The sequence below is a fragment of the Papilio machaon genome, chromosome 18 (genome assembly GCF_912999745.1).
Source record: "Papilio machaon chromosome 18, ilPapMach1.1, whole genome shotgun sequence".
NCBI classification, from domain to species: Eukaryota; Metazoa; Arthropoda; class Insecta; order Lepidoptera; family Papilionidae; genus Papilio; species Papilio machaon.
In genome coordinates, this window is record NC_060003.1 from 6,315,641 (window position 1) to 6,387,729 (window position 72,089).

The 72,089-nt window shown below is 33.7% G+C and overlaps 1 protein-coding gene across 1 annotated transcript; it reads right to left on the bottom strand.

Moving 5' to 3' along the window:
• Nucleotides 1–9,388: 9,388 nt before the first annotated feature.
• LOC106707663 (nephrin) lies at nt 9,389–44,684 on the bottom strand. The gene is made up of 16 exons (XM_045682332.1): nt 44,521–44,684; nt 26,560–26,768; nt 26,132–26,242; nt 19,109–19,315; nt 17,078–17,223; nt 16,610–16,757; nt 16,132–16,262; nt 15,006–15,165; nt 14,611–14,772; nt 14,295–14,429; nt 13,152–13,325; nt 12,704–12,853; nt 12,347–12,452; nt 11,957–12,099; nt 10,085–10,221; nt 9,389–9,618 (listed from the first exon to the last, which is right to left on the bottom strand). The coding sequence occupies exons 1-16, from the start codon at nt 44,682–44,684 to the stop codon at nt 9,604–9,606; spliced, it is 2,298 nt and encodes a 765-aa protein (XP_045538288.1). The 3' UTR covers nt 9,389–9,603.
• Between the last annotated feature and the right edge of the window lie 27,405 nt (nt 44,685–72,089).

Below are 72,089 nucleotides of genomic sequence, written 5' to 3' on the forward strand. Positions count from 1 at the left end.
CCGTCCGCGCGGAATAAAAAAAAAATAGAAAACGGGGGAAAAATTATCCCATGTCCGTTTCCTGGTTCTAAGCTGCCTGCCCACCAATTTTCAGTCAAATCGATTCAGCCGTTCTTGAGTTATAAATAGTGTAACTAACACGACTTTCTTTTATATATATAGATGCGAATGCTTAGATGGATGGATGTTTGTTTGAAGGAATCGGAACGACGAATCAGGAACGACTCAACGGATATTGATGAAAAATGGCACGGCATATATGTAGAACATAGTCTGAAAGAACACATAGGCTATTTATTACGCTTTTTTTAATTCCGCGTAGACGGAGTCGCGGGCGACAGATAGTTTATCTATAAAGTTGTATTCAGAAAAAGCTTGGTAGAGAATCATCAAGAGATTTGCGAGCCAGGACATTGCGGTTTCCAATCATATATAGACATCCCTTGAGGTTTTCAATTCCGAACACATAACAATAAGTACAGAATAATGAAATATAAAAAGTTTTCAATTAACTATTTAAAAAAATCAAATATTTATTAATTTAAGGGTTTCTATTGCTGAAATAACGAAGTACATTAGCGTTTTCTCTTATAAGTAAGAGGTAAGAAAAGAAAAGAAAAGTGGCTTTACTCCCCTTTATTACCAACTATATCTTCCTCCGTATTCGTAGAAAAAATTACACTTGTATTTATAAATGTTACCTCTGCTATAAATTAAACTGTGCAAGCTAACTGATGGAATTTTAAAGGTCTATCAATACTTTTTTATCGTGTTTTTAATAAAAGACATGTCAGACAACTTGATAGGTTATCTCTTCGGCAAATAACCTTTAGACACATGTCTGGTGTGAGAGCATTTTAGTACAAATATTTCAATAAATACGTTAACATATAGAGGAAAGATTTGATTGTGTGTTTATTTGCATTTAATAGATTTCGAAACTACTAAACTGATTTGATAAATTCTTCCATTGTTGGGAAGCTAAACTATCCCTGGGTGACATATGTTTTATAACTAGATTTTTTTTGCGCGAGCAAAGTTGCAGTTAACTAGTGATTAGCAAAATTGATTTAAAATGCTATTACTTAAGTGCTTCACTTTGCTAGGCTATCTAGGTCTAGTAAAGTCATAAGAGATCCTAGGTTCATCCTAAGTCCAAGTGTTGAAGCACTTCACCAAGCTATTATAATAGCTTGGCTTATAAGTCAAACGACCTTTTTTGTCACTGACATTACAAAGTCGAAATAGATATCAAATATATCTTTAAAATTAATTTTAAATGTATCTACTTTTACCAAAAAGGAAACGGAAACAAATTGCGTATGTCATTGGTATAGATATTGGTAAGTTATATTAGGCCAGTATCCAATCATACGAACTTGTCCCTTGAGGCAATATTTCTATATCGTCACTACGTGTAATTCGTAACTGAATTGATAGTACCCTGTAAAACTACAACATCTTTGATGAAAGATTATTATTTAAAAAGGAAAAAATAATAAAAAGAAAAAGTCTTTATGTGTTTCGTTTGTCGTTACCAGAAGCTTAACTTGATTCTCTATTATTTTTGAATTCGCGTCTCTTTTCTTTCTTCGACTACCATTTATTTAGAATTACATAATTCCATCAGCCATTTATTACGTTCTTAGACAATACAAAAAAAAACTTGAGAGGTGTTAAGGGACAACCGGATGGAACGAAGTTCCTTTCAATTAATTAGTGAAGGAACCAATGTTTATTCTATGCATAAAAAACTTAAGTCTTCACCAGAAGTACATTTTATTTCTATGAATTTTCGTTATATATTGTCACGTCGTTGCCATGGTGATATAGCAAAAAGTGTCGCGACAACTTTTCGTAAGAATTTTTTCCGTCTAGCCCCCTTTCACAACGCGCGATAAGGAACTTCGTTCCAATACTTTTAAATACAGCGGATTGCGTTACTCGAGTAAGAAACTAATTGATACCTTATATAACTTAACTGTTGCTTTTTCGAAATTTCGACTTAAAATATACTATTAGTTTTCTGTAAATGTTACTACTGTGCCCTTAATTAGTAACGTTACCGGTCTATTAGACCATTCAATCGATTTCCTTCACCAGCCGACATAATTAGAGTTAAGTAATACCTCAAAAGGTATTAGAGTGCCATTTGTTCCATGACATTAATTTCCCCTTTTGTGTTCCGTTAGAAAATGTAATGGTACAGAATAACAGGAACAAGGTAATTAGCAACCGAAATATTCTATTGAATTTAATCGTTTTCCCATTTAACAAAACCAAATGATGTTTATTTTGAACCTTAATTGTATTGATTAAGTTTATTGAATTGTTTTTGTTACCTGTAATTTATATATAAGGTTTTAAAATTTATATGAAAATAAATGTATTTAAGCGAGAAATATTTATAGACTAGCTTTTACCCGCGACTCCGTCCGCGAGGAATTAAAAATAGAAAACGGAGTAAAAATTATCCTATGTACCTTTCCTGGTTCTAAGCTACCTGCCCACCAATTTTCAGTCAAATCGATTCAGCCGTTCTTGAGTTATAAATGGTGTAACTAACACGACTTTCTTTTATATATATAGATACTAGCTTTTACCCGCGACTCCGTCCGCGCGGAATAAAAAATAGAAAACGGGGTAAAAAAGTTCCTATGTCCGTCTCCTAGTTCTAAGCTACCTCCCCATAAATTTTCAGCTAAATCGGTTCGACCGATCTTGAGTTATAAATAGTGTAACGAGATAGTACGATGAGAGTACTTTTTACTTTCCAGACGGATCTATTAGCGCGAAAAATATCTTCCCCTTGGACTCTCGCTTCTCCAGGTTCGACTGTATTATTTAATACATATATTTTACTAATATTTTAAATTCGAATGTTTAGATAGATGGATGTTGGAAGGTATCTCCAGAACGGCGGACGGATCTTGATGAAATTTGGCGCAGATGTAGAACATAGTATGGAAGAACACATAGGCTATTTATAAAGTATTTTATTAATTCCGCGCGGACGGGTCGCTTGCAAAAGCTAGCTGTTATATAATTTGTCTTTGGTACTAATCAATTGACAGATTTATTTTTTGGGATTTTCTATTGGTTCACCGTCAAAAATATTTCGATTCAAATATATAAAGCAAATAAAAATCTTAACTCTAGTTCAATTTTAATAAGAGCTATTCAAATATTGAAAATATCAATGATAAGTGCTATCCGCTATTCAGTTTCGACGAAGTCAGGAATGTTTTCAAAAATTGAATTTTATTTTGTACTAGCTATCGCTCGCGACTCTCTCCGCGTGGAATTAAAAAAAACTTAATAAATAGCCTATGTCTTCTTCCATAATATCGACGCTGGAAAGCATAAACGCTGTAACCCTTGAAATCAATCAAATATGTTTTTCACACGTTAATAATTTCAACCATTATCAATGATAATGATTTTATTATAGGTTAGCACAAACTACACAACATTGCTAAATACCGCATGCTTGTAGGCGTCATCAGCTCACGAGTTATCATTTTTTGGCTCTCCTGTAAAGTTCATACTTTCGGGGTTACAGCGTTTACGCTTTCCAGCGTCGATATGTTCTACATCTGTGCCTAATTTTAATCAAGATCCGTTGAGCCGTTACGGAGATAGGTTCAAACAAACATCTATCCATCTCTAAACATTCGTATTTATAATGTTAGTAAGATTTGAAATATTTGTAATAAAGAGCTAATGTGGTTGTGCATTAAAATATATAAAAGTAATGGAGGAAGCAAATAAAGTATTATAATAAAGAGAAGTAGGAAAACAGAAGACGGAAAGATGAGACAGAACATGCAAAAATATGATATTTCTTCACACGTAAACAATTTGGTAACATTTAAAAACGAAGGATAAGCAACACTACTGCAACTAGCAACGTAAATCTTCGAAAACATGCGATTTTAGTCGTCAAGCGACTTACGACATAAGATGTAATAGAGATTCGTACACAACGCGCGTCGCTGACATTTATATCTGTCATGATCAAAGACAATTTTCAAAATGGCGGACCAAATCTATACGGTTAACATGTAGTATCTTTGCATGTACTGACCGAATAGACGATTCGCGTCGACGATTCAAAGTTGTACAAAGCGTGCGCAATTGAATTCACCATGCAATATTAGTTTTGACGATTTAAGTTGCCTTGTGTGCAAAGAGCCTAACGGACATTTCAAAATACCCCTGTGAAAATATTAATAGCAAATATTTTTTAACAATGAAATTAATTTTACCATAATATCAGGCGTATCATATGTTTTGTCATTAATCTTACAGCCAATAAATCAAGCATTTTCAAATTTATTCCCCATTTTGTGGTCGCGTGTTGAATACAACCGAAAATCAGCATTTACGAATATTGGAAAATTAATTATTACAAAATATTTTATGTCGTGTTTATGAAAATTATTAATTGCAATTGAGAACTAAGTAGAGACGAAACGCATAGTAATTTGGCTTTGGATATTCTTACAAAGTATTTGACAATATTTTAGTATGTTTTGTTTTTTTTCCAGAGCACATACCTTTCCTGGCATCATGAACCATATGTATGATCGCGACGGTGTACGATTATACCAGACCGTTTGTAAAACCAAAAGGATACTGTGGAATTGCCGTGTTCCATAAGGACAACTATCGCAAAAAAAAGATAATAAAATCTGCAGACGCGTCCTACCAAAGTTCCATCAAAAAGGGAAATTAACCTTTTGTTGTTATCTACAATGTATTAAATTATTATTAAGTGTGACAAATTAAAATTCAGAAAGCGTCAGTAACGAAGAGCACGAATAATACGAAATGAACATTATTATTTAACAGGAAGTGCAATCAGAACGGCCATTGATGACCAATCACAAACCAATCTATTTACTTTTGAAATTGTCAATATTGGATTATTCGATGATGTATTTTGATTTGCGTACCATATTATCTACTAGCTTTTGCTGTGACTCTATCGGCGCGGTATTAAAAAAAACTTAATATGTGTTCTTCCAGACTATGTTCTACATTTGTGCCAAATTTCATCGAGATCCGTTGAACTGTTCCGGAGATACCTTCAAACAAACTTTCTTCCATCTTACTTCCATCCATCCAACTAAACTTTCGCATTTATAATATTAGTAAGATTTAAGTGTGATAAGTTTTCAACACGACTGGTGATAACTCAGTTAGTAATTACTACTAACACGTCTCATGCTACTGTATGCATCGTGTGAAAGTGTTAACCAGGTTCAGTGGCATTGAATGTGTTAACTTGTGCTTAATCATGTCCCATATATGGCAGGTTTTATGCAATAGCGTTGAAGGCGATGTTATTAGATATTGAAATAAACAAGCATTTTAATAACAAATATAATTTTATTTAATTGCGTTCGGCTTGAATTTGTACTATTATGAAATTATTTAGAAGTAAAGTTCGTTATTTCGCTGTTAATTCTAAAAAAAAAGTTATTGATAAAATATGTAAAACTATGTGCAAGTGAATAAAATAATGTCTCTCTTTCTTCCAAAAATTTCAGTAATTAAATTACCGTCAGCATCAAACAATTTAAATATTCATAAATCGTAATAAAATGAACGCTGTTGTAAAACAAAATTAATTTTGCTTACGTCTTTCACATGTCATGAAACAATTTAATTTGTGTTTTTATGAAATTTAATTACTTGTATAAAATAATAAGTTAAAATTCAGACAGCATAGCTAGTTAGCGCACATCAACTGCACGATATGAACATCATGAGTACAGGAAACGCAATCAGAACGTCTATTGTTTCGTTTAATATATTTTATACGTACAAAATAGGACAATAAGTGGAACACCTGATGTTAATGACTACCAAACTAGTTAGAAACGTAGAGAATCATTCATTCTTATAGCTCATTCGTTCACTCTCTAAGCATACATACAATCATACAAATATCATAAATACGAAATTTTGGATTGGTTGGATGGACGTTTGTTCCTACGTATCTCCGAAATGGCTTAACGGAGCTCGATGAAATTTGGCACAGATGAAATTTTGGCGGACGAAGTCAAAACTAGTGTTTTATAAAAGTAGATACAATTGGAATTTAATATTTTATTTTAAAAAAAAAAACAGGTAGGTAAAATAATCTATTAAATTGTAGTTAAAGAATTCCACACATGTTTTACATGTTTGAAACACATGTACAAAGTGTTATCTCTGTTTTTTTAAAGAGAGTGAGAGAAATGGAGATATGTTTTTGTTTCTGTTTTGTCAGTGGAAACACTCCGTTATATAAAATAGTATCATCGAAATTGACTGACATCGTACTTCCTATAACATTCAACTAGGTGATACATAACATTTGACAGCTTGATTTATTACGTGCCATATAAATTTGTAATTTATTAAATAAACATTAGCAACAACAAATTGTGTAGAGGTATACGAAAGGAAAATCAAAGTTGAATTCGGATTTGGAGCTGCGCAAGCAGATATTCAATTTCCGAAAGTAATATCCACGCCTTATGATTTACGATTCCTTACCAAGTTTGTCGTCCTTGCGTAATTTGATTTTGTACCTCGCAGTTTCAATACGACGCCTTCAGATCGCTTCGATCGACTTTATTCGGGAACAGCAAGTCGCTTGAAAACGTAAATAAGTGAACATCGTTTGAATTGTTAGAAATAGTTACTTAGTTTTTATAAGATTATCTTTATGGCCGTAGCAAATCGACAGAGCAACTACTACATAAGCTATTTAATTGTTTCAAAAAAAAGTTATCAATAAATATTACTTTTATCTTTGTTATTTTATTCTGTGGGCCTAGTATGAATATTTGTGACAATCGCTTACGTATCGTCAATTTGATCAATACTAGCTGTCGTCCGCGACTCCGTCCGCGCGGAATTAAAAAACCTAATTAGTAGACTATGTGTTCTTCCAGACTATATTCTACATCTATATCAAATTTCAGCGAGATCCATGGAGCCGTTCTGGAGATAACTTCACAAAAACATCCATCCATCTAAACATTCGCATTTATAATATTAGTAACATTGGTATAAGATTGTTGGTGTACTTTACTCCTAATAGGGGCCCACAAATGTTAATACAAATTTTGTCGATGAAGATACGATTGCGATTCTCACAAATATTCGTACTAGTCCCAAAAATTAATAAAAAATACATGACATTAATATGAGTACATACGATGTTTTACAAAAATTAATTTGTTTCAAACAAAATATTCGCAGCAGAATATTTCAGCATGTTTCTCTTTACTTTAATTTAAAACCGAATATATATTTTAATATTGTCGACGCAGCGTTGCACGTATTTAATTTAAAACATATCAAGCCTTTTTAAAAAGTGTGACGACATAAAATAAAAATTATAAATGAATAACACGCAATCACAGATTTAAATGGTGAATGAAAGAATTTGTTGAGTTAAATTCACCATGTGTTGAACTCACACGTTTTTATTATAAATTTATTTAAATGTCATCGTACATTTCATTTCAGTTCGTACATGATCCCACTGAAAAGTTAGGTTACTTTAGGTTAGGATGTTAAGGCCTTTGTCTATCCTGCTGGCATAGTACGAATAAGTTGGCTTTACACATATCTTTGAATTTCTTCGCTAATATGTGCATGAATCACGACGTTTTCCTTGACATTTAAGTACATTGGATATTTTTTTTAATTAGTAGTACAGTAAGCAGCAACCTGAATTCGCCGATTTCGCAATTGCAGACGGAGAAGAGCACAGAAAGTGAATTTTTCCCCTAAATTATATCTCCGGCATGTATGTACTCTCAACAAACTGTACGCGGAACTACTTCTACTTGACTTCTGTCTTCTGTGTGGTCGAGGTATTTCACGGGTTGAGGCGGCTCATTCGTGAAAAACATATTATTACTGACGTCTGCTCATGATTTTTATGCAATTACATATGAAATTAGAATATCGGAAAACGCTTTATGCGTCGCATATCGTTTATCAGTCATCCTGTGAAATTTCTGACACGTTGTGCATTTCGTTGCCTAAACTCAAAATTTTCTCGATCAGTTAAACAAATCTTTAAGAAGGGTTCTTAAGCAGTTGCTTTTGTGTAATTTTTATAAATAAAATTTAAAGAGGATTAGTTAAAGGAATTACTTCTTCTTGATAACGTAATCCTCTTGAACGTTACTAATTGGATTCAACTTAAAAGTCTATGCGATAAAAAACAACAAGATGTTTAACAAGTTCTACGTATTTTTATAATGTTATATAGTTATTTATTTTATATGTTTAGCTTTTTTGTTAAAAGGTATCCCTGGAACGGCTGGCTCGATTTGATGAAATTTGGCACAGATTATTATTATTTTTTTTTAATTTCGCGCGGAGGGACTCGCTTGCGACAGCTAGTATTAGTATAAATGTAGAGATTAATTAGTTTATTATTTGCAGTTTTTGGCTCATTACGCCACTAATGTAACAAATAACAGCTAGAGTTTTAATATTAACAAAAAATTCTGTTTTTTTTTGTAATTCATCTAAAGTTGTCTTAAGATCGTAATTTCAACTCTTCATCATCATCTGAGGCGCTACAGCCACGCGTGGATCTGCGCCTGGTCAAATAAATTTCTCCACGCTGGTCTACTTTGTGCTTTTTACATCCAGCTCTTAACGGCGATATTTTTGAGATCGCGCTCGACGTCATCTAGCCATCTCAACTTCGGCCTCGTTATTACTACTGATAAAAAAAAAGAAAAAAAAAAAAACAGTTTTCCTTAATTTTTAAAGTAAAACAACGATTGTAAAAAAACATTTTTTTATTTATTTAAGAATCAACATTCATAATTATATATAATTAAATTATATAATTATAATTATTATACATTAGAATTTATCTTAAATGTACATATATTTTTCTATATAATGCAAATCTTATCAAAGCGAGATAAATTTAAAGTAGGTTTCTATTCGATAATAAGAAAAAATTAAAACATTATAACGTGAATTTTCACTGTCACAAAAGCATATTTTACCCGACTACCAAGAGGGTAATATATTTAGCGTATATGTTAGTTTGATTTTATGTACGTTGTTGACGGCCTGGAATCTTGTTTGATAGGCCTAAAATCAAGACAAAATTATTTCTTTAATATTACCATGGCTCCTATGAATAAAGGCCTATGTGTAAACTGACAAGTTTTCAAGAGCGGCTCAAGTTTCAACCATATAGAAAAATAAGCCACAAACGCCCTTTTACGTCAGCAGAAAAAAAAATTACACCTGTAAATGTGCATTTTTTTTAGTTCATGTTGTTAATTAAATTGAGAGGTAGCTTTTAACATATTAAAGTAAAATTATCAATTTGTTTCTTTGACCCTTATTCATAGGACTAATCGATTAGGAGACAAAAATCTTTATTTGAGTACAAATTAATAGAAACCTTCTTTAAATTCTCACTATAAAATAGGACATTTTTAAAAATGATATGGAAGAATTGATCTATTAATAACTAAATACAATTCATTGGCATTTGGAATTTACAATGGTAGTCTTTGGATGATGTATTTACAGGCCGCTAGAGTTCCATTCTTCTTGCTATCTCTGTGGCATCTGGTGGTAAAAGTTATTGTTACTATATTAATATAATAGTAGGTAAATAAATGAATAACTGCTTATATAATCGAACATAAATAAACGAGTCATTGTCCGGTCCTGACTGTCGACCTCCATAAGCCTGATTCGGGTAAGATAGAAACGTTTATAAGCGAGGAAAATATCACGGTCGCTAGGACTCTCGTTTATCCAGGTTCGACTGTATATTGAAGTTGGCTATTAATATATCAAAAAAATGTAAGAACTTGTAATTTACGATTTTGCTAAATTGGTAACAATTCATCATGATTCTACTTTTTATACCATTTTAAAGGATTTGATGTCACATAGTTAGACTCTAATTCCACTAAGCGATGAGACGCGCGACAACCGCTTCTATGTGAAATCTCCATTTCCACTAGAGCGGCTGCGACTCGAATTTATAAGTGGATATATATTGAATATGCTTAATATTGTAACTTACGATGTCATCGTGGGGTGTGGGAGTAGCGTACGTCGCTTGGAGCGCGGGGGCGGAAGGCTGGCCGTCCTTGTGTATGTCTCGTATAGTGTAGCTCTTGCTGTCACTGGACTCCAGCACCACGCGAGGAGGCTCGCTATCTGTTGGGCATTAGGCAGATTATTTCAAGTCTTACAAATGAAAAAAATGTTTCATTACTTTAACTTAAAACGAAAGCTTTTTATAAAGCTTTATAAATTCAAAATAGACGAAGTAAGAGTTGTTTATTTAAAATTATTATTTGAAATTTTTTCTAAGAACTAGTGATCGAGGTCAAAGTTATATCACGTTATAAATACTACTTATATCCTACAATTACACTGACCACTAAATGTCAAAGTTAAACAGCTGATCGGTTTAAATATGGTAGCTGAAATATATACGATGCCGACACAGAGCACGCGAGAAGTGAATTAGTACGGGTTGACCTTGCCCAGTAGGGCAGGGTGTTAATAAATTTCCTAACTCGCCGAATTACTGTTATGAATCACGGCCGTAAACAGTGTGACTAATTAAGGTAAGTTAAGGTGGTTACCCACTGCACACTGAACATTGAAGCTTTGCAGATGCTTTATGATATAGCATACGAAAGGCGATATAATCGCTAAGATATCGAAAGGTCAAAGTAATTTAACAACGTGACTAGCAACCGTCTAAGTATGGTGTCGATGTAGTTGATACAAATAGGATGCAAAATGCATACAGTCTATCCTTCTTGCGGAAGAAATTTTGATTCGAACACAGTCATGTTTTTTAAATATCAGCAATGGTCAAAAGTAGCAACACATTTGCTTACAAAATAGTGTGTTTCCGCCCTGAACTGAATCCCAAGCGCCCGTGTGGAATATTATTAATTTTTGCTGTATTAATTTCTGGATTTTTCGATGACGAGTTTTCGTAATACTTGAGTAAGTTTGGTGACCTAAATATTTTAACCGAAATATACAAATGAATTCTTTTTTACTCAAAAATTCAGAAATCTGCATAGTCGTTATCTACTGTGAGATATTAATTTAGTTTCAAAGGCACTTTTAGGTACTTCTTTTGTAAAAAACTAAAAGATTCGATTTAAGTTCACAACTGACGTGTATTTTGAAGTTAAAATGAATTCGTATAATTGAATTAAATTATTCATTATAAGTTTTCAAAGTAAAAGTTCTTCAGTGATGCATAATGTATTAACGTCTGACCTAATTTTACAATTTATTAAATATATTTGATTTAGAATTTGACTTTATTTAAATCATATTGTCTTTAGCTAAGAAAATTTCTATAGGAGAACCGTCGTAGGGCGATGTGGCGAGACTTTTTGTGTTAAAAAAGTCATGTCTCGCCACAAAAACTTCACACAGGTCGCAGATATTTTTGGTGTTTTCTAGTTGTTCTTTTTGTCTTTCGCTGTGGTAGCTGTTATGTAGAAATTGTTCGTTGCGTTGGTCGAATCGTCCAAGTTTTCGAACAAAGTTATATCGGAAACAAATGTAGTTAATTATTCAAATAAATTTTAAAATTGGTGACAACTTTTAGCCGAAATACTAAATTCCGGTAAACGACAAACTTCTTATCAAACTCGTTTCAAAATTATATTCATCAATAATTTCAAATATAGGCAAAAGCGTCAAACAAAGCTATATATTATCAAATAAATTTACAGCATTAAACGTCGGTTTTTGAGACCAAAATCTCTGTATAAAACACATCGTTACCCCTGTCATTATCTTTGACAAAGCAAAGTTAACAACAACATGTTTTAAACGGGGATTTTGGTCTACGATAGATCATTTATCTACGATAAATCATAGATGACTATGACTAAAGAACTTGTAGGAATGTTACCAGATTTTGGATTAAGTATGTCAGGTTTGGTCTCCATCTTGTCAGCAGGCGCGGGGTATGCGATGAGGTATCGTCTGCCGTTTGCGTCGACTTGCACCACGCTTTGCGATGGCCTCTTGCTCGTTGACGCATTATCACTGCGCCTGAGTACAACAGAAAATTAACTTGAAATAAGGACGAAAATTAAACATACTATAGAGATGATGATGATGAACTTTAGTAAAAGTTTTAAAATACATACATAGAACTGTAAGATACCCAGGTTAAAAAAAACATCACAAGACCACCAGACGGATTAAAAAAGCTATGAGTTTGGTTACTAAATGAAAATGTAATGGTATGAAATCTGTTAGCAAATATTATAGGAATAATAAATAAAGAATAAATTACTTTTTCAATACCAGGACAACGATGGCAGCAATCGCAGTTAAACAAGCGGCCAAACCTGCGAATGCCGCAGCGGCCGGGAATTTTGAGTCTGATCGTGATGCGTTCTCTAAACAAGGTTAAAAATACAAAAATCAATGTTAACCAATCATTTTATACATTCAACTATACAACTAAGATCCGTTGAGCCGTTACGGAGAGACCTTCAAACAAACATACATCCATCCATCCATCTAAACATTCGCATTTATAATATTAGTAAGTAGGATAAAACAAGTTGTGTGTATTTGTTTAATTGAGGTCTAGAAAGCAGATTCATCTCAAATTTGCAAAAAATATCCTAGTAAGAAGGAAACATACCTGTTTGTTTCGCAGCATCTCTGTAAACCATATCTCTGAGAATCACAGGATCTGATGCACCTTTGTTATTTCGAGCAAAAATTGCCAGCGTCTCGTCTTCACTTAAACTATCAAGCTCAAGTAAACTAATGTTCAGCCATACCACCATATCTAGAAAATTAAACAGGACCTAATAACATGTGTTATTTAATTATTTATTTAATGAATTAAATTCATAAATTCTGTTCAAAATGTTGAGTACTATTTGTTTCAACCGACCCAAAAAATCTCAAATTAGACAAAAGATAATTTCTACGATAAAGGTTGCCGCTACATCTATTTAGAGACGTTCAGAAGACTATTCTAATCAACTTCCTAAGATACTGTTTTGATTAACCATAGTTATAATATTTACACTTGTGCTGATAAATTATTTAATAGCGTTGTTTTAATTGTAAGAAATACTCACCATTTCTTTCAGCCGTTGCATTAACGAGGACTTTTCCAGCATCTCCTAGAGCTTCTAAAGTGAAATGCTGTGACAAGCCGCCGTCGTACCCGGCTGTGCATTGTATCGTCAGGTAGACTTCACCATTTTTCATTATCCTCTTTGCCGTGCAATTCTTTGGTGGTGATGGACGGGCTAAGGAATAAATGTATTTTGTTAATTACAACCAGATTTGTTTGGCTGATGACGTCGGCAGTTTGTTATGATTAAGGTGTTAGGCCGTAAGTTTATAGCTTAAATATTATGTTCGTTCCTTTCCTTAAATTTTAAATGATGTTAAAAAAGTATTAACAATAAAATAATATTCAAAAACTATAATAAAATTTAGCACATTTTAAATATTCCTTGAATGGGACTTCAGCGCATGTTGGGAAACCAAATGGATAAGTAGAAAGTTGAACGTACTAAGTTTTCTCGTTACCCATTCCATATTGGACGCGTTCGTGATTGCTCCGAGTTGCAAACTTCGCTCGTATTTTAAACCGTATTCGACGAAATTCAGCCGTGGACCGCGAAATTTGATATACCAGCACATTTTAATGAAGCTACCGGAATTAATCATTTTGTTTATCAGTTCTAACGGATTGCTTACTACGATATTTATGTTGCTTTATGGGCGTCCCGCAAGGCATTATTTTAAGCCTTACTATATCTGAATTTTATAACTTTGGTAATTTTTATATTTCATTAAATAGTTAAATTTGAGAATCTAGTACAAAAAAAAAAGTAAATTATCAAGACTTAGTTAACATTTTTCAGAATCAATTTCCAAACGTTAAAGTGGGCTACAAAATTTTTTACCTGTACCAGAAATTTCGAATTTTTCCTATAAAGCTCTTAAAAAATTAACAAGGAAAGTTTCATCAGAAATGTTAGGGTAGTGGAAACTGGTTTCAAAATTTCGCTTTATTTCACACGAGCCTTCAGAATTTTTGTCTGATTTTAATAAATGAAAATAAATGTATATCTCACGTAAAATGTTGTTCTACTCGGATTTTATTCACAAATTTAGAAATCTTATAATTTCAATCATTGCAAATGATGAAATATCCAATATATTAAAAACATTAAGTGTTAGTTTAGCTTTGGTTAATTACAAGGTACCTGCTGGTACAATCTGAAAGACGCAGGGTTTCTTCTGTCGGCCGACGGCATTGGTGGCGCGGCAAAGCAACGAGCCGTAGTCGCGTTCGCTCGCCGCGCGGTACCGCAACTCGCTAGCTGTGCCTCCCGTCGATACTTGTTCGAGAAATATATTCTTTAATTTGTTTAAGGATGTACAGTAAATTGGCCAAGAGTTGTATATAGATTGTTTTTTTTGGATTGGTCCCTAATATTTAGAAGAAATAGTAGTTTTCTTCAAAAACTTTAATGAATAAAACTAGTCTATTAGAACGTAATATTATTATATATATGTTACCGTATCTAGCGGGTGAGACTTGGAAGCTCTCGCCACTGTTGTTGAACTGCCAGTAGAAGCTGACGTCGGCGGGGTCAGCACTCACTGTGCACCGCACGCGCAGAGACTCGTCAAATCTCGCGCCGATTAATAGCGGTGAAGGCTGCTCGCAGACTGGTGCATCTACAGTATATAAGTATTTTCCTTTAAATTAATCAAAATAAGTGGAACTTCAGATTCGATTTTAAGCCATTTTGGATAAAGGGAGAATGTGGGATTAGTGGGATTTAGGTTTACTATATTTCTAGAAAGTAAAGTCCTATATCTATATGTTTTTTATGGCACTTTACAGCATATTTAAGGTTCCCATTAAACCTGTTTAACAATATGCGAACATAAGAAAAAATAATACATACATTGTACTCTAAGATATACCGCCTGACTGCTGGCCTCGCCGATCTGGTTGGCGGCACGGCACGTGTAGAGACCGGCGTCGCGTCGCATCACTCGCTGCAGTACTAGCGACTTGGTGCTAATGAAGACTCCAGAAGACATGTTTTGTGTTACTTGCTGGTCCTATAAACAGTGCTGATATTGTGATGTGATTTCTACGGTTAAAGTTTTTAATTTGTAAAAAATATTGTACTTTTATTTTTTATAGTATGAGGTGGCAAACAAGAGAGCGGCAACTTGCTTTTGCTACAATCACGAAGTGACCGATGCCCATAATCATCTCCAACAAGTTAACCGGTCAATGCGCAGCCTACCTTAAGTTGACAGAGGAAAGACCTATAAAAATGATATTTTCGCTTTCCATGCGTCCCCTCTCCCACCGAATCGCCGAAGTTTTGCTCGATCTCCGATTGTGTTTTGTTTTATTTTGTACCTTATTTGATCCGAATGTTTAACGTCCAAAAGTTTCAATAGTGTATTGATTTTCAGCTCAGGTGTACACAAAGGTCTACTTCTCGAATGCTTGAGAAATATTGGCCAATTTGCGCACCGGCGGCAACGGACGCAGTATTTTGTACATGATTATATTTTATGTTCCTTGTTTTAAACCGCAACGCTATTCGGTGGATCGGAGGTTTAGCGGGGAATTTCACGGCGGAAATAAGCCGTTTATTTCTGTTAAATTTGAAATTTCACCTTCTCATTTGAATTTTATGGGATACAAAACATTATTTGGATATATTTTTAAAGAATGAGATAAATCTCTTTCAATTTCTTTGTTCAATTATATGTTATGTGAATTATTGTTCAAAAATCAAAAGAATACAACAAAGTTCTAGCGAAATAAAATAAGTAATGATTGTGGGAAGGACTCAGAAATCGAAAAATAGTAAAAACTAACATGAAAGGAAATAAAATTAAAACGTTAACATTTTTACCTTCCATAGATTTCGTTGCCATGTTGCAAATCATGATTTAATATTTGAATAGAAACAAGTAACTTGAAGTAACCTCTTTCTAACATTGTCAATAGTCAGGTGAAGATCGTGTTAATATTAATTACAAATTAATTCGTGTTAACTCACTCACGTTATGGTACCAGGAGATGCGGTGCTCTTTAGGGTTGGCTCTGATGTTACACTCGAAGTACACGTCATCGCCTTCCTTTATGTCATTGGGGTTGAGTGTACTGCCCAGTGACATAGTGAGTACTGGTCTGTCTGTTATATAAACTTTTCATGTTATTTACGCTATAAAATGTCATTAATGTAGTGGAAGTACTGCGCCAAATGTATAAGTCTGTACATATTAAGGCCACTAGACGTACAAGAGACCAAAAACCAATTTAAATACATACGATTGAAAATATAAATTTTTGTCTTCAACTATTTCATAGAATCAACTTACAATTTTAAAGATTATTAAGTTAATTGGTATAAATCCATTTCACTAAAATTTCACACATACAAAGGAAGAACCAATTATCCAAGAATCTTTGAACTAGAAGTAGTAAAATAAAAAAACTATTTGCAAAATGTTTATTTTTTGCGTTATTAGAGGTACTTACAGACTACGGTCATTCTGAAAGAATCTTCCAAAGCCACTCTGAGAATGGGGTTGTCTGCCCGACACCTTATTACAGCCGCGTCGTCTTCCGGCTGAGGGAGCATCGTCAGCCTGCTTATTGTTGACGTCTCGTTCGAAAACTCCGTATTCTGCGACCGAATTCAATAATAAAACTACGTTGAAATTTAGAAATGAAAGTTTTCTATTTTAAGGCAATTAAAATGCTACTTTATAACATCGCATTCACAATGTTTAATTACTTTTTAGTAATTATAAGTACCACGAATTACATTTAAGAACGGCTTTTTAGGGCTCTAGCCTTAAATCACTGTATGCATATGACAGTCACACAGACAATTATTTGGGCTTGTAAAACTTCCAATTGTCTGTGTGACTGTACCATCTATACTAGCCTAGCCTGATATAATTGTGATAAAAATTATGATATAATTTGCGTATTTTATAGTACCTTTCCTCTGGTATATTTCCTGTTCTCTCTGAACCATGTGATCTGTGCAGGCGGGCGGCTGCCGTGTGAGATGCATACGAGAGTCACCTCTGTGTCTGCTGAGACTTGCACTGGCTTCTCCACTATGTACACTGATGTCGGACGAACTATACCAACACATTTTTAAGTCAATTTATCCTTTTATTAATGATATTTTTTTTTATAATACATCGTGACAATCGAGCAAATTGCCCGATGTAGCTAAAAATAGCAATTTCTCCGCTGCCTATCAATTTTTAAATAGAACTAATTACCTACTGAGCTCCATAATGTAAGTTAAGAGAAGGAATTGAAATCATATCTATAGGAGTAAGTTGAAAAGAAATGATATAATCCAATAATTATCCAAAATTGAAAACAGTAATCTGTTTAAACTAAGTTAAGCGAGTAGTAAATTTGCAAATGAGTTGGTGCACAGGAAATCTCCTACACGAATGCACATAAATCCATTCGAGACACTAACTACTTGGAAGCTTATACCATTAAACGTGTTGCAGTTTAGTATTAAACATGTACAGATACTCGGATACCTCGACAGAATTACGCAAATAATTAAGTAGAACGTATCTACCTGATGAGGTAAACAAATTTAAATTTACTGCACTTTACAGAGACGGTAAATTCAGGGGTTTCCAATCTTTTTTTGGTCAGAGAACGCTTTTATTCTAGCAGCACTATATTCTTAGCAGGGAACTACTTTGTAAAAAGTACAAACACAAATAATTTTAAAGTTACTTTTCCAGTTGGTTTACAAATCTCATATAAATTGTATTTATGTTGATACGAATAATTTTTCGAAATTTTTTCCTGCTAGGATCGTAGACGTTATTGTATTGTCTTCGCTAAGTCGGTGATCTTGCGTACCAACCCCACCACCAGCGCTCTTCTTTATTTTAGCTTCTGCAGACCGCTGGCTGGTAGTCCACGGACTACTTTTTGGGAACCTTTGTGCTACATGAAATAAACCAGTTGATTCATTTTGTTAACAATGAATTAATAAAGACTAGCTTTTACCCGCGACTCCGTCCGCGCGGAATAAAAAATAGAAAACGGGGTAAAAATTATCCTATGTCCGTTTCCTGGTTCTAAGCTACCTGCCCACCAATTTTCAGTCAAATCGATTCAGTCGTTCTTGAGTTATAAATAGCGTAACTAACACGACTTTCTTTTATATATATAGATATATAAGATGTCAAAATATATATTCGATGAGAATTAAGACCCACTGTTAAAATCTATATAAAAAGTTTTCATAGCTTTAAAATTACAGCGTCATAGTCGCACATTGATACCAGAAAATTAAATAACAGCTGCAAAATCCAGCGACTGGATTATAAAAGTTTGTTAGAAATAATAAACAAATAATGAGCAAAATAGACTTTAATTACAGCATTAAAATATCTAGAAATGTATCGAACAAGCCGTAAAGCATTCAAAGCGTCTCAACTGCAAATCCTAGCTGCATTAATCAGGAGCGTAGTAACGTGCCAAGACAAATTCGTATCTCACGATTTGTGTGCTCGGCTTTGGCGCAACTTAATTCTGGTAATTGCCTTTACTGAAGCATCCCCGATACGTTCCAATAGCCCCCTCATTATATTTGAAATTCGAATGTTTAGCTTAAATTACAAATGAAGCTATACAAAGATAGTTGTGTTTTGTGAAATGTATTCGAGTGTTGTTAATGTAAAATGTATCAGTTATTGTTTGAAAATAAACTTAAAATGGTGTAAGACGTAGGATTAAATATACAACACCACTGGTGTTAAATTAATTGAAATTACATATATTTTTTAATTTTCCTGAATTTATTGGTGAAATGTGTTTTAAAACTTAAGAAAAATATTTGATTTTTAAATGTTTAGAGATGTTGAGATAATAATTAGAACGTTATTGAACTAAAACATGTGAACATTACACCACCACACAACCACATTTTACAAGCAATATCTCGGAAATCAAGGACACTTATAGGAAATTCGTTCTACTTACGATGCATTTCAACTCTAGCTGTCCTCTCATGTGGACTGAGTAACGCTGTGTTGGTGGCCTGGCATCTCACTGTCGTGTTCAACCAGCTCCTCTCCGCGCCCCCGATGGAAATCTTACTGACGATCACCTTCCCATCATTCTTCAGTATCGTGTGATCTTCTATTGTTCTATTGTTGATCAGCCACGTGAGCGTTGGTTGTGGACGACCTGGTTGACAAAGATTGTTTACTAAGTTAAATTATAATTATAAGAGCAGGTGTACAGTGGTATAGCTTATTAATATATGTTCGTTTATTCGTGTGAACACCTCTTTATTCCATTAAACATATCTGTGAAAAAATGTAAAATAATACGAAAAGAACAAAAAAAAAATCGAAACAAAATTACAAATACCTATCAGATAAGGCTCAAAAGAGTTTAAAAAGTTTGGGTAACAAGCCAGGCGATTGGTTGCCAATCTTCCCAAATCCAATACGGTCGTTCCGAGGCTGTGAGCTCAAAACTTAGCTTAAGATATACGAGTACCAACTGTCACAAAGTTTTCTAGATTTCCTCAACCAGCCTACAAAACACCGAAGCTCGATAATATACGGTACAAAACTTACCAATAAGATTTGGAAAAACTTTTAAATTTACTGCAGATGATGTTGATGTTGATTTTAGAAGAATTTTCTGTTATTTACCATCATTGAAATTTTATAAATGGCACATATAAAATATCAAAGCGGAGCCATAATTTTTAATAACTAAACTCATCTATTTCTAAATAAGAAAAAAAAAGATGCCAAAACATTTTCTACACTAAGCCATTGAATTCAAGAGTATTCACTAAGTCAGATCGTCGGTTGTTTCTGGTGTACAACCGATGTATTGTTGCTTTGAAAAATAGATTCGTTCGTCTGGAATAGAAAGATCATTTATATCGTACAGTAGACCTCATACGGTTCGAACCAGGTCGCTTATTGCCGCTAAGATTGGATCCATTGTAAAATGGCCGACTGAAAGCGAAACTACCAATACAATTTTGACATGTAAAATATTATAGATTGGAAATATTAATAGATAAATTATATCGGAAATTAGAAATTAACTTCCGTCTTTTGAACGTATAATTTAAATTGGTTTGTGAATTTTGCAACATATTCACTATTTTATATAAGCGAGTTACAAATTAATGCCATTCGAACTGTTGGTTTATGAGACCATAACCTCTGTATAAATCATGTCGTCATCCCTGTCATTATCTTTGACATATTAGAGATGTTAATCTATATATATAAAAGAAAGTCGTATTAGTTACACTATTTATAACTCAAGAACGGCTGAATCGATTTGACTGAAAATTGGTGGGCAGGTAGCTTAGAACCAGGAAAAGGACATAGGATAATTTTTACCCCGTTTTCTATTTTTTATTCCGCGCGGACGGAGTCGCGGGTAAAAACTAGTATGTTTTAAACGGGAATCTTGGTCTCACAAACCCACAGTAAGTGGATTCACTACTTAGTTACCAAAATTAGCATAATATACAACAGTATATGTGAAAACATTCTGCACGTCTATAAACAGTACGAAGAAATTACTAAGTCATTCATCAAATCAAATATAACTTCACCTAACCTTTGCCGCACGACCTACTTCCAGATAGACTTGAAAGCAAATCAATATACACACCATGGAAAAAACTCGAGGGCAATGGGTGAATGGAAATGTATTGAAGCGTAGAAGTATGGTAACGGGACGCTTTCAGTCAAAGGATATGGGAAACATTGGATACGATACATCTGATTTAAGTAAAGATCTTTGAAATGTTTCTTTCACTTGCAGATCCCTAAAATTATCTGTTTGTAAAATCTTTTTTTTTTTTTGATGTGAAACATCTATAGGATCACTTGTAAACCGAATTGTTGGCGTGGCGACGCTTGCCGTGGCGACGGGTCGCCACGCTATACTGAGGTATACATATAATTTTCTTTAAAATTTATTTTATTTAAATTTTTATTGTTTAATTGATCTGTGGGATAGTAGCTATTCTTTAATCAGTATTTAGTCTGTACTAATATTAAAAAAGAACTGTCAACCTGTTAATGTCAAGAAGTTTAAAAAAGCATTGTGTGAATTAAAAGTTGATATTTTTTTCCATGTTAATTAAATAAGGATTAGGATTTAAAATAGTAGCATTAAATGTCGTTTCTTTCTTTCAAACAAAAGAAACTCAGTTTTGTTTTATTTTATCCTAATTCTGAAGAAAACAAAAACGTTATATATACGTTTTATGTAAATAATATATATATATATATATATATATTATTTTAATAATATTTAATTTTATTTATTTATTTAATTATAATATTTAATATTTTATGCATATTACTTGGACACAGACGATGTTTCACATCTGCCAGGCGTCCCATGACGGCTACAATTTTTTTTTAAACTTGGATAATTATTTAACATATTAATCATGAAGGGATACCTTAATACACACTGAAATAGTGTATAATGGTAGTAGATCTTTTAAATCCGTCTGAAGAAATACTAGTCCTGTCTTATACTAGTCTAGTAAGGTCCTGCAAGTCTTATCCACTTACCATTTACTAAAGTTTGACGATATCTCTAAGTGTCTAACTAAGTAACTTTCTTCAGTTGCCTCCTTTTCATTATGAGTTTGTTTATACAGTATTATTATATTACTCAAGGTGATCATCTGATAATTTCGTTAAATACATGGAATTGAATAATTGTCTGATTTTCTATACCATTATTTCCCATGCTCATAGTCTTATTATGCTAATGTTATAAATGTGAAAGTTTAGATGGATGACTGTTAGAAGATATCTCCAATTGATTTCGATATTTGGCATAGAAATTGTAGAACATAATCTGGAAGATCACATAGGTTACTTATTAACATTTTCTTTTTAATTTCGCACGGACGGAGTCGCGGGTAACAGCTAATATATTCCTTAATAACTCACTTTTACCACGATCCAAATTGATTTGCATATCGGCACATAGCAGGTGAATACTTTATGAGCCATCGTAAATATTGCCTTAATCTCCACGTGCTTAAACTTTAGACATACTTTTTGAATTCATTTTATTAAATCCTAGTTAAATCATATTACCCTTGGGTTCCACTGTCGAAAAACTTGAATATAAATTGTCTTTCTTTTTTCTATTTGAAAATAAAAGATACTAAGATGTATACTGTTGAACAGTGGAAGCCTAAGGTTGTAAAAATAGCACGTTTCTACAACGTGTAAACCTCGAAATATATGATTTGAACCGGAAATGTTTTCGTCTTTCAGTGGGTCGGCTCGGACGGCTCAAGTTGAGTCCCCTCCGACTTGTTTACGTCGGTGTCTCGGCCCTTTGATCTTGCCGCGGGCGCGCGGCGTGTCATTTGATAAATTGGATCTTCTTATTCCAGTTTCTGTCAACTTAACATTTTACCTTTGTCCTTATATTTTTTGATGTCGTGGTTTTTACGAATACAGGTGAAATGTTTGTTATTTAATTGTCTTTTAATTTTACAACATTACGTTGTTGATTACGTTTTAATTTTATTTCGCAGTGCTAAGAATTTTTAATACAAATTCAGTGGCCTGGATAGGTGTTTCCAGTTGGACCAATCGGCTTAGTTAATTTTTTCCATTGGGCCGATCGAATCCATGGAATCTGATGTATCGGTAGATTGATTGACCTAAAGGGTAACCCCCGTCAGGATGATTTAGAAATTTAAAAAACGTTAAATCTCGCTACATAGACATCAGAACCTAAAATTAAATTAAAATTACCTATGTACCATAAGGTCTTGTCACAAAATACGTTTCCTTTTTGAATAATAACCACCACGATACTAATTTTGTTTTATGCGGTTTTGTATTGTCTTAATTCAAGATGACTAAAGTTAATGCAGTTCTGTGAACTGTCACAAACACACAGGACATATAGAATAAATATATCTCTACTATTGCACTCGCTAAAGTAAATTACAGACTCGTAACTTTTGTTCAACGTAAAATAAAAATGAACGCGCTCTGGACGTCCATTGTTGTCGTAGGTAATTGAAATAAATAAATTTTTAACAAACGACGGAAGCGAATAGTCGCAGGACAGACGCGGAGACAATTTTATATTGCGGCATATATCAAAAAATATACGTTCGAAATTTAAAAAAAATAATCATTTTTCTTAACACTATAATATGAAACTTAATTTCAACTAATTAACATTCTAAAAGGAAATCGATAATTTTGTTCGGCGACGAGATTGTTATATAAAGACTGGCAAAAGATGTCGCTAGTATAGAGTTACAACACGATGTTGAATTTCATTTCATGAATACAAGTTTAATTTGACGTCAACTATTTATTTTTATATTGATGTCAATTGAATAAAAATGTTTACTTGTTATATAATATAATAATATAGTATAATAACATGAAATTATAGTTACATTAAATTGAATATATGTATTAGAGCTTAAAAATACCATTTACACGCAATTTTTCACTTATTCCGTACAGTGAAAATAAATTACGAAATATACGTGACATCAAGTAACATTTCATTCGGAAAAATATAAAATAACTTGAATCATTCTCACGGACTCACAATTTGCCACAAAGGGCACAATCTGGAGGACGAAAGGTGACCAAGATTGTCCACCACTCTGGCTATTTCGAGCTGAAATGTCGTAGATATGTTGAGGATATATTTATTTTGTACCTACCTATTTACTATCAATTCTTTATGAAATTGTGAAGGTTAAAAAGTACGATAATTCATATGCGTAATTGTTTTATTAATCTGGATAGTCTCTCTTTGTTGTTAGTTTTCAGAGCTGTACAACAGCACATCTGTTTGTTTTCTAAAACAGGCTTAGAGGGATAGCAACAGTACTTTAGCTAGTCTCAATCATACCATGTTTTACTCCACTATTTTATTAAAGATAGGCAAACAAATCTGCAATTTCCGTTGTCTGTGGGCAACGCTCGTTTCACTATTTTGACGTATCCAGGTGGTTGCTTGCTCGGTTACCACCCTATAATAAAGCTGTCGACTGCGACTCCGTTCGTGCAGATTTAAAAATCAATTAGTAGCTTATGTGTTCTTCCAAACTACGTTTTACTTCTATGTTAAATTTCACCGCGATCTATTCAGCCGTTCTGGAGATATCCAAACATTCACATTTATAGTATTAGTAAGATTTAAATAATCTATTTCATGTAATAATTGAAATTTAAAGAATATTATTTAACTTAAATATAAACTTCATAAGAAAATATCGAAATTTCTAACAAAAAGCAATTTTCTTTCCTTCACCGCAGTACAAAGCACCCTTCCTTTCTATGCGGCCTCTGTTGTTTTATTCCTTTGATGTTTTCTTGAAATCTGTCATTTTACAAATTGAATCTCTTAACGTTTCGTTCATGTCATGTCATGTCATGTGTATTTTTTAATTTATATTTTTGTAAAATAATATTAGCAGAAATAAAATGTTATTTAAGTATTGTATAATTAGCTTCGTGTTAACCTTCTCTATAGATTGTGAAATTACTATTTATGTAAACTGGAAAATGTTTAAAAGAATTTAATTAATATTGTAAAACACTCTGGTACCTACATATGCACCTGTATATTGCTATGCCCTTACAGGGTGTTACATGTAAGTTCTAAACAAGAAATACTGTAACATGCAATAAAGGAATAAATGAAATGAAATAAATGACATGTCAAGTTGGCCAGCCTTTGTGTTTATAATTTGTGTTCTATATGATGGGTAAATATGCTTGAGACGTATCTTTCAATATAAGCTTAAGGCTTAAAGCTTAAATTACTTTGGAAAATTAAGTACTAAAACATATTATGTACTTGATACCCTTCCGTTCCTATTTAAATTGCGGTTATTATTTATCATTTACAATGGTCGAATACAACCACTATATTGTCTTAATATATAACATGAAACACAACGATTGTCTACAACTACGAACTATAAACAGGGTGTCCCAACATTAACATTCGTCGTCGCACCCGCAAACTAAAATAAAGCCAAACTATAGGCGATGAGAACCCAAAATACACAACATTCCGAGACACATTTCAAATGTTTGTTATTTAAACAACTTGAACATTTTGACAATGGTCTCCTTCTGTTGTTTACATGCCCATCGACTTAGACTGCTCCTACAATACAATTAAAATTGTAATCTTGTTCTTTGAACATCAAAATTTAATAAATCTTTAAGTTCTTAAGTAATGAAGAGTTAACTTAACCTCCCCCACTGATTTTTTAGATTACCATTTACTTTGTTTATAATCAAATAATCCATATAAAACACATTTTCAAAACATTGCCTCGTCCGTGTTCTTTTCATTATTATTTTTAATGTATCGAAAAGAGGTAAAAAAATTACTTATAGTTTATCAATGAAATTGCATTTGAAGTTTGCATAATCTTTGGTGTATACGTTACCTTTGAGGTTGGTTACCCTGGTTTCAAAGAGCCGGTACCGGGTGGATCAAATTTATGTTGGTCGTTAATAACTTTTCGGCCACTGATAATATTGTATATTGATAAATATATTCTTACATACTACATATTATATTTTTGTTTTAATTAAGAATATTTTACATAATTACTTTTCAAATTGCCAATTAAAATTAATTTCAATTAAAAAAGTGGCGTGCGCCTTATGAAAGGAGACGTTGTAATCAATTTAAATAATTTCCTTTTGCAATAACATCTATCTATATCTATATATATAAAAGAAAGTCGTGTTAGTTACACCATTTATAACTCAAGAACGGCTGAATCGATTTGACTGAAAATTGGTGGGCAGTTAGCTTAGAACCAGGAAACGGACATAGGATAATTTTGACCCCGTTTTCTATTTTTTATTCCGCGCGGACGGAGTCGCGGGAAAAAGCTAGTATTCCTATATAAAACAAGTTAGCAACACAATATGAATACTAACATAATTAGATTGTTAACTAGAGAAGAGTATAATATCTTACCGCCTCTTAACTCGCAGAGCAGAGTAAAGTTGCCGCCCTCTTCCAAGGGTCCAACCACGCCCGCCACGTCTCTACCATTCTCGTCGTATAACAGCAACTGATGTGGCGGAACTGCACAAATTAAACATTCATTGATACAGATATTTTCTACATTTTAAATTACAATATATATTATATATATAGTATATTATAATAGTACCACCACCGGCTACGGAATGCCATGACTCAATCAACCAGTGGTCAGGGCTGCAGATACAGGAACCTTCTCAAAATAACTGCCTTTTGTAATGGACTCTTAATCCAACTGTTTAGTGAGAGCTTCTTAAGATGTTAGTCAAAGCTTTTCGCTATCAGTCCTTTCACCGATACGACTATCGGAATAATGCTTGAACTGACTCGACTTTATCAGTTAAGAAAAAAAAAATTACCGACAACGTTGAGTCGTATCTGAAAGTTGCGAGTCGGCGAGTTCTTGAAGTCGACCCTGCAGCGATAGATGCCCTCATCGTCAAGCTGTACCGCCTCCACATTGAGTGAGGACGGTCGTGACATGGTGACGAAGTACGCGCGTCGACCGAACGCGGCCGGGTCCGACCAGTGTAGTGCTTTGTTGAAACTGCGCCCGCGCACGTCGAAACTAAGAGAATTAAACAGTTATAGTGTGACGGAAATTCCATATTTTTTGCTTTATTAAATGCTAGTGTTAGTGACTATTTTTAATTAATTTTCCTCCATTTTTGATTTTGTTGCGTAAAATTGTGGAATTTGAATTTTTTTATTGCGTAAATTGTAAGACATCCTTCTTCGATGGAAGGTACATAATTTTATATTAAATTTTACTAAATGCTGTAACTAGTTATAAAACATTTACAAGATGAGCTTACATTCTCAGAAGAAATTGTAATACCAGAAAAAGAGACTCTCTCAGAGTTTTTTGATGCGTACAGACGGTTCCCAAACTTATCTTCCATACTAAATCTAAACTTAGGGCCTGACTTAATGTCACTTAAAAATTATTAGGAAAGTAAGACATACAACATAAAACAAATCATCAAAATTTCTTAGCTCGTGGAAAGTATGGTGACGTCACAAATGCATACGAATAACGACATATGTATATTCAAAGCTGTCACGATTGTAGCGACATAGCGTGTAGGTCAGTTCCGGTGGCGTCCCTCGAGAACGATACACAAGCGTTTCTATTTCCGCATGACGTCACAACATCCATTGTCATCTCTCTGCACCGGTATGACGTATAACAAGTTGTGAGTAAATAACTTGCGATATAAATAAAATACAATTTAACAAATCTTAATAAATGTATAATTTACTTGATTTTTCAATGGAAACCTACGTTAAAACCTTTTTTCTATTCATGCGTGCTAAAACTACCGAATTATTTCAATTTGGTTATTACATTTTTATAAAATAGTTTTTCAACAATAACAAATGTAGTTTAAAAGATAAAACAAGTTAAAAATTGTACACAAAAATGTCTAAACTGATTTCGGTTGAAGTAACAAGTAACTTTAGGGGAAACGTTTTTTCAAACGCCTTATCTTACTCGAAATCCGAGTCACATTTATCAAAAGCCGTGCGACGTGGACGAACGTAAACCTCACAGACTTATGATGTTAATTAGCTAACAATGTATGTAGCATTTACACTAGGCTTTAAAGGAAGAGGAAGACCAAAGAAAGTATGAATGAATAGCGTGAAAGAGGATATGAGTAAGAAGGTGGTAAATTCAGATATGACGGCTGATAGAGATGTATGGAGGAGTGCTGACCCTCCATAGGGATATGGGCAGGTTGATGATGTATGCAGCCTTTACAATTTATCTGAAATTTTATTCCATGTGGAGTAATTTTTTTTTTTTGGAACGAAGTTCCTTATCGCGCGTTGTGAAAGGGGGCTAGACGGAAAAAAATCTTACGAAAAGTTGTCACGACACTTTTTGCTATAGTAAGTATGTTAACGACGAATGAGCGCTACTTCACCATGGCAACGATGTGACAATATATAACGAAAATTCATAGAAATAAAATGTACTTCTTGTGAAGACTTAAGTTTTTTATTCATAGAATAAACATTGGTTCCTTCACTAATTAATAGAAAGGAACTTCGTTCCATCCGGGTGTCCCAACACACCTCTCAAGTTTTTTATTATTATAATTTGTATAATACTGTCTTATAGTAATTTGTATTTATTAATTGACGGATTTGTTTGCAGTAAGATACATCGTCTTGTAACATAATAATGTAGAAAAACAGGAGAAACCTGGCGAGATTTTACAAAATAAATTTATAATCTCTACCTATCGCTCTGTGTAAGACCTTGTAATATTAAAAGAACGAGTAACGACTATATTAATGCAGATTGTTAATACAAGAAGAAAAAAACCTTACATTCTGCCAGTAACTGTGGTATTTGTATAAAAAAAAAACAAATTCTCTGGAAGTTGTATTTGGTCGTAAAAGTGCTCAATGCGCCAAGGAAATCGGTTCGTTAGGCGAAGAGCGAACGTAGCGGCTTCGCGGTCCATACACGCTTAATCAAACCACATAAAAGTTTTATCATAAAGTTGAATAATAAATGGAAATGTAAACAGTCATATCATCGCAGAAGACTGTAATATTGTAATTTTACCATAAAAAAGCTGTAATGTTTTTGGATCTGGGTTATAAGAACCTGGGTAAGAAATAAAGTTTAATTTGATAGTATCTGAACTCTCTCTAACTCTAATGTTGATTTTCTGAGATTAAAATATCCGTTTAAAAATATTTTTATCTCTGTTTTGTTAAAAATAGTGATAGATGATGACGATATGTCTAATACAGAGATTTTATTGTCAGAAATCCACTATAAGTACGAGGTCCAAGTGATTTGCTTTGTCTTCCGAGAACTTTTCTTGTTGTGTGTCGTATGAGTAGATGATCATTTAGAGCAGGGTTTCCCAAAGTGGTCGATATCAACCCCTTGGGGTCGATGTCGGTTTTCTAGGGATCGACATAAACGAAAACTGATTTTGGGGGTCGGCGACGTCTAAAAATTGACCCCTATCAAGTCAGAATGAAAAATAACACTCTATAGCGGCTGTTTTAAATTAGCGGATTATGAATAAGGGGGTTGATCTTAAAAGTAGGTAATTTAGCCTTGGCGGTCAGTGGTAACAGTTCATTTTGGAAAATGGGTCCTTGTCTAAAATAGTTTGGGGATTCCTTACTTAGAGTAATTCACTTTGATCCTATGCCATTTGAAATTGTACTTTAATATATAATTGAAAATCCAAATAGAATTGAAAAGGATCTAACTCGAAAGAGGTAAATATTTGCTAAACGTTTGATTAAGCTAAACACGTATTGATTTCTAGTCACCGTGCCGCGACGCTGGCGGAGCTCAGCTAACGAACCGAAACAGCCGTGTGCGGCAGTCCTGCCAAAATCCTTTGACAGATTTTACTCACAGTATGCTGGTAGCAATTACTACTTCTATAAGAAAAATATCTGCAGATCACGTATGTTTCATTTGCAAATACATATAATTATATTTTAAGGCTTTTAATTTGTTTTGAGATTTGTTTGTTATTATTTTTTTTCTACTACTGAACTTATTTTAGAAAGAAAAGTCTTTCTTTCACAGGTATCTTGGGCTACAATTTTTATTTGTTTGTCCGTCTGACGCAGGTCCCTAAACTATTTTGAACAAGTGACCCCCTTTTCCAAAATGAACCGTTACCATAGACCCCCATGGCCAAATTACTTATTTTTAATATCGATTATTGTTATTATTATTATTTTACATTCTTACTTAGGTCAATAGAAGAAGACAGAGTAAGTATAAGCAATGCTTTAACTTCTTTCGGGAATCCTCCTTTAGGAATCCCTGGTCTAACGGATTCCAATTTAGGTAATAAAAATAATTTGATGACTTTTTTTTCGGTTTAACTCAAAAACTACTGAACTAATTTTAATTCGTTTATCTCGGCAAAATTCTGATATTAATAAATTGACAATTACATTGGTACAGTACAAAATCAATCAGTACACCTTTACAAATACATGTCATCTCTATTTTTCCAACTCGAAAGAGTGGGACGGCAATAGTTTCGTACGTGTCTTTCGGTAGTGAAGACTGACACTTACAATATATCCATATCAGGCTGTAACAGACGACTTTAATACTTTTCGTAAAACGCCCGCGGCGGCTGTCACTGATATGAACAACAAAGAGACTGCCTCTCTCTATATCTCGTTACTTCGTCGACACAAAACGACGGATCTAATGGATATTATCATTAAAATAACTTTGAAAGGTACACTTCGGTGGTTCTGGAAACTTCCAAAGATGAAAAAAAAAAATTACAAGGAGATTACAAAAACTAACGACCATTATTTTATCCAAAAATTTGCAGATTGTCGAAAACATAGTAAAAGTTCTTTATTAAAAGTTCCTAACATTATCATCATCTTCATCAGCCCACTATAAATAACCACTGAAGAGTACGGAGCCTACCCTATGTCATGGATGACAAGGCCAAAGACAACGGCACAGGCCCAGTGGTTAGGTTAGGTTAGGTTTTTTTTTATAGGAGAAAGGGGCAAACGACCAAGGGACCGAAAGTTATTTGATCCGACGCCCATGGACATCCGCAACGCCAGAGGAATGTGCACGATGTTTTCCTTCACCCTAAGAACTAAAACTAAATAGTAACAAACTTAAAGGTAACTGATCAGTAGGTATCTACACAACGTTAAGAAGCGAGCAGTTGCGCCAAGATCATCTCTAATTAAGTAAACATACAATTAACAACACCCGTAATAAGATTTATAACAAACATTTTCAAAGTATTCACAAGTAATCGAAAATGAAAACACACACTGATACAAAACCTTAAACACATCAAACATCAACGTAACTTTGTATAATTAGAAATGTTAACGAGGCATACGATCAGGTCAGGCTGACTAATGGCTCAATACGTAGACTAAATGAACCCGCTCAGGTCACATGACGTCACGAATGTTATTTGCTAGCTTCATTAGCTGCTTCGTTAGCTTTTTAAATTACTTGTATATGATCTTATTTACCGCGTCGTTGAGTTCTCTAAATGGATATAAACAAAAGTAAATAAGCCCAAAAGGCTCATAAATCTAAAGACCTTGTGAGTACCTCTGTCGCTTTTTACTAGTGCGAGTAAGTACATCCTTATAGGTACGACTAGACCATTATATAGGTACGGTACACTCAGTGGATATACTGCAAGTATCTGTATGAAAAAGAGTGATAGAGTTTAACAGTGATAGATCCCGCAACAACAATATTTGTTTGCTACACTAATGGGCCGAGTTCGAAATACGAATACCATGACCACACAGAAGACCGGCGGGAAGCAATTCCGCGTTTTGTCTGATGAATGTGTATGCCGTAGGCCTAATTTTAGTCCACGTATCCTTCCCACACTTTTCTAAAAAGGCAATGATATGAAAGGAAAGTGGATTTGGAGGTGGAGGGGACGCATAGAAAGGTGAAATGTCTCTTTCTGGGCGTTTTCTTTTTCATCGATTAATGGTAGGCAGCACATCTGCAATTGCAGATGTCAATGGGCATCGGTTGCTTCGCTTCCTCGGTGACTTAAAGTGGCTGCTTGCTCGTTTGCCACCTTATTTAATATAAAAAAGCGAAACGATAACAAGTGTCTTGTCAAGCGCTGTACAAGTGTAAACAGAACAGACATTTATGTCAGTATTTATGCCGTACTCTAATCATACTGCCAGTACTGCCACTAAGTTTTAGAAAATTAATTTGTACTACGTATAATACGTAACTAAACAACTAAGGTATAATTTATATTGTCACAATGTTTTAAGGATCCCATTCTTCGTTATATTTTCTGTATAAATGCAGTTTTTATTACTCATCTTCTTAAAATTCGTGTCTTATTTCTTTCAACAATTAAATGAAAATGGTACTTGGATTAAAGCGAAAAATGAAAAAATAACAGCTTGTATATTTCTCTTATATAATGTATAATATTGTGATATGCATGTATTTTACGCCGTAAGGCAATAAAGGAGGAGCATTCAGTTGAGTGTTTGAAAAGAGGCCAAATACCTTCGCTACGGCATTTCGATCTCGGTTTGTATTCAACCTTTCAATGCTGAATGCTACCTTTGTTCTATTATTGGTATTTCATCTTTCTATAGATTTGGTACTGACACTGTAAAAAATATAATATTGAATATTTCACAAAAACATATACCGAGAAAAATGAAAATCGTCAACATTTGGTTCTTATATTTCTGATTTTTTTTTCTTTATTTTAAAAATGAAATTATATTTATATTAATCTTACTAAAATTATAAATACGAATGTTTAGATTTAGATGGATGGATGGATATTTGTCTGAATATATCTTAACGGATCTTAATGAAATTTGGCACAGATGTAGAACATAGTCTGGAACAACTTATTACTTTTTTTTTTAATTCTGTGCAAACGGAATCGCGGGCGACAGCTTTTATATAATTTTTCAACACATTCATCGATTAATTTGGAGCCCATTAACGATACTGCTATTATATTTAACATGTTTTTAATCGCACATAATAAAAGCGTTATCGTCGTTCCCAACTCCGCTATTTTCTCAGTCAGCTCACGTTCGGTACGTTATTCGCTTTTAACGTTCTAATTACTTAGTAACTAGTTGTTCGCTTGTGTGGCAGAGCCTTAATAGTGTCTGAGCTTGTATTCGTTACGTTCTTGTAATTTAAACTGAAGATTGCGCTCGTAACTTTAATATAGAAATAAATAGGAGCATTCAATTGTTACGAAGATGTTCTATCTAATGTAATAAAAACAACGTTTTTAATTTTGCCTAAAAGAATGAATAAAATCAGTACAGTATAGCAAAAGAATCTATTCAAATAAAGGAAATGTGAATGTTGCATAAAGAGGAAAAGCTTGTAACAAATCTCTGACGTTAATGTATTTAGACCAACATTTCAGTACACTCTTTTGATTATTTCAGTTGTTTAAATATTTGAAACCTACAAAAATGATATATTAATTTGTCTTTTAATAAAAATAATACAAGTTTTTAATATGACTTAATCAACAATGATATCTTACTCATATTATAAACTAGCTTTTACCCGTGACTCCGTCCGCGCGGAAAAAATTTAAAACGGGGTAAAAATTATCCTATGTCCGTTTCCTGGTTCTAAGCTACGAGTACCTGCCCACCAATTTTCAGTCAAATCGATTCAGCCGTTCTTGAGTTATAAATAGTGTAACTAACACGACTTTATTTTATATATATAGATAGATGTGAATGTTTATATGGATTTATGGATGTTTGTTTGAAGTTATCTCCAGAATAGCTCGACAGATCATGAAGATATTTGGCATAAATATAGAACATAGTCTAAAAAGAACACATAAGATATTTAGTATTTGTGTTAATTCCGCGCGGACGGAGTCGCGGGCGATAACCAGTTCATAATAAATTCAAGGATATGTATAATACGTGCACCTTTTTGTCGACTTTGTAAACTGACATCCCTGTATTGTTAGGGTGGGTATACACGGGCGTAACGATGGTAAAGCCGCTTGCTACAGGGATATTAGATTTGGGTCACTATTGTTGTATTTGCAACTGACTTCTTGCTTGTTTATATCTTACGAGATAGACGGTTCGGTCCGACAGTTTAAATTAGGGTCCCTACATATAACGCAAGTTTCGTTGTATTTCGTAATTATACAATCTTAGTAAGTTTAATATGTTGTTTTGGAATATTTTGAAAGTTTAAGTGCATTTTAACAGCTTATATTTTGCTATGCTGATTGTAATACTAAGTGATTTTGGCTTGTAATTTTGTACTTGATATAAAACTGAACTCAAGAACGTCGGTGGCTCAGGGGTTAAGCACTTGACTTGCAATCTGCAGGTACTGGGTTCAAATCCCGCCATGTACCAATGTGTACCGATTTCCGATTTACATATGTACATTTATCCGACGTCCTTACGATGAAAGAAAACATCGTGATGCAACCAGCACATGCCTGAGAAGAAATTCAAAGATATGTGTGAAGTCAACCAACCCGCACTGGGCCAGCATGGTTAACTATGACCTCGTCACTCCTAACTTGGGAAGGCTCCGAGCCCCTTGGTGGGGACGTATAGTGAGCTGATAATGATGATAAATCTGAACAAGACATAAGGCTACCAAATTATTTTACAATAAATATGTAAAATATCAAAATTAACGTATCTGTAATCGATCAAAAATGCTTGACAATATTTTTGTTCATCAAATATTATAAATAGTTTGTCAAAGTGTGGCAAACATGATACATATAATTATCAAACAGTTCGACCAAAAAGTTTGATCAGATATGGCAAAGAATCGTTCATAATTTTGTGCAGTTATTAATCTCTATGATAAAGAAGATAAACATCACAATAACATTAACATAATTCACGCCGTAACCCATAGGGGTAGGCAGAATCCACGGGTTCCCAATGTTTAGTTTAATCCTATAAAATGACATCAAGCAATATAACATCAAAAGAAAATTCATTAACTAATTGTTAAGCTTTTTCATGATTAAACTGAAAGTAATTAAAGTAAATATCTTCAAAGCCTGTGTGCGTCTCGTATCTTAACGTAGTATTTTAACAAATAAAATAAATAGGTTTAGAAGGCGCCTTTACAGTGAATGAGATAAAATCTTAATACATTTAGGTAATGTTGAAAAGAAAATCGGGCTTACAATCCACATTTATATTGTGAAAATGTTAAAACTAAATTTGCTACAACACGTGCCGAAATAAATGTAAAAAAGTGTAAGTGTAAAGTATTTATATATTTGTTTATCTTTAGCCCAAAATCCGGAAAACCTAATATTATTTGTATGTTTTCTTATCTAGAACAATCTTAAATATGATTGTATATTTCTAAACACCTTACTAAAGATAATTGGGTCCCAAATATAGCTCAAGATCATTTTATCTGGAAATTAAAGGATATGCATCAACTTTTACTATTTATAAGAAACAAGGTTTCATTACTTAAATATCTGTGAAATATTTAAAATTAAAAATTAAAAAACCTTAGAATGATTAAAAATTAAACAACCAGTGTGAAACGTCGTTCGTTAAAGAACTTGAGAGAAAAGGAACAGTTCAGAAATTTTAACTTTTGACAGCAGACACCATCTTAAAGGTATCTTTAAAATATTAAACATTGAGATGAAATTTAAATGCTCTTAATAAAAGTTTAATTAACTTTATTTCGCCCGTTGTATTATTCATTATGTGAATATTTTTAAATCAGAACCATAATTCAAATAATGTACAACATTTCGTAGCTATTCGTAGCACTGCCATATAAATTCGTAGCATTGTAGCAGCAAAACTACCATAGATCGGCATTGCCCAATTGTTTATTTTTAGTTTTACATAGACAGTTATTGAACTGCGCACTAATTTAATAAGTTACCGCTATCGCTTGTGAGGTGGACCATACGACATTAAGTATCGGGCGTAACGAGCCGTGTCGTGGCTCGAGTGCTACGAGCGTCTAGCAAATGAAATTCACACATGTATATTATTATGTATATACGTATAATGTTATTTATATACAATGTTGTCCGTACGTGTCGTCTTTGCGTCAATTACTCACACAGAACACTGGAACTATTTTAGTGAGCCCATCCAGCAAGACATCTTAAGTTAAATGAGGATCTTAATACTTATCCTTATTATTAGAGAAATACACACGGCCTTTTCATTTATTTACTCGTAACATTAAATATTTTCGTTATAAGGAAGTTTAAAATTTGCCTTTATTACCTGTTTTCTGTTATTAAAATCGCATTTCCTATTTGATATCTTATGCCATGTCCGTTCTAAACTATCAAATTTACATTTTTTTTTATCTTTTAATATTTTAAACTAGCTATTAGATAGATAGTAGATCCTTTCGCAAGATTAAATTTATTTTGACAGTTGATAATTTTAATTAGGTAAAACTCTGCGACTTTTGTCAACATAACGTTCGGTTAGAATATTGGTGGGATAAAATAAGGAGCATCAGGCAGAAGACTGGCGCAGTGCCAGCTCGCTCAGGCTTGACGGCTTGTTTGGTAGCTCGCCAGGTGGCGTGGCAGCGATGGATCACTTCAGATATAATACGGCTTCAGGTAACGATTTAACGACCTATAGCACTTTGTTCAATACTAGTTTCGCCTACGTTTGGAAACTTAAGGAAATAATAATATAACATTTGTTAGTAAGAAAGATTTTTTTATATTGGTTCATTTGGGTTAATTCGAAACAATTAAAAATGTCAAAAAACTAAGACCTCATAAAAAGGAGACAGCAAAACTATAAACATATAAAGCCCTTCGCACACAAGTTAATGTAAATCGTCGAAACTAATATTGTATGGTTGCGACGCGAGTATCGTGTTGCGCGCTCCGTACACAACTTTGTATCATTGACACGAGTTGTATAGATTTGCTCCGCCATCTTGAAAATTGCAGAAACCTTTTTCACGAGGATCTCGACAAAAAGGTTGCAAGTGATTGTCGATGACAGGTAGAAATGTTGGCAACTCGCACTGTGTGAAGATTTACATTGCTTTGTGTACGAAAGGCCTAATAGTTACATTTCGTTTTTTTTTTTTTACTAGAATTACTTTGATGTTGGGAAATTAAAATTTGAATAAATATTTTATCAAACGTTCTAAATTTAAATTTAGAATGAATAAAAGAGAAATCTAACCGTAATTCTCTTGTGTGAGCGCAAATCTTGAATTGTGGGAATGTCTCCGATCAGTTCTGTTGAGACGCTCGTTAGGGCTGCGGGTAACGAAGCGTACCAAATGGATTATCAATAGTGAGAAGTGACGCTACTGTCATGATTTTGGCTTTCACGCTACTCTGTAATCACAAAGTAATTCAATTTGCTTGAATACGTTAATTCCCTAATTTCAATTTGGAACATGTTGTATATTAGTCTAATTGTTGTTTCAACAATTTTATGAATTAATAAAAGCTTTTTTACTTTATTAATTATTTTTTTTTAAAAATGACAACAAAAAAAAAACAAGAAAAAGTAAAAAAATATGGTAATTAAAACAAATGAATAAATAACTATTTATCATTTGTTTTAATTACATTTTATCCATCTATTAACTTTGCCCGCAAAAATGTGATGTAAAAGTATAAGAAATAAAAATATTAATTTTCCCTGCCTCTTATAACTTGGGCCACACACTCATTGATATCGCAGCTTTGAGACGTGACTCTTGTCTTTGTTTCCTGCTTCGATGAAATTTCAATATCGTTCTGTTGTTTCGCTTCAGCTCGGGCGCGATCGTGTGACGTAGCAAGGCTTTGATACCAATATAATGAAGACGGGTACTAACCTATTTTATAATTCAAGGTACCTTATATCATACATTTTTTTTAAATATAACTAGCGTAAGAAAAATAAACTGGTAGGTATATATTCTGTGTGTTTTATTATTTTTTGACAAATTTGGTTTAATAAATCTAATTACTTAAATGAAATTTGGTTTTAATAGGAAAGCCGGTTTAATGAACAACGCTTTGTAAAAATAATTTAATAAGATTTCAACGTTATTGAAAATTTAAAACAAATAAAACAATGTCTTTCATTGGTAATTAAAATATCAATTTCTGTAGTATAACCCACACTATACTAACATTATAAATGCGTATATTTGAATGTATGTATGAATGTTTGTTAGAAGGTATGTATCTTCGGAACGGCTTAAGGGAACTTGATGAAATTTGGCACAAATGTAGAACATAGTCAACACATAGACTACAAATTAAGCGCTTAACAAAATTTTTTAGCACGCGGACGGAGTCGCGAGCGACAGCTAGCTCATAACATTTAAAAAAAAGATCACATAAATGTTTGGTATACAACATTACCCTGTATTTAAAATAAACCTTTCAATGTTTTTGTAGTACAAGACTTTTTATACAATAATTTTATTTTTCCATTAATCTATTAAAGCAAACAGCTTTACGAAAGCTTATACTTTTAAATCCCTTGCTGTACAAAAAAAGCTTGTTTAATCCGCAACTAACGCAAACAAGAAATTTTATAGAAATCGGAAGTTAATAAAATCAAAGCATTACACTACATTTTATGACGATAAACTAGAAACTATGAGAAAGGAAAAAATAATCTATATCTTACTTCTTACTATTATAAATGCGAATGTTTAGATGGATGGATGGATGTTTGTTTGAAGTTATCTCCAGAATGGCTCAACGGATCTTGATGAAATTTCGCAAAGATGTAGAACATAGTCTGGAAGAACACATAGGCTACTTATTAAGTTTTTTTTTAATTCCGCGCGGACGGTGTCGCGGGGGAAAGTGACATAATTCAATTAAATACAATATTAATACTAAGACCTTTATATCCTTAGTCAGAAAAACGGTCGTGATTTTAAATTGTCCCCCAATTTTTGGTTGAAACCCTTTTATTGGGACAAACATTAACTTAGGATAGTTGCCAAGTACGAGAACAGCATTATAGAGAAGAAATTAAATTAAATATAAGCGTATTTTCTTACAACAACTTGTAAAATCAAATGCTTAAATTGTGCAGTTTTGACTATTAAAACAGTTATTCATACCAAATCTACACTAAGGCTCTCCCTTAGTGATGAAGTGATGACTTTAAGTTACAAGTGAAAGTGCTATTCAGTTTCTTTGTTGAAAGATGTTAGAGTAATGTATTGAAGGTAAGTTAGGTTAGAACTAAGTTATTGAACCCATGACAATGCGTAAATCTGATTGATTTACCTGTTGAATATTCTATTCTATGTCGGGATAAAAAAAAATACTTTTGAATAGTCAAAATAAAATGTTATATTAATACAGAAAACTGTGTTCGCCATTTTCGAAAATTTCGCTACCATATTAACGTGATTTTGACACGTTTAAACTTAATGTGGGAATGAAGTGCATAAAGCTGTTAAAAAAAAATTATGAATTTCGGTCGAATTTCGTCCATTAGATGGCCAGTAACATTTTTAGTTATACATAGTCTATTTGATAATATTAGCTTAGCATTTGAATAGACACAGTTTTTAAATCTGACTAAGTCTTTTTATCTCCTTTTAATTTTATCCATAGTTGAGAAAATATTTCTTTCCCTTCTTTTTAAATGAGATCTCAGATTACAAAATAGTTTCAAAAGAGAAAGAAATATTAATATAATTTAGTTGCAGTAAGTCGCCGCAATCAGATTATGACGTCATCAAAGTTGCACAAAGTAATCCTCGGACGACGTAAACAAATTAATGGAGCTGGCAATTACTTTATAGAAAGACATGACAGAAAGAAACTGTTTCATCTGATAATGCAAAATTTAATAATGTTAGAGTTATTTAGTTATCACGATTCATTTTAGAATATAAAAGCATACTATTTGCTATATATAGGTACTTGTAAAGAATGCTTATGCATACATTTTACAGCGAATACATGAGCATTATGTATGACTTGTAGAAATTTTGAAGGTTCAATTGCAGTGACATAGAAAGTCACATTTGTATAGATAGAATATTACGTGATTTCATTGATTTTTTTTTATATTTCATAATCAGCTCACTATACGTCCCCATCGAGGGGCTCGGAGCCTACCCCAAGTTAGGAGTGACTAGGCCATAGTCAAACATGCTGGCCCAGTTGCGGTTGGATGACTTCACACATATCATTGAATTTCTTCTCAGTGCAGGTTACATCAAGATGTTTTCCTTCATCGTAAGAACGTCGGATAAATGTACATATGTAAATCGGAAAACATATTGGTATATGGCGGGATTCGAACCCAGGACTTGCAGATTGCAAGTCAAGTGCTTAACCCCTGAGCCACCGACGCTCTCTTTTCATTTTATTTTAATATTTAGAAACAATTTTTATTATTATTTAAAAGTTACCACTAGTAGTTTATGACATATAGCGGTGTTCTAAATTGTCCCAATTACATCAGATTTTTTTATTCAAGTCTCAATTTGGACTACGTCAAATTAATATTTTAATTTAATTATTCAACCGTGAATTATTGCCCTTGTAGGAATTAAAAATAGATACGGTAATGAGGTGGTACAAAGTTAAGGACTGTACTTAAGTATGTCCCAAGATTTTAACAGATATTAATTGGACTTAGGTAATGACGTCATAGTAATCAAACGAGCTCATTAATCATAACATTCCATGATATTTGTACAAAAACATAACATTTTGTCCCTTTTTTATATTGGTGCATTGACTTCCGTTTTGGTTTTCTCGTGCGCCTGCTTCCCGTGGCGACCGGGTCAGTTGTATTCCGGTGTTCGTATGGAACGGTTGCGTACCATGATCGTGGACTTATCGTGGTATCGAGAAAAAGTATATTTTAATTCTAAATTATCTTTCATAAGATAAGACATAACACCTACAATAATTTAGACAGTACTTAAAAAATACTGTACACTTGTCTATGTACCTATATACATATTTGCATTGCTGAAAGCGAAAAATCTATTTTTGATTTTTTTTTCTGTCTGTCTGCAAGCCAGCGTTTGTTCTGAGTAATCTCCGGAACGGCTAAACTGATTTTGACGGGCCTTTATCGGGAAGGAGAATATTATAGGCTTTATATGACGAAACTTTTTTCTTATGCAATATGAGTACAGGAAACTTTATTAAAAAATTTAACATTGAAATATTAACATTTACAGAGCAAGTTTATAACCCACTTAAAACGTGATATTAAAAACTTCAGTGTCAATATTAAATAACTGTAAAATGTCACCGTTTAAAAATGTATCAACAACCCTTTAAAATGGTTGTTAAATTCGCAATACAGATGCACGAAGATGCGTCGATTTTTGTACTGGTAATTGAATGCAAACGCAACCGTAAAATCTCGTTGACATATTTTCACATAAAAATGCACATTTAACGATGCCACAGAATTTGAAATGACGTTGATAAGTGAAGACTTCAGAGTTTACGAAGCGTTAGATTCACATTGATGTGTGTTGAAAGAATTTTAAATTGTACAATTTTGATGTATAAATTCCTTTTTTTTTGAATTAGCAGTAAAGGGGTAAATGAGAAAATGTTCCTAGCAAACTTATTAATTACGCTGATTTCATTATAGTTCACTAACCAACAGATAATATGACGTAAAATCCATGAAATATGCAAGGATGCTAACTGCATGAAAACGTGATAAATTTTAAAAAGATTCTTGAAAAGACGATCGACAGTACGATTTATTAAAAGAAGACGTGTCATACCGAGTAACCTGGTTAGAAAAGACGATTAAAATAGAATAGAAATAAATGTAAGAATAGAATAGAATGGAAAAAAAATAAAAGAGAAACGATGATTAAAATGTAACTATTTTATAAATGCGAATGTTTGGATGGATGTATGGATGTTGGAAGGTATTTTCATAACGGCTCAATGAATCTTGATATAATTTGGCACGAAGACGATCACAGCCTGGAAAAACACATAAGCTACTTATTATGTTTTTTTTTAATTCCGCGCGGACGGAATCTCGGGCGATATATAGTTTTCTATAAAATGTTTTTAACGAAATTTACTTTTTTATACTTGTGTTAAAAAAAATATTTTACGATGTCATTGACCTACAAAATAACTGTTTTATATACATTTGCGTTTACCTAGCTTTTGCCCGCGTATCGTCCGCGCGGAACTCTGAAAAACCATACTAAGTATTCAGTGTGTTCTTTCAGACAGTGTTCTACATCTGTACCAAATTTCAGCTATATCCAATGAGTCGTTCTGGAGATACATTACAAAAAACATCAATCCAAACTTTCGCATTTATAATATACTTGCTGTCGCACGCGACTCCGTCCACGCGGAGTTAAAAAAGTAAAAAAAATATAATTAGTGTACCTATGTGTTCTTCCAAACTATGTTCTAAAACTATGCCAAATTTCATAAAGATCCGTTGAGCCGTTCTGGCGATACCTTCAAACAAACATCCACCCATCCATCTAAACATTCGCCTCTATCTCTATCTATATATATAAAAGAAAGTCGTGTTAGTTACACTATTTATAACTCAAGAACGGCTGAATCGATTTGACTGAAAATTGGTGGGCAGGTAGCTTAGAACCAGGAAACGGACATAGGATAATTTTTACCCCGTTTTCTATTTTTTATTCCGCGCGGACGGAGTCGCGGGTAAAAGCTAGTTTATAATATTAGTAAGAAGTATGAAGTATAATTTTTGTTAAAAAAAATAACATTATTACACAAAAGTTCAATAAGCCCTACCTATCTTAATAGGTTTCTAAAGTATTTAATAAAGATTCGATTTATAGCACCTTACAAGTTTGGGGTCTCGATTTTATTCCCCATAAACAAGTATTTTACTATTATTGCCGTATTTGTATCGTTAAGTTACATTTTAATCAAGTCATTTAACTTTGAAGGTTACACTTTGAGTAATAACTTAGGTGTCGGGTCACTTTGAAATATAAAAATAATCATGCAATAATAAGAAGCTAAGTGAAGCAAGTAAATTTTAAATTGTACTTAGAAATAAAGCTTTTTATAACATATAAGATAAGAAGAACATTTGAAATAAAAGCATATTGCTGCTTTTTTAAAAGTATAACTACTAACATGTTTTACACGACATTTGGTTTGTACCTACAGTAAATATTTAAAATACATGTTTTTGAACGGATGTTTCGACAGTGGAAACTCATATACGTCACCATTTCGTAAGATACTGATACGTATAAAGAACATACAATCCCCTTAACAGCCGGTAACGTATCTGCGGTTCCTCTGATATTGAGGTTATCCATGGGCAACAATTAATGTTAGGTAAACCGCAGCTTGTTTGCCCCTTAGTCCTTTTCATTGCTAAAGCAATCATAATAGTGTTACGAGCGTGAGGTAGTAATTCAGAATCTGTCTATTTAAGCGTTAGGATATCGCTTGAATAATACAGGGCTGTACTCGTAGACATATCCAAATAATGACGCGTTAGTCGGTGCAGTTTGTCAATCAGTTATATGTCGTGTCGTCTGGTATGTCGGTAATCCGTGCTGTTCGCTTCGTTAGCCGCATCGCTAACGAGGCGTGTCGCCTCGCTTACGGCAGTTTCCGATATGTGTTTAATACGTGTTCACTTTTTTTATGGCTACGAGGTGATTATTTTGGTGATGTACGGACATTTTGGTGTAAAATTTTTAATAATTAGATTTTATAATTTAATATTTGGCGTGTTAAATATGACCTCATATTTAATACTGTATTATTATTTATCTGCGAATTATCTCTCGCAGTAACTTACTATATAGTTGTTTTATGTTTACTATATTTACACTAAGGGTTAATCTTAGCGTTGTTCTAAGTGATTATTAAACAATTATTTCAGACGCACTCCGATTTGTTTAAGGGCAAGTTAAACATTCAGTAACTGTTTTTTCATATTACGTTTTTCTTTCATATTCAAAGCTTCGAATAAAGTCTAATTAACTATAAAATTTTATTATTTTATCAGATTTTAACTGTACGAAAGAAATTGAATCTGAGAAATTTATCATAGAATTAAAATAAATAGATTATTTTAATTCTATGATAAATTTCTCAACGATTAAAATTAAGGTAATTATTTTTTTAACTCAAGTTTTCTCTCAAAAATTATTTTATGAGAATTCATTAGAGTTAATTATAAAAAAGGTTGTTTTTGCTCACGTTTAAAGAAATAAGAAAAATAACTGAATAATAATGAACTTGTGGCCTCGAAATTGTTTTTGTATATTTTATTGTTTGATCTGAAATTAATGTAATTTTCTTGTATATTTTTTATTATAAAATATAACAAAAGAAAAATAGCTTAAAGATAGGAAAAACAAAATACAGTCGAACCTAAAAAAGCGAGAGTCCATCGATATTTTTTATCGCTAATAGAGATTTCTCTCTAACCAAAAGTTCTCGCTCATGGGTTGTCCGTTAGGACCGGACAACGACTCTTACTTACAAGAATATTTCAAGAATACCCAGTTCTCGCTTATCCAGGTTCGACTGTATATTCAATAAACAACACACCTCATTGACACTCCGGTAAATATAATACTAATGAATGCTATGAAACAAGTACCTTGGGTTTCTAAAACCAAAATTCCAGTTTAAAACATATTATTATCTCTGGTTTGTCTAAGTTAATGACAGGGATGACGCTACGAGTATGTTTAATACGTTTTGGTTTTAAAAGCCAACGGTAAATCGCTCAAGGAGTGCTTTCCAACCTATGCTGTGAAGCTTACTTACCAGTGGGTTATGTCAACTTACCTATACAAAGGTTTGCCGCCTGAGTGTCGGAACCAAAGCACCATGTAAACCCTGTCCTCGTTGGTATCAGGTTCGATGTCGCAGGGTAGGTGCGCCGTGCGACCCACAACCGCTTGAACGTCGACCGTTGACACTGGAACAAAATCAACTATATCTGAGCTCATTTGATCTGTTCACACCACTATAGATTATATTTATCTTACAATACAATAAAGGAGCGTCGGTGGCTCAGGGGTTAAGCACTTGACTTGCAATCTGCAGGTCATTGGTTTAAATCCCGCCATGTACCAATGTCTTTTTCGAGGTGTGAAGTCAACCAATAAGCACTTGGCCAGCGTGGTTGAGTATGGCCTAGTCACCCCTAAGTTAGGGTAGGCTCCGAGACCCTCTGTGGAGACATATAGTGAGCTGATGATAATACAATAAAAAAATTGATTCATTTTTTTTATCAAAATGTTGCGAACGAGTAAGCCACTTGAATTCTCCAAAATAACAAAGTAATAAAAATCTGCGTTTGCATATTTCTCCTTCCTATGCGTCCCCACCTATGCCTTTCTTATTATAAAAGGGTTCGAAGGGGAAGAAGACTAAAATTAGACCTCGGGTACGTACACTCATTAAACGAAACACTTAATGACCTCCAACTTCACGCCTGTCATTTGTATGGTCGTGGTATTTCACGATGTTATGCGGGCTCTACCACTCATAATTTAACTAACCAAAATGTCGTATTACGTACATGTAATATAGTTAGTTATATAGTTATATATATTGTCAAACCTTGTTAAAATACACCGTGTATCTAAGCTGCCATCTCTACCCCACCCCCATGCCACCCCTGCTCTTCGTGCTTAAGTTATTAAAAATGTGTTTTTTTAACTTTTTCTATATTAATGAATTCTTTCACGATGCATCAGCGGTCTATTCGTTCATCGATAAGTTATTTGATCGTTCAGCTGTAAACTAAGTTATCGCTAAGCTACTTTGTTGCTGATTCAAACTTTCAACTCTTTACTTCACTAATAATTTATCTACCTTATATGTAAACTAAGGAATGCAATTAAAAATAAATTTTAAACAAGTTGCATTTCATTTTAATCTCATTTTTAGTATATAAATCTCATGTATGAAAAATCTCGCTTTCGTATAACAACCGCAGGGCATTTCATGTTACGAATTTCAATTTTAATTAGAATTCTAATGAACTTTCTCTTATACCACATACATTTATGTATCCACAAAGATATGATGTTTTAAAACAAATGAAAAATATCTTTAATTTGGGACTAACAGTGGAAGATCCCACAACAACAATATTTGTTGGGCGCACGAATAATCCGGGTCGACCGGTGCAATACCACGACCACAAAGTGGAAGCCATTCCGCGATTCGTCTGATGAATGTGGTGCCGGAGGCCTAATTTTAGTACTCTTTCCCTTACCACCCTTTTCTAATTAGAGAAGGATGGGAAGGGGAAGTGAATTTTACGGAAAAGGGAACGCATAGGAAGGGGAAATATCCTCTTTCTGTGCGTCCCCTTCTCCGTTGATTAAAGGTAGGCAACGTATCAGCATTCGCGCTTGTATATGGGCAACGGTCGCCTCGCTATTTCGGCGAATCCAGGTGTTTGTTTGCTCGTTTGCCACCTTTTGAAATACAATAAAAAAAACTAAGTAGTCACTGTTTGCCTAGAAGAGGCATTTATCTTCACAGTGCGTGAGATGACGCAGATGGGGCTTAGTCTATGCCTTGTTTCTGAGTAACTAAGCTCGGGAGCCCTTAGGAGCCTTGACTTAGGCTATTACTTCAATAATATTCTCGTATTGGGAGGTAGCCGAACTCTTATATCGTTTCAGTGAACGCTCTACGCAATGACTGGGCTTAAGAGAGTTCGAGTGGGGTGGGCACACATTACGCCTTTAGCATTTCAATTCGCGTGAGGGCCGAACCTTCAAAAATATTGAAAATATCCCCTTTAAGTGTTACTAATATTATCGTTGCGAAAGTTTGGATGTATGGATAGATGTTTGTCAGAAGGTATCTGCAGAACGGTTAAACGGATTTCGTTAAAATTTGCCACATATGTGCATCATAGTCTGGAAGAATACATAGGCTACTTACTAAGTTATATTTTATTCCGCGCGGACGGAGTCGTAGGCGACAGCTAGTATTAATATATATATAAATCAATTTCTTTCATAATAAGTCACAAGATCCGTTGACTTGCAAACAGTTCTCCATATTACACTCGTATACCATTACACAAAGTCAACGTAATTCATCGAGTATCAGAGCGATTATTCGTTCATTCATACACATTAATCATTCGTTCGTTCATAATTCATTCGATATCGAAGTCGAGTGGGAACCCCGGATCTATAAAATGGAACCACGGATGCAATTTGTTACGAATACAGCTGAATGAAGTAGCAGACGTTCACGAAGTCGTAGGATCTTTGACTTTAAAATGACAGGACCTTTCAAGCACGATTATTTCCGTTTGTCGAATAAAAACACATAATACTATGTAATGTGTAATTATGTATATTTTTGAGTTAGTAAAGACGGAATGTTCATGTGTGTCATTATCACTTCATCTCCCCTTCCCAAAAAATGGCTAAATGTACTGAGTATAACGACGGCTCTTTGCTTAGTCCGTTTTTAAATAATCAAAGGTGTCCAAATGTATTAGCACACTTTATTCTAATAAGACCCGTATCACACTAGAATTAGAGTTGTTATTTGCACAATAGACAAGAACATCAGCTAATGGATGCAGGATTTACGTTTGAACAAATATTTTTTACGTCATTTATTATAAATATATATTACAAAAAATAATTTTTATTCAAATAAATATGTTTATATTTTTGTCGCAATTTTTTGACAATAATTACAAAGAAATGATATCATTTAATTGCGAATAACAAATTTTATAGAAGGTGTACACCATTTTGCGTTTTTCAAGACAGGTCGTTTCGTTTTACGGTAAATAAAATAATCCACAAACATAAGGACGTTGGCAAATTCGCCGCAAATTTTCACTCGTCGACGCGGACGTCTTTACGTTCTCGACCGTAAACCTCTTGACCTTTATATAACAAGAACTTTTATGTTTTATATTACTCCATTCTTTTTATACTCTTTAAGGCTATGTGATGTCTTAGCCCACATTTGCACGGGCGCTTTTTTATCGCACGTTAAAACTCTACATCAACAACTCTGACGAACACTTTAAAATTACTCTGGTCCGTTCAATATAAAATACCGTGCGATATAAAAGCGTCGCGTTTTAAAAGAGCTGCCCTATGAATAGATGGAACATGGAAATCCATTTGTTCTGTTCAAACGATTTTTAACGCGCGTTAAAAAAGCGCCCGTGCGTATCGCGGCTTAAGGTTTAATAGGTTAGCACTTTATTAATTCTTTCATTATTAACCTTTATAATAATAGGAATGGGAATCGATATAAATTGGTACCTTATATTGTGGGTAGTATTTTTCAGCTTTGAATCCAATAAAATAAAAACTAAAAATAAAAACTGCCTTGCTTTCAAAAAATAATAACATACATTATTTATTATTCGTAAAAACATCCAGGATTCTTGTTTATTTAATTTTTTCTTCAAAGTTAATAAATTTATTAAAGAAAAATATATCCACAGACAACTATCCCAGTCTAAACTCGAGCCACTCGCCTTGATGAAGTCAACGTCAAATGAAAAAGACCAACTGCGAGACAGTTTTTTTTCCAGTTCTTTTTGCTACGACGCTACACTCAAGTAGTTTCTTAATTAACTTTTTATTGACTCGTGATCTGAGCACTATTATCATAAGCACCTTGGATGAACTTCAGTGTTTTAATTATGAAAACTTTATATGTCACTTTTTAAACGTCTTAGTTATGGAGGCTCAAAATGAACTACACAATCTTACATCTCTATCTATCATACTAATATTATAAATGCGAATGTTTAGATGGATGGATGTTTGTTTGAAGGTATCTCCAGCACGGCTTCAAGGATCTGGATGAAATTTGTCATAGATGAAGAACATAATCTGGAAGAACACATGGGCTAATTAAGTTTTTTTTAACCGTGCGGACGGAATCGCTGATGATAGCTAGTGGATGACAATAAATAAAATTCTATATTTAATAAAGTATTTTGTTCTAAACTTTATTATCATTGAATACACAAAACATATTGTTAAATCTCTACAACAAGAAACTCGGCGACTTCAGTCGCTAACCGACTTGCACAATACAATGTCATAGAGGTGCGAGCACAGCGCGCGTCGCCGACATTTCTATCTGTCATCGCCAAAGTCAGTCGCTCGCAACCTTTTTGTTAATATGTTCGTGAGAAAAGTTGTTACCATTTTCAAGATGGGTGGAACAACTTTTTAACGGTAGCGCCGATAAAAAGTTGTTAGATTTCAAGTAAAATTAAATCTTTATGTAGTATGTATGATAATAGCTTAAGCTAACAGAAAAAACAATAACAAAAACACAAAAAATTAAAGCGAATTAGATATATTAAATTATCATAATATTTTCATTTACTTAGCTCGTTAGTTATCAAGATCTTAAATTACGTCTAAAATTCTTAGAGAATTATTTGTAATTAATATTTGCCAGTGAACGGTGAACAAATTTATCGCTCTTCTTTGTCAAGTAATTCATATTTCATTCACCGATTGAATGGATCGTTCAGTCATCGTTAATTTATCTGATTATTCCACGAGGAATTTATTCATCGGTTATAACTACGCTGAGTTTGTAATTTCTAACAGAAAATTCTTTTAACCGGTCCTTTATTTACGAAATAAAGGACTGCAAAATAAAAAAAAATATAATTAAACCTGATTTTTTATATAAAGGTCGACACACATAGGCCACACGCGGCCGCCACCGGCTTATTATCTATCATACATTTTATATAGAATCGCTTTACAGGGTTGACCTCGGTGGCCGTCACAAAGCGCCGCTGCTCGCTTCTTGTGGCGACATTATTGGCTGTTGCGTGTCCCGTGTGTGGTTACCCTAAGGCCCTTCGTACACAAGCCGAAATATGCGTAAATGCGTATGCATAAATGTTCGAAACCCGGAGATTTTAGTTATTAAGCGACGCAATACAATGTCAAAGAGGTTATCGCCAAAAACAGTTGCTCGCAACCTGTTTATCAAGATAGTTTTGAGAAAAGTCTCTGTTATTTTACTGAATAGACGACTCGTGTCGACGCTTGAACGTTGTGTTTACGAAACACACGTAACGATATTCTCGCGAGTAGCCATACAATGTTAGTTTCGAAGATTTAGGTTGCCTTGTGTACGAAGGGCTTAAAAGAGAAAACAAATGTTGTGTACTTTTTTTTACATTTCGAATAACTTCAGACAGTTTCCTATCTATCTTCCGTAATGAAGTACATCTATATTTCACATACAAAGCGTCGAATTAAAAATTTCATTGGTTGATAACAAAAAAAAATTAGGTAGTTGTTTATATTAATTAAACACAATAAAAACGAAACCGATTTTAAAAATTCATAGAAAGCTAGATTATTTGAATAGAGTTTTGATTAATTTAGATTTCAGTTTTCTATTTACGTATATCTAAAAGTGAAACTTGGCCAAGTTATTATGTAATACTATGCGATATTCAACTACGACAACGATGCCTTGCAATATACGATATGTAATATGTCGTTTAATTTGTACTCCTTATCTTAGCAATTAGACAGTATCTGAGGACATCGCAGGTGGCCGCTGATATGCTACAGCGTGTAATGAATATGGTTATAGGAGGTAATATGCATTTAGTGTTACTTACTATCATATATAGTCTATGAACGTCGGCGGATCTGTGGTTAAAAAACGAGCTTATATTCAACAGGTCCGGGTTCAATCCCTATCATGTACTAATGTGTTTTTCAACGTTCTTAAGATGAAGTTTTCTTTCATGCAACATGAACATATCTGAGAGGAAATTCAAATAAGCGAATTCGAACTGAACCTGCCTGGTTGACTTAAACATAGTCTCATTCTAACTTACAATCAAACTAAAGCACGCTACACATCTTCAGTTTTTACTGAACAGTCGCTCTGTACAGTTTAAACTGAATGTGTATAGGGGCTTTATAGTACAGCTCCAATACTTATATGAGCTCTATTTGTATGTTAAAAAAGAAATCGAGTTATAAATGATACAGAAACAATAGCATTTCTCACTACACAGGATGTTCATAAATTATAAATTAACAAATACTTCAGTATACAAATAGAAAGTATTTGCAAAAATTTCCTTTGAAAGAATCTAATAACGAACGGACAGTTCTAAAAGTCATGCTTCAATAAACAATAAATTTGTAACAATTACAGTGAGATGAAATGAAAAATACTTCAGTACATTATCGAACCCTTCACTTGCTATCTAAAAAATCCAATATTGACGCTAGAATTTTTTTTTTATTGACGATGATACAAAAATTTTCCCAAAAATATATCTGGAATATACTTTTAAGTTAAAATTATTGAAAGCTAGGTATTATCAACCTGAGATAATTATATTGAAAAGACAACATTTAACTATCAAGTAAACATATTGTATTTATCACTAATTTTACTAGTGAAAAATACAACGATAAAAATCATGAAATTACGACTCCATATTTTAACTTAATATCTAAATTACAAGTAACAAAATTATATAAAAACAACTGAAGCGACAATTATAACTAACGCAAATTGAGATCCTTTTGAAATTTACTCTCTCGAGTTTATTAAGGTCACATTTACAGTGCAAACTTTATCGAAGAATGTTCAACAGACGTTTTGGCTGGCATGAGAGTCGTTCACTTTTACGAGAAATAAAATGGTCCACTAACATACCGTTGGGAAGTATTCGAAACGTATTTGGCCGACGACAATCTTTATGCGTCGGATCGTAACTTTCTTCTTGACTTACATAAAACCCCGACGTCCTACGTAACTGGGACGTTTGCATTAACTGCAATACGTTTTACGGTTACGTATTTCACGTTCATTTTATTTGTAAGTTAACGTATGTGTATGTAATAAAAGCATTGGGAATAATAGCTTAATCAATATATACCAAACTATACTCCATCTATATCTATCTATATATATAAAAGAAAGTTGTGTTAGTTACACCATTTATAACTCAAGAACGGCTGAATCGATTTGACTGAAAATTGGTGAGCAGGTAGCTTAGAACCAGGAATAGGACATAGGATAATTTTTACCCCGTTTTCTTTCTTTTTTTTTTTATTTCGCGCGGACGGAGTCGCGGGAAAAAGCTAGTTTATAATAAGCAACATTAGTTTGCAATGTAAACTATCCAACTCTAAAGAATGTGCAGAGTTCTTATATACCTACCAGTTTAAGAACCCAAAGTAAAATAAGATTATATTGTACATAGCATAAGTGGAGTTAAATAAATAAATAAATTAGCAATGTTAGCGTAATAACCTAACGTCAATGAAACCTAGTAGTTTATTTAAATAATCAATTACACGACCCACTATAACCTCTGTGATACTCTTGGGAAGAACTAGAATTGAATGCCACGTCGATCTCCAAACTCATCCAGTCTTAGCTCTAGCGATTTACAATCGAATAGACACGTCTCTCTAACATATTATTAACGTGTTAGTCGTAATATGCCAAATAAAATAAACCGAAGTATTAAGTACTATTAATATAAAAAGCATTTAAATAACCGTGTATTTACACTGTTGAAATACTTAAAGAAAAATAACCCTCTCATTCTCTGCAAAATTAAACATTTAACCACTCATTTAAGCCTCTCTATCTTAAAAAAAATAGTTGAGAGACTTCCTTACCACAAATACTGCGTATTTCATGTTAACTTTTATTAGAGTGCCGTAGCTTAGTCGATACTTTTATTTGTTGTATAACGCCTGCCTCAGGAACAGTTTTCTCGTTAACTTTATTATTAACTCCGGACACTGGCTTCACTATTTACGGCTCTAGTAACTTCAATACGTCTTCTCTACCTTTTTAACGAACTTAGACCACTTCGATAACATTAATCTCGTCTGATCTTAGGTTTAAAATATTTTTAAGATGTTATTTTGTTTTAAACTATCCTGAGATGTTTTAGTACTAAATGTACGGCTAGATTTAGGTTTTGAAGTCTAAGTACCGATTAGTTTTCCCGACTGACAAAGAGGGAAATGTTTTTTGCGCGTGTGTAAATTTATTTTTATGTAGACGGGTTTGTATGTATGTAAATTCTATTGTGACGGCCTAATACTTTTTCGGTGAGATAAGAAAATGTTACATTAAAGGTTATTTAGTTTAAATTGATTTTTTTTTAATCTTTGTTTTAAAACGCAAACAATAGATGGCGCTATTTCATGGATGGAGCTTCGTTCAGTCGGATTTTTTTATTTCTTTAATTAAGGTTAGGTTATTAGAATACGTGAATCAGTCTCATTTATTCTGTGGAAGGGATCTGATGGGTCCGACCCATTCTATCATTTTTTGACCCTAGAGTACAAAACGTAAGTTTAGCCGATGTTTGATTAGTTTATGATAGAATAAAGTGACTCCAATTAAGTTGAAAACATGAGTGAAATGAAGATGACATTTTTAAATATTTTTTTTAGGTTATTTCTTATCAAACCCATTTACCGTTGATTTCTGAGACTAAGACCAAAACCATTATCTTTGACAAAACAGAGATACCAATATGTTTTAAACGGAGATTTTTTTCTCGGAAAATCGCGGTTAATAAGTTTGTCTCTTGTACCATATTCTTCACTATCTTACACCTTACGGTACTTTAAATATAAAATTACATGTTGAGTCTTTTCCTACAAACTTAATGCTTAGGCTAAAATGTATGTACAATAGTAACGGAATGGAACAATAGTCTTTTCGCTTTAAAAGCCCTATATTTTGTGTTTAAATATTAAATCGATAGGGAACTGGAATGAAATCTCAAGGCGGTTCTTTTTCTATATTGCAGGTAGTCGAGTATAACGATAAATTGTTCCCTATTCTTCTGTAAAATGTTAAGTTCTTTTTATACCACTTATAAGTACGACTATAGCGTTGAGATTTCAACTTGTCTTATATCTACATAATAATATATATCAAGAAATTAGATTGCTATTTTCTGCATAAAATAGTCTTATTTTTTTATCGACTGGACAAAGTTTATTATATATTTGCCGCAATCAGAGTTGTATGAGTATAATAAAAACTTTAAAGTAATGCTTAAGTAAGTACTAAACTACTATATGAATGGTGTTGAGGCAAAATGCTGATAAAAACCTAATGTAAACTTGCTTACGTAAACCTTGTTCGAATGTAAACTTAGGAATCTAATTTTATTTCTGTATCCATGTATATAAACATCACTAATTAGTATATTTCCTGTCATACGTAAAACTAACCTAACAAAATTCGAAACAGACAAGTCATTAAACGAGACTCTAGTTTCTAATGCAGGCTGTAATTAGACCTCCGATGTCTTGAATATTCGCAACATTTTCTACTATCGCTGACAGATACTGCGAAATATTTCTTGCCAGCCCCGCCGGAAACCTAATATGCCTCGCAGCGCCTCACACCACCTTACAGCGCCTCACACCGCCTCACGGAACCTCACAGAGCAGACATTAGCGTCGTATCGACGGAACCTTGAGCGTTTACCATTTGTTCCGACGTCGTATTTCCGGTGGCATATTCTTATGTGATACTAGAAACGATTTTAAAGGGATTTTTAATATTCAATATTAATTCCAGTTGGTTTAGATTTGCTATTTACTTATTCATATTACGTAGACGTAATAGTAGTAAGAGTAAGTTTATACTCTGGTTTCCTTTCAAAACGTATAAGGGTAAGTTTATATTGCGAATTTCAAACTTTGACTTGTTTGATTTTGCCTATAGAAATAAATCAGTAAGTCCATTTTTATTATTTCCTTTTTAATTAAACGTTAAAAATATGAAATCATGGTGTTTTTATCAGTGAACAAAATTAAATGTAGCCTCGTTTCAGTCAATAATACAAACAGAAATTCACATTACAACTGATACCCAATGATATAGACAAATAAGGATATCTGACGATGAGAGAGGCTTTACTATCGCGGTTAGATATATAACAAAATATGTAAAACCTGGGTATTATAGAAAATTCCATAAAATAAAAATAGAAACATGACATGACAGCTACAGTACAAAAATGACGTTGTGATACTTTTTTAATTGACAGAAGGGGACTATATTAGGTATATAGGACAAACTAGCTGTCGCCCGCAACTCCGTCCACGCTGTGTTAAAAAAAACATAATAAATTTGTTCTATTATATTTGTTCTCCTGGAGTATGTTCTATATCTGTGTCAAATTTCATCAAGATCCATTGAGCCGTTCCGGAGATACCTTCTAACAAACATCCATCTATCTATACAAACTTTCGCATTTATATTAATAAGATGTATGACAAGTAAATTGACACATAACGACAGCTTGTATGAATAAAGACCTGAAACAACATCTAACTTATGATTTAAAGTCTAAATTTTAGACAATAATACTGTCGTTGTTTTGTTTGGCAATATTTAGAGATCGTATACGTCGACATATTTATTTAAAGACGCTTCCAATTTATTTGTATAAGTGTTACGTATGTCGCTGGGAAACCACAATGTTGGCATCTAGTCGTCAGTACGAACTATGTCAATTTATCACACACGTACCATAGACTTCCTACATTATTCAATATCGACAGATTTAAATATAAACGTAAAAAAAAGTATTGCAATAGATACATTATTTTATTTATATTAATTTATATTAATACTAGCTTTTACCCGCGACTCCGTCCGCGCGGAATAAAAAATAGAAACGGGGTAAAAAATATCCTATGTCCGTTTCCTGGTTTTAAGCTACCTGCCCACCAATTTTCAGTCAAATCGATTCAGCCGTTCTTGAGTTATAAATAGTGTAACTAACACGACTTTCTTTTATATATATAGACATTAAAATTACCGATAAGTTATGAATGAATCTGGGTAGAAGGTAGTCTGAAGAGCGTAGCGAAGGTAGAATAGCGGTAGTGAATCTTACGATTACCAAGGATAGCGTTCCAACGCAGGTAGCGCAGTAGCGCCCTCAATGACCTATGAAAGCTTCGCGTCAAAAAAAAACTTGTTACTAATAAGTATGGTCTTCATAAATATACATCTCTAGACCTCAACCTCGATGACCCTGTGTATATTATTTGACTGACCTACACAGATAATTAAATTTCTACGCAAATACAGGCAGGTTTCATCACGATGTTTCTGCTACGTCGTGAAAAAGTCAAACTAAAGTATTGGAATTCATAAATTGAAAAACACATTGGTTTTCAAAACACCTATACTGTAACTATATTCAAAGAATATTTTCTACTCTGTGTAAAAAAAGAAACGTTAATGTATCCCATTTCAGACAAACAATTGTTTGTTCCGAGGCACAACTCAACTATAAAGTAAAAAACAAAAAAGTTCAAGACTCATTGGGACTAGGTCAAAGCCACAATTGTTTTGAACGATTGCCTCACAGAAGCCACGTCGGCAGAAAAACTGAAACGCTCTGATGAACTGTGCAATACTTTTCTAAGAAAAAAAAAACGTAAATTACTACTTCTGAACGTGGCCTAATACAAGCTTACACAAGGGATATAAAATACAAGCGAAAATCGCTCTTATTTTGTATTGTTTAGGGTACATTTAGTATTACGGCATTTTATCCATTGAAGCTTTAGATTTAGGATAGAAACCTACTTACGAAACCTTTTTAGGGTTTCGAAACTAAATAGGCAAATAAAAACGGTTAAGTAAGAACCAAAATATAAGTAATTGGTCCCGTACATTTTTAAATGAAATTATTATGCTGCAATTTTCGGAGTTCACAAATAACTGAATTTATTTCTGTAATTTTAATACATCCATACAATGTAGTACAATTAAAAATTAAACATAATACAATAGGTTACAAAGTTGTTATTAAACCAAAATATAATTTTATTTTTTTCACATTATTTTGTAGTTGGTCAGATTTAAATAAATTTTTTTAAACCTTAATTTATGAAAATTGTCTTTCCACATACTTTATTGACTCCAATATTTAAATTAACCTGAACAACGTGGAAATTATTTAATATACAGAATAATAAAATATTAAACAATTAGGTAACTAATTTTGATTTATACACGTAAGTAGAGGTTTAGCAAAGGTTTTAAACGATGTATTGCGGAACTCTAAACTGAAAACCATTACGTTGGTCCGTCACGCGATCATAACTTCCTTTGGAGCATAAAATTTGTACGAACCGGATCTTAAGCGAGATAATCCTTATTTAAGAAGAAAACTTAATATAAATACAATATAGATAAGCTAAAATTAAAATCAAAACTTTAGTAATTATATAAATAGTAAAATATTTTATTAGTTACTAGCTTTTACCCGCGACTCCGTCCGCGCGGAATAAAAAATAAAAAACGGGGTAAAAATTATCCTATGTCCGTTTCCTGGTTCTAAGCTACCTGCCCACCAATTTTCAGTCAAATCGATTCAGCCGTTCTTGAGTTATAAATAGTGTAACTAACACGACTTTCTTTTATATATATAAATCTAATCATTTGAGTTGAATTAAAAAAAAAATTCTGTATTAAAAGTTAATAAAAAAGTATTAGCTTTTTTATTTGAAAATAAAAAAAAAAACAAATTTAATATGTACTTTCAAGTAAAATAACATAACTATGTAATTTAAAAAAAAATCAATTTCCCAAAAATTACCCCTAACAAAATTGTTGCTATTAAAACAAGGTAGGGGATGGAATAGCGGTTAAGCTACATAAATCACTTAAAGTATACTTATCAGTAACACAATCTTAATATAAGTAATGCCGATACAACTTAAAGTACCGCCGCAATAAACTTAGAAAGGAACCTTGGATAAAAATTACTATTTCTAAGTTAGTCTCAAGGACTTATTTGGGCACGATAATTGCGAGTAAAGTTTGGGTATGATGTCTGGAATACTCAGACTATATCATAAACTAGCTTTTACCCGCGACTCCGTCCGCGCGGAATAAAAAATAGAAAACGGGGTAAAAATTTTACCAATTTTCAGTCAAATCGATTCAGCCGTTCTTGAGTTATAAATAGTGTAACTAACACGACATTCTTTTATATATATACGATGTTGTGTGAACATTTTCAGTAGTGGGTTTCCTTTGTTGAAACCCTTGTATTAAATACGTTGTCCAATATGTTTGAATCTTATTACGACTATCTTACTAATATTATAAATGCAAACCTTTAGATGTATAGATGTATGGATCTTTGTTAGAAGGTATCTTCAGTGGGCCTAGCATGAACATTTGTGACAATCGCCTTCATTTCGTCATCTTCAATTATGTCGTAATGAGGTATGAGATTTTTGATGTACCTTAAAACCGATAGGGGGCGCTGCAAATTTTAATACAAATTTTGTCGATGACGACTCAGTGGATCTTGATGAAATTTGGCTAAGATGTAGAACATAGGCTGGAAGAAGACATAGGCTACTACAGCTTAACATTTCCCATGTTTACGACATAAGTTTCATGAATAACTAAGTGAAAATACTTGATAACTGTTCCATATTTAAATTATTAAGTAATTCGATTTCACTAAGCTCTAAAACAATTTTCAATTTGTTCAACTCTGTAAACACGAAAATAACGAACGCGTTTTATCTTTTTTTACGTGCCTTCTTTTAGATGAAAAACACACTTTTTTTTGTTTTGCGACGTTCAACCGAAGACCTCGCTTTTAGCAAGATTTTTTTTTTTTTGAATAGCAGAATTTGACATACATATTTAGACGAACAATTTCACTTTATTTTAATGGATTTAAAAACAGAGAAAAACAATGTTTAATTTTTATTTTGGTTCTGTCTACTCATATCTATTTTACATAGACTATGTACTATATTATATTATTATTTACAAAATTGAAGCATAGAATAACATAGAAAAATACATTATGTAAAAATAGTGCAACACCGGCTGAAAAATCACATGACTCAAGCGATCAGTGTTCATTGCTACAAAGACGGGAACCTCCAAACTATGCGTGCGGTTTCCAAAATAACTGGCTTTTCTATTGGGCCCTTAATCCAACTGTTTAGCGAGAGCTTTTTAAAGTGTTGGTCGAAGTTCTTCGCTATTAGTGCATTCATCGATACGACCATCAGAATAATGGTATACTAAATGTGGAATAATTATGTACATTATTATACTTTTCAATATTTTTAACTTGAATATGTTATTCTTTAAATAGGTACCTATATATTTTTTAATATGAAACCCGTCCGAAGTCCCTTTGATATGAATACGTCAAAGGGACCACATACAGACCAAATGCCAAACAAATTCAAAGTTTCATTTTAGTAAAATGAAAATTACTTAACATAATTGATACACCTATGCTTAGAGCATTTCGTTTACAAACGGTAATTGAATTCAAGTGTATAAAAATACAGGACTTTGATTATTTACATGAAAATCTAAACGAAAGTCTCTTTACCTATACCTTGAATATTTCTTTCAAAATTCCAAACGCCAGTAATGGTTTTTTTTTATAAGAAAAGGGGGCAAACGAGCGGCGCGAACACCGAAGTGATCATCGACGCCCATGGACATCCGCAACACTAGGAGAATTGCAGATGCGTTGCCGGCCTTTAAGAAAGATATATGCTCGCTTCTTGAAGGACTCTAAGTCGTACTGGTTTGGAAATACCGCCGAGGACAGACCATTCCACAACGCGGCCGTGCGCGGCAAGAAATTTCGCGAGAACCGCACTGTTGTGGAATGCCAGCCGTCCAGATGGTATGGATGGTACCTGGCGGTCTGTCGGGTCGTCCGATGACGAAACTCGGCGGCAGGAATCGTTCCAAACAGTTCTTCGGAACACTCCCCGTGGTATAAACGATAAAAAATGCAGAGGGAACTGACGTCCCTCCGCAAGGCCAGAGTATCAAGCCGATAGGTAAGAGCTCGGTCGTTGACGATTCGAGTAGCTCTCCGGTATACGTTTTACGAATTTTAGAGAACAACGAACTAAAGGAATTGTTTTTATTCAGTTCTTACGATATCCAAACTGGAATAGTGATCGATAAATAAATGAGCACTGGAAAAAACAAAAGAGAAGCGTCCTAACTATAAAAAAACTTAAACAGTGTTTCAATTAAGTTTTAGCTTAGACATATGTGACTTAGTATTGCATGCTGATGTTAGAAATTACGATATTCAGAAGTAATCTTACTAATATTATAAATGCGAATGTTTAGATATGTATGTAGATCGAGGTTTTCAGTTAAATCCATATAGCTCTTACACTTTCAAAATAGCAATTTCAAAAGCATATTTATAACAGGTAACTGAGAAAACTAATTTCAACTTGAGTACAATTTATTATATGTCCCTGTATTGTGAAGTTATTTGAGAAATTTTAACAAACATGACTATAACATGCAGTTCGTTGGAATTTCATTTAGATTTTTGACTTGAATATTTCAGATTACTTTAGACGAAACAAAGAATATATATAAATACTAGCTGTCGCCCGCGACAACGTCCAAGCGGTATTAATAAGAAATTAATAAATAGCCTAAGTATTCTTGCAGACTATGTTCTACATCTGTGCTAAATTCGTAAAGATCCATTGAGCCATCCATCTACCCATCTAAACTTTCGCATTTATACTCGTAATATTAGTAAAGTAATATTTTATGCAATAATTTCTATCCTCAATACTTAATGAATTTTCAATTATTGATACACTAGTTATCGCCCGCGATTCCGTCCGCGTGGAATTTAAAAAATAAAGATAATAAGTAGCCTATGTGTACTTCCAGACTATGTTCTATATCTTTGCCAAATTTCATCTAGATCTATTGAGCCGTTCTGCAGATACCTTTAAACAAACATCCATCCATTACAATATTAGTAAGATTGTGTAATTAAAAATAATCATTACCACGGACAGATTATTTCAAAATAGACTTGATGATCTGGGATGTTCTATCTCAATGTAACCAATAGAGTTATCTTCACCATTTTCTTAACATAAAACTTTTTTAGTTTTGCCCAAGAAAAATAGTTTACAACGTTAGCTTGAAATTTGTATGTGTTGGGGTCCAATTTACATAAATATCCACCTTCGCCGGCGTCGATTTGAATATTATGCTTAGAATTTGAATGAAATTCACGTAAAATATACGTCATAATTTCACTTGTAAAATTGCTTGCTTTACTAAAATTCAAGAAATTTTCACAAGATGTTACAAACTTTAATTTCATGATTACAAGATCAAGTGAAAATTACCAAATATCTTTCACTACCGAAATCTATATATATAAAAGAAATTCGTGTTAGTTACACTATTTATAACTCAAGAACGGCTGAATGGATTTGACTGAAAATTGGTGGGCAGGTAACTTAGAACCAGGAAACGGACATAGGATAATTTTTACCCCGTTTTCTATTTTTTATTCCGCGCGGACGGAGTCGCGGGTAAAAGCTAGTAGACATATAAATGTTTTTTTTTTTCAAAGAGGGACACCACGTCAATCGCGTAGTGTCATATCAGTGAAGTTGATAACTTGATGAATTATTCGAGTAGCTATTGGATAACAATATCTGAGTTAAATATTTTTTATTAATATTAAGAACAGCGCCATCTATTAGTTAGTAATGCAAAACTGTAATTAAATCATTGTAATTATTTTACTCATTTGCATATTATCTGTATTTGAATTAAGGTGGATATAGACTAGAGCGTTTAATTGTAACAAAACAACAAGCCACTCTATGACATGTTCTAGTCTATCACACTTTCACGAACCAGACATGCTTTGGAAACTGCTTTTACCTACATATCGATGCTGGAAAACGTAAACGCTGTAACCCCGAAAGTATGAACTTTACAGGAGAGCCAAAAAATGATAACTCGTGAGCTGATACGCCTACAAGTATGCGGTATTTAGCAATGTTGTGTAGTTTGTGCTAACCTATAATAAAATCATTATCGTTTGATAATGATTGAAATTATTAACGTGTGAAAAACATATTCGCGATTTCAAGGGTTACAGCGTTTATGCTTTCCAGTGTCGATATATTATACCGTTCGTAAGAACGTTACATTACATAGAAATGCTTGAGTAAATGCTCTAGTGTATTCACCTTTAAGAAATTATTGCATCAAGGGACAGTCTGCCCAGACATATATAAATTCCAAATAGTTAATTTCTAATATGTAAGATCGTCAAATGCATATCATATAGTTCACTGTTACTAAGAAGTTATTTGTGCAATTTGCAACAAGCAAGATAACATGATGCAGTTCAAAGGAATTTCATTTAGATTTTGGTATAAATACTTCGGCTTGCCGTGGATGAAGCTAAGAATTTACATAAACAATTTCATACTGTTTCATATATAAAGTTAGACAAGTTATAAAACAGTACGTAATAGTAATAAATTAAGTGAAGATTTTGCTACTAACCAGTTAAATTATTGCATAAAAAATTTTAATGTCAAAAAACGCCTTCCATCTATATCTATATATATAAAAGAAAGTCATGTTAGTTACACTACTTATAACTCAAGAACGGCTGAATCGATTTGACTGAAAATTGGTGGGCAAGTAGCTTAGAACCAGGAAACGGACATAGGATAATTTTTACCCCGTTTTCTATTTTTTATTCCGCGCGGACGGAGTCGCGGGTAAAAGCTAGTACCTAATAAATATTATGAAAATCAATATGCTAAATAAAAAATGAAAGACAAAACTTTATAGCTTACAAATAGAACTACTAGCACCATCTATGATAATTTAACAGACATCCTTTTAGACGGATTACTGATAACTTACTGTAACATTTTCTGTACTAAAGGTAAAACTTTTTTTAACTAACCTACTTAGTTTTTTTAATTATTACTTGATTTTTTTTTTGGTATGAATGTCTTATTTTCATATCTGTTTACGTATTTATTTCAGTATCTTCAATATCAAATCAGTTTTGTTTAACCTTCCAATACAAGTGTTAGTTTGATAAGAAGTCAGTTGTTATCAAACTTTAAAATAGATCTCCAATATCTTTATTTAAAGTTTGTTTCACTTCTTGTCTTACAGTATGAGCTATGAGGTTCATAAATATTATTTAAAAGTCAGAGGTTCTCAAACTTTAAAATAGTATTCCTATATTTATAGTTAAAATGTTTCAGTCTGTCTATTTCAGTTTAAAAATCTGAATACCTGTTCCTTAAATAAAATACGGAAACAAAGAAAATGTATTTCTGAAAAAAAAACAAATTCAACAAAGAAAGAACTTTACGTCACGATGTTCTCTAATGATTTCAGAATTGCGAAGGCATCCGCCGACCGGGCACAGACTACATTCAAACGATTGACAAAATAAAGAGTAAAAAAACAAGAAAATAGCGATCAGGAATACTGATGGCACAGACTACAAGCTGTCGCCCGCGAGTCCGTCCGTCTGGAATTAGAAAAACTTAATAGCTTACGCGTTAAAACTATGTTCTACATCTATGCCAAATTTCATTGAGTTCCATTGAGCCGTTCTGCAGATACCTACTAACAAACATCCATACATACATTCGCATTTATAATATTAGTAAGATAATAATTTCCCTGGTAGAGTATGCACATTATTAGTTTTTCCACTGAATTAACTATAATAAACAGCAATCGTTACATAACCTTATCTACATGCACACGCATGTAGAAAGTCGCTCTTTGTTTAATTGCACCTTCTTATTTTTTTACAGTACGTGCTTTAATTAAATTAACAAATCCAAGATAAAATAAATGTAAGAGTAAAAACGTAAATAAAATGTAACCATTCAATTGTTTTATTTGAAACCACAAACCCCAGCTCGAAGCGAACATCCCGTACTCCGTGGCCAGTGCTATCGTTAGATTAAAGAAACAGGTAACGTCCGAACTCTAAAAGCTTTTGCAGATAAAATAACATATTGTAGCTTGCTTTCAGCTCGGTACTGGAAATATACAAAAATTAACTATCTTATTTTGATTATACATATCTTACTAATATTATAAATGCGAATGTTTGGATGGATGGATGTTTGTTTGAAGGTATCTCTAGAACAGCTGCATAGATCTCGCTGAAATTTGGCATAGAAGTAGAACATAGTTTGGAAGAACACGCAGGCTACTAATTATGTTTTTTTAATTCCACACGGACGGAATCGTAGGCGATAGCTAGTAATAATAAAAAACTAAATCTCTTACTGTGGGATTCTAAGGCCAAAATCTCCGTTTCAAAAATATTGTTATATCATATGTCAAAAATAATAACAGATATGACGATATGTTTTATACAGAGAGACACGGAAAGTTTTTTACTAGTTGCATTTTAGCCAATGTCGCAGTAATAATACGAACTTATTCCCCTATCCACTTTTTTCCATCGGACGTTTAAACCTACAATCTCATTTCTTAGATGATAGGCTTCGAACGAACAGAAACTAGTTTGAAAAATGATTGTGAAGAAGCTTTAATTTCTCTAATTAATCTAATATATAAAATTCTCGTGTCGCGGTGTTTGTGGTTAAACCCCTCCGAAACGGCTTGACCGATTCTCATGAAATTTTGTGTGCATATTGGGTAGGTCTGAGAATCGGCCAACATCTATTTTTCATTTTTTTTTTAACTGCGCGCGGACGGAGTCGCGGGCGACAGCTAGTAGTTTATAATATCATCAGTCACATTATAAACTGACGTAGTTCACAATCAATGATGGTTCGTTCTCTATAGCATCTGCTAATCGTTTAATGATATTTTCCTAGATAAAAAAGGCGATCAATACAGATTAAATAGAATAGAGTCAACACGAATACGCTTTGCTAAAAACATGACATCATGTATCTATGCAATACACTATCTAGTGGTTTATTTGAAACAAACAGAGTGAAGTCGGAACCACATTTTAGAGCTATCTGGTATCCTGAGCGAGCGCTTGCATTTATTAGCTTGAATTCCGTGTCATGAATATTGTTCCCGTCTTCGGGCGGTCGGTTACAACTGCTTGTAATTAGTTACAAGTTTCAACGCTTATACTTGTAGACTTAGCAGAATGATTCGTTAACACTTCGATGAAGATTTAGTTATAATTAAACCAAGAAACAAAAATGAAATACAAAAATTACGCGGTAACATACATAAAAAAAAAAACAGAAGAATTGATAACCTCCTTCTTTTTGAAGTCGGCTAAAAAAGAGAATTAATACGTAACTAATAAACTCAATTCTAGACGACTAATTGCAGATTCATGATACCTTTTCTACCGTTTAAATTTCATGATACCTTTTCTATCGATGACGTTATGTTTTAACAGGAATATTGATCTCGGAAACCAACAGCTAGTCATATTAACACACTGTTAGAGAGACCAAAGTAATGCTTGTATTAAATCTTTCTTCTTACTAATACGATCTTAATAAATGCGAATGTTTAGATGGATGAATGGATGGATGTTTGTTTGAAGGTATCGCCGGAATAGCTCAACGGATCTTGATGAAATTTGAAACAGATGAACAAGATAGTCTGGAAGAACACATAGGCTACTTATTAAGTTTTTTTTTAACGCCGTGCGGACTGATTCGGACGACAGCTAGTCTTATATACGTTAATTTCTATCCACCGACGTTGATTTGAATATTATGCTTAGAATTTATATTTAAAATTCGTATTATAATTTAGTTTAATGAATTATTAGCGTTATTAGAAAACTGAACTGGAAGAATTTTTTAGAAAATACTCAGACTTCGTGGAATTTTGTAATCCGTTACAATAAAAAAAAACCGGCCAAGTGCGAGTCGGATTCGCGTGCCAAGTGTTCCGTACAAACCTGTAGGTATATAAGTAAAATTTACTATTTTCGCAATTTTTCCTTTATCAGTGCTATAAGACGTTGCTTTATACCAAATTTCAACGTTTTTATTTCACGGAAAGTGCAGGTTTTGATTCCCTTGTGAATATCAAAAATTTGCGGCATCTTTTCATTACGTTGGCTTAGAAGTTTGATTTTTTTCACAGCGACAAGTGACAACTAGACCTGAGTATTTGATATAAATTTCAGCTTTATACTTCCACGCGTTCCTGAGAAAAAGGGGTCTTGACAGATAGACAGACGGACCGACGATAAAGAGATCCTAAAAGGTTCAATTTTGCTTCCTAGGTACGGAACCCTAAAACTGATTAATAAACTAAAATTTATATTTAACTAATATATAGGTATTTCTATAAAACCCAATACTGTTGAAGTAATAATAAATTAATATTGTACATAAAATAATCTTTAGGGCGCAATTTAATTAGTTGATAACTCAGTCGTTATACAGCAAACGGGGAGTCCCGCATACAGGCTAACCATTAATGAAAATGATTGGTCGATGTAACCAAGTATCGTGCGGGAACTCAGTTGACGAGTATAATGCGCGGTAAGGAAAATTGAGGACTATCGCCCAACACATACGAGACCTAACGACCAATGAAAACGGTTCTAACATACAGCATTATATGCGTGAATAGGAAATCTCTCGCACAACGCATGCGGGCCCTAACGACTTATGAAACTGCGAACTTAAGCACTTCAAACATTTTAGTCATTCGAAGGATAAAATATAAGTGTGTTGTTTATTTTTTAAGTGAAGGCACTTTTTCATTTCAGGCGTAAATTGCCTGGTATTTTTCCAGTTGGATTTACGTACATTATTCATTGCGACCGTGCGGCGAGCGCCCCTGGCCCGCGGGTCATTTGCATGTTGTCTCCTTCATTCAGACTATACTGTTAGTAATAAATATTTTGATGTTCCAACAAGTTATAGAAGTCTTCAAAGAGATTTAAAAAAAAACTATCAAAAAGCGGTGTACTAGGAGTTGTCACAAATCTACCTGGTCATAATTTTGTGAAATATAATTTAAAAAAAATATCTCTTAATGCATAGATTATTAATTTTTGGCCACGACCTCCTTTCTTTAACATATAATTTAAGTGGAAAAATTATATAGAACATCATAAAAAAAATTTTTCTAGCGTGAGTGTTCGTTCCAATGTTATTAATAACATTGTCTTTAAACCAGGTAGAGTAAATATGGAGAGCTTTTAATACATTGAAATAATTAGGTTATTAAATAAATCACAGAATAGATGAATTGAAAAACTAACCTATCGTAACTTATGACTATAAATAAACGGACTAGACAAAGAGCCGCCGCGCCGACGACGCGACGTTGTAATGAATAAATTCTGCCAATTTAGGACTTATTATTAGTTATTATTTGAGTGAGGAGAATCCTCACCTTTGACAGGTCTTGTCATTTAAGTCAAAGGTAATTTTATTGTAAATTATTTTTAATTTTCAAAAATACGTAATACCTACGTGGGCTTAAAAAATTACATAAGAAGAAGTACGAAAAGGACATTGTGACACTTTTAGACGTTGACAGCGGGCGTCTGCTGTCATAATTTATTTTGACTTCTACCCACTGGGACTGGGACAGTTATCCTTGTGGGTCTATACGTTGGTTTCTGAGACCTAATCTGGATAAAACATATCTCTGTTTTGACAATAATAATAAGAGAAATAACAATTTGTTTTATCTGTCTCAGAAATAAACGAGAGTTAACTTCTAAATTCTCGTATCGATATCCTACAACTTTGTTTAATTTTTAATTGTATTTAAAAATAAAATTTAATTTCCGTGCAGTCTGCAGCAGTGAGAGACGTCGTTAAAGTGAAACGTCTCGTAAAAATTAACTCACGACAAGTTTTAATTAAGCGAAAGCTTTTTTTGTGGCCCCCGTTAATGTTTAGAATACGAACGTTGGCTACCCTTAATTACTTTTAAGGTTAACTCCCGGATTTTCTTTAGAAAAATAATCTAAAACCATCATGTATTTAAATATAAATAAACTAGATTGAGTTAAAATATAAGTTATAGTAGAAAATCACGAAATTTATCGACTATTATTAGAATAATTGAACGGTATATTTATTCCGATTTCGTTTAGTTGTCGCTTCGGTTTTAAAAAAAATGCCAGGGAAAAAATTTCTTTTTTTTTTTTGTGAATATTTGATTTAGGTAAACTTAGAAATACAAAGTGTTTGAGATTAAAGCAAATTTAACTGTTCGTTCTCGTAGGCTATATTTGAATCTGAAATTAAAGGTGTTAATTGTGAGGTTGCAGTAAAAAGAATAATCCAAAAGATTATTTCGTTATAAAAGTTTTGTCGCGTTCCCAGCAACATGGCTTTAGTGATGTCAGTGAAGTTCAACTCGGTTTAATAAATATAGCTTTACTTATATTGTGATGAAAATGCAATGTATATTAGCATTTTAATGTTTTAAAACACTGGCCTTAAAATGTAATATTTTTTTTAAATTACAAGTTAACAAAAAAGAAAGCAGCCACCAGAATTCGCCAAAATAAAATTGCAAATAGATGACCTAATCTTTAACCAACAGAGGAGAAGACTCATAGAAAGAGAATATTTCCCCTACCTATTTCCCATTCCCCGTAAAATTCTTTCCTTGCACGAAAAGCAAAGGGAATATGACTGAAATTAGAACTCCGTCACGCACACTAATCAGTGAAACCGCGGCCTTAGATCCACCTCACGCATGTCTCATGGCTCGGTTTGGGTATTTGCCTCAAATATCGTATCAGTACTAGGGTAAACAATTTATAATGTATTCTGGAATTTGAAGATAGGGATGTGAACATCATGTGATTATATAATTAAAATAAAATAAATTTTATCGATAAAATTGGTACATTCCTATTTGTATACAAGCCTCGCTATCTCCGGTATGTCGGCTTGTGATATCATTAAATGAAAACATGAAAGAATATTTTGAAAAAGGTCGCTATAAAAAATTGTGTGTAAATTTTCAATGCGGTTGACGGTACCGAGATTTTTTGTCTAAAGCTTTCCTTTTAACAAAATTTAAACATATAAAAAAAATTAAACAGAAATACATCTCACTTTATAAAACCTTTGTATATCAAAAACATTGCATGTAATTGTCTGGCGTAAAAATTAAGCCACATAATTAATGTTTATAAAAACTTGTGCGCTGACTTCAGTGGGATAACGCCAAGAAGATGATAATGATGTAATTGTAAACTTTCCAAACAAACAGTGTGTAGGTAAAGCACCAAGTACATTTTCATTCAGAATTTTTAACTCATATACATATACTTGTATAATATATCTATATCCCTTGGTCACGCCATCACGCGTGAATGGCTGGACCGATTTCACTTTTTTTTGTTGTGTTTGTTATTGCCAGGAGAAGGTTCTTATGACAGAAGAAATTTAAAAAATTTAGATGGATGGATGGATTCAAACAAACATCATTATCCATCAAATGGATGGATAATGATGTTTGTTTGAAGGTATCTCAAGAAAGGCTTAATGGATCTTAATTAAATTTGTTTGGAAATTAGTCTGGAAGAACATATAGGCTACATATTTTTTTAATTCCGCGCAGACGAAGTTGCGGGCGACAGCTAGTTAGTTATAAAATAACATAATATGAAGTTAGTAAACTAGAAAGTTGAGCAGAATAATCTTATAAAAATCGAATATAATCCTAATAAAAAATGGATAAAGATAATAAATATAAAAAAGTGACAGGTCATAAGCTACCAAATATAAGTCATTATACGAATACTTCCTACTGGGTCCAACATAAACGTGATTTACGAAGGCCGGCGGAGATTCATCTGATTTAATACCTTTCGTATTAAAAAGGTTTTTGTTACCTTATAAAGACACGATTAAAAAAAACAACAAAGACACTTGCCTCTAATAACACTTGAAAACCAGTAGCAACAAATGTTGCCTTCATTCAATTCAATGACTATAAACTTAGTTTGAGTTGAGAACATTACTTTGAGTTTACACAGTCTGTAACAAAACATTATTCATTTCCTTTGTTCTAATTAAGCTAAGGACAATATATCTAATATATAAAATTCTCGTGTCACAATTTTCGTTGCCATACTCCTCCGAAACGGCTTGACCGATTCTCATGAAATTTTGTGAGTATATTCAGTAGGTCTGAGAATCGGCCAACATCTATTTTTCATAACGCCCCCCCCCCATTTAGTTTTTTTTTTAACTGCGCGCGGACGGAGTCGCGGGCGACAGCTAGTTACTCTATAAGTGTTGACAACCTTCAGTGGAAAATCACCTTAATCACATAAATTAGACTGAATTTACTTATTTACAATTTGCATAATGTTAACGTTTATCTCTCATCTCTACATCCATATATTTACATAAAAATAGTAAGGTGTATTTCTTATATCTTTTACAATGGAACCTAGATAAACGAGAGTTCAAGGGACTATGATATTCTTGCTTAAAGAGGTTTCTCTCTAAGGTGAGTTTCTTGCTAATGGATGTTGTCTATCGGTTTTTTTTTTTTTTTTTTTTTTTTTTTTTTTTTTTTTTTTTTTTTTGTGACTGAGTAGTCACTGTTTGCCTTGAGGAGGCATTTACAGTTTCACCGGGCTTGAGGTGGCCGGGCGCAGATGGCGCTTAGCCTAAACCTCGTTTAAGAGTAACTAGGCTCGAGGGCTCCCTCAGGAGCCTCGGCTCGGGCTGTTACTTCGTTATTATTACCGGATTGGGAGGTCACCGAGCTCTTAGGTCGCTTCGGTGGACGCTCCATGGAGTGACTGGGCGCAAGGGCCCCCGAGAGGGGACCTCGGCTTGGGCTGTCACTCATTACGCGTTTAGCATTCCGATTCAAGGGTGCCCGGGAGGGCCGAACCTCGGCTTGATCGGTTGCTATTATCTGATTGCTATTATTAATACAGCTAACATTACTACCACTTCGGAAAGCGTTAGCGCTGGGAGAAGAAGTGGCGGAAGAAACTCCAGCAACGCTTCTACTATTAATAGGAGAAAACCTGCCTGCTATGAGGCCGTATCGCGAGAATGATTGTCGCAGCCGACATCGACTGCGGCGTGTGATCTGTTTGTGATGTTTGAGCTTAGCCTGGGCGATAGTAATTGCATCGTCTTGAAAGTCAAGAACGTGCCTAGGTCTACGATAATCCCGACGAAACTTACCGAGCGCGATTGGATTGTAGGTGGCGGCACCTACAACTAGCGGATTAGGATGACCGACGGCAGAGTCAAAATAACGACGCGACGCCAACTTCAGGTGTTGGGCAATGGTGGGCAAGTCCAAATCTATATGGAGATCGCTGTTGCGCATGTACCACGGGGCTCCCGTGGCTCTACGCATGAATCTATTCTGAATCACCTGAAGTCGATGTATTTGTTTCGGGGCGATGTGCGCGAATACCGGACTAGCATACGTCATGACGGGACGAACTACTGATTTATAGAGTGTCACCTTGTTCCGAAGGGACATTTTACTCTTTCTATTATTCAACGCGGAAAGACGACCTAGGATGAAAGCCGCGCGGTTCCTGACCCGGGTCACATGAGCGGAGAAGTTAAGTTTAGAGTCTAATATGACACCTAAGTATTTAACTTGGTCTTCCCAAGGTATTGGGCTGTCCATGAGTTTAATGGACGGAAGAGCAGCCCCTTTCTGGCGTGAAAAGTAGAGCGCCGCGCTTTTGCTAGGATTAATTTCGATCCTCCATTTCCGAAACCAGGCACCTAACGTGTTGGCAGCGGTTTGGAGACGTCGACATATAGCTTCGGGTGAACGACCAGATGTGTATACGCAGGTGTCATCGGCGAATAGAGCAAGCTCTACACCGTGTACGCGGGGGATGTCGTTTGTGTATAAGGTAAATAGAACAGGCCCTAACACCGAACCTTGAGGCACCCCGGCTCGAACGGGGTGCAATTGTGAGCACACTCCCTCGACGCGGTAGCGGAACGTGCGATTACTTAGGAAGTCTCGTATTATGCATACGAGACGGTCGGGTACTCCGTACTCATATAGCTTGTATATAAGCCCGTTGTGCCATACTTTATCGAACGCTTTCGCTACGTCGAGGAAGATAGCTCCGGTGCTAAGGCCACGTTGGCGTTTGACAAGTATGTGCTCCGTGATGCGGTGCACTTGATTGGTGCATGAATGTTTGGCGCGAAAGCCAAACTGTTCTGCAATAGGCATGCCTTTTGTGTCCATAAAGGTGCGAAGGCGTGCTAATATTAATCGTTCATAAATCTTCCCAAAGGTTTTGAGAAGGCTTATGGGGCGATAAGACGTGGGATTGGAAGGCGGCTTTGAGGGTTTGAGGAACCCTATGACTTCAGCGTCCTTCCACTCGCTGGGAAAGACGCCTTTGGTCATTGCCGCATTATAAATGGCTACGAGAAGTTGTATAATGGCAATTGGAAATAGTTTCGCCACCCTATTGGTGATGCCATCTGAGCCGGGAGCTTTACGTGGACGTAGATTTTTAATTATTTTCTCGACTTCGTCGCTAG

Excerpts from the sequence above, each read along its gene's own strand:
- LOC106707663 (XM_045682332.1), bottom strand. The coding sequence starts at position 44,684 with ATGAGCTCAGATATAGTTGATTTTGTTCCAGTGTCAACGGTCGACGTT. Across the intron at positions 12,854-13,151 it reads TGCAACGGCTGAAAGAAATG|ATATGGTGGTATGGCTGAAC; the intron begins GTGAGTATTTCT and ends TTAATTTTCTAG. Across the intron at positions 12,100-12,346 it reads GTTGTCCTGGTATTGAAAAA|GCGCAGTGATAATGCGTCAA; the intron begins GTAATTTATTCT and ends TGTTGTACTCAG.